Source organism: Zingiber officinale, chromosome 9A (assembly GCF_018446385.1).
Source record: "Zingiber officinale cultivar Zhangliang chromosome 9A, Zo_v1.1, whole genome shotgun sequence".
Lineage (NCBI taxonomy): Eukaryota > Viridiplantae > Streptophyta > Magnoliopsida > Zingiberales > Zingiberaceae > Zingiber > Zingiber officinale.
In genome coordinates, this window is record NC_056002.1 from 65403342 (window position 1) to 65475430 (window position 72089).

The 72089-nt window shown below is 41.7% G+C and overlaps 1 pseudogene; it reads right to left on the minus strand.

Moving 5' to 3' along the window:
• Positions 1 to 4788: 4788 nt before the first annotated feature.
• LOC122019245 lies at positions 4789 to 51216 on the minus strand (annotated as a pseudogene).
• Between the last annotated feature and the right edge of the window lie 20873 nt (positions 51217 to 72089).

The following is a 72089-nucleotide window of genomic DNA, read 5'->3' on the forward strand; positions in this document are numbered from 1 at the left end:
GCTAGAATAATTAATAGCAAGTGGTTCGTCTTTTCTTATGGCATAGTCAATGTCCAACCACCCCAAATGAAGGAGAACTTTTTCCTTCCAGACTTTATAATTATCACCTTTGAGTTCAGGGATATCACAATGCACATTAGAGAAATTTAAATATTGTGCTACATAAATTAAATGCATGCTTATTAAAAAAATTGAGGAAAATGTCATGTTTACTAATGTATATCATGTTTAGAGAAAAAAATCTAGTGACATAAAACTTATCGAAGGGCTATCATTAAATTCAATTAGATTTTAATATAACTTTATAATAAAACTATCTAATTATATTTTATTTGACTCCTATGGGTAAATCAAGAAAATATAATTTGATATTTTATTCTAGTTAATCATATAAATATAGCAAAGATCACTATGGGGTAAAATTTGTTATGTTTATATAATTAATTACAATTTATGTCTGTTATGTGATCCTAATCCACTTAATGTATAATTTATTTGCCCCCGAGGCTATGGTGCAGGGGCAGTGCATTTAGGCAGTGTTTTAAAAAGCGCGAAGCGCGACGAAGCGCCGAGTCCAAGCTTCAAGCTTTATAAGCTTAAGCGAGCTTAGGACAATTTTAAGCGTAAAAAAGTATTTTTTTATTTTTAAATAAAATTTAATTATTTTAAACAAATAAATAGATCAAATAATACTTAAACATGATAAATTTAAGGTTCATGCATAAATTTCTCACATGTTTAGAAAGGCAAAAGTCACAAAGTTTATAATATCCATTAGTTTTCAGTTTTTACAATAAAAGAACATAAAAAACTAGATATTATCTAATTCCTTGTCTAATTCTAATTCGATCTCCTCATCTTCATTCATCTCATCTTCCGTATTATCCGATACAAACTCATTTTCATCGGGCTCCCCTATAATATTAGCATTAATGTCTCTTGTTGGCTGTAAAGTGTCAATCTCCACCTCAACTTCATCATCACAACCCTCGACTATCCAAGATTGTGCCTTGCTACCATCACGTGCAAGTAAAGTCTCTAATTTATCCTTGCCCTTCTTCTTGTGTTCTTTAAAAAAATTTTCCTAAATTTTTTAAAATTTTTGTTTAAAAAGTCTCTTCATTTTCTCTAAAAATTTTTTCCTTATGTTCTTTAAAAATTTACAAATCAATTAAAATTATAAATAAAAAATCACGCTTAAGCGCGCTTAATCATACTTAATTAGGTCAAACATACTTTGACCACTTTTTTCCCCGCTTTCACCTAAAGCGAAGCTTTTCTTCCTCGCTTCGCGCTTAAGCGGCGCTTAATGACGCCTTTTAGAACACGACATTTAGGTTGTTACCTAGGCACCCATGGTTCAATCCCTAGCTATGGTAAATTTGTAGAAATTTTTTCTCCAAATTAGGCGCGCAACCAAAGGATGCTAGGCATCTTAGCCACCCGCCCCAGCACTTCTCAATTTGCTCTAGTGGTCAGTGGAAAAATTCCGTAGAGTCGGGCTGGTCACCTCAGGGCTAATCAATGAGACTAACTGAGTTTATCATTTTTTAAAAAATAATTAAGGATGTTGTGACTAAACCTCAATTATTTAAAATTATACAGTTCACTATACCTTTTTTTTAATCTTTATATAGTAATTATTAAATAACACAATCAACACTTTCTAAGAGTACTCCTAGGAAATATTGGTAAAGCAAGGTCTCTCAACACTTTCTAAGAGTACTCCTAGGAAATATTGGTAAAGCAAGGTCTCTTTAAAAACTAACCTCCTTAGACATAGCAATGTTACCAAGCAGACTAGTGGCATAGGCATTAGCCTAAGGTGGGAGCATCAACAAGACTAGTCTATGAATAACTCTCTTGGATCAAGTCTTCCTATATCACCTTATAATTCCTATTTAAACTACATTATTCAAATAATGAATCTTCATTATTAGCCAAAATTTTCTACTTAATTTACATGTAAAATTTTCAAGTGTAACATGAAATCACATGTATAACAAGAAAATATATCACATGTAAATTTATTCTAAGAAAATTAATATTCATAATTTTGGAAGGATAATTTTTTAAATTCTAAATTTCATACATTTCAAATCATTCACAATCATTAATATATTACATGTAAATTATTCTAAGGAAATCAATATTCATAATTTTGAAAGGATATATATATTTTTCAATCTGAATTTTGTACATGTAAAATTTTCATAATTCTAAATTATGATTTTTTTAAAAAAAATCTGAATTCGTACATACAAATTTTTCAAATTCTAAATTCTAATTTTTTATTTTTAAAAAAATTAAAAAATTACATGATTGATAATTATATCAAGACGAAAGTAAAAGTTATTCTGATACCAATTGTTAGAAATAATAGATCATGCTTGTTTCTAAATAAACATGATAAATGAATGCAGAAAATAAATCGATTGTTACCTCCAACCATTAATATTTGAAGAACGCTTGACACCCCTTTTGATGTTTAATGATTTAGAGCCTTCTGAACACTCCAAACCTCTTCTATAGATAGTGTTGTTATTCTTGAAAGGTGTGTATGTTTAGGGACCCTAAATGCCAGTATTTATAAGGACTCATTACCATCATTGAGTCAATGCTTAATATTATGGCAAATCATGACGAAATAATCATATCATATTAAAAGATATGACAAACATATTAAGGTAAGATTTTAATTAATTATGCACATTTAAATCTGACCTCTTTATTAAGACAAAAAATTATGTATAAATAAAATCTTAATAAATATGTATCACTTAATAAGGAAAGATTCGTAATTAAAATAAAATATTTCTAATATCGAAAGGATGTATTAATGGCGAGATAGGCTATTGGGCGGGGAAGCCCATTAGGCTATTAGTTAGAACATGGGCCCTATGTAGAGTCTATTTTCTTATAAGACATAAATGAACTATGACAATATCCCAAGATAGAGTAGAGCTCTACGAGCAATCTAGCAAACCAGTGTTGGCTCTCTTATAATTAGTCCAATAGGTAGCAGCAAATCAGGAGAGAACCGAGAATAGAGCCCCGTGCAAGTTCGATAGAGCCGGGACTAGGGCCCGTAGAGAGCCTGCCTAATCAGTAGAAGTTGATTGGGAGAGAATGGGGAGCAGAGCCCTATGCGAGTTCGGTAGAGCAGGGAGTAGGGCCTGTAGAGAGGATGTCTAATTAGCGAAAGCAGATTAGGAGAGAACGGGGAGCAGAGCTCCGTGCAGGTTTGGCAAAGCCGAGAGTGGGGTCCATTAGAGAGCCTATCTGATCGGAGGAGTCGATCGAGAGAAAAGGGGGAGCAGAGGAGTACAGATCTCCTGTACCACTTTTTTATGGTCAGGGGATGTGCCACTCCCATTTACGACCAGATCACGATCGTGATCCGACCGCAAATGGTTGCGATCCCTTCTAGGGTTCACCCTCTCCATCAGGTTATAGTTTTTGTTCGGAGCGGGTGGCCGGAGGTCGCCCGAAGGCCTCCGGTGGTGGATAAGTGATCAGATTATTGGGTGCCGAGCGAGGATGTCCTTCGGGCGGCCTCCAGCTGCCCGCTCCAAACAAAAACTATAACCTGATGGGGACGGTGAACCCAGGAAGTGATCGCAATCATTTGCTGCCGGATCTCAATCGTGATCCGACCGCAAATGGGAGTGGCACATCCCCTGGACCACGAAAAGTGGTCCAAAAGATCCTGCCTAGGAGCAGAGCCCCATGCAGGTCTGACAGAGCTAGGAGTGGGGCTCATAGAAAGCATGTCCGATGAAGGATGTCGATCAGGAGAGAATGGGTAGTAGAGCTCCATGCGAGTCCGGTAGAGCCAGAAGTGGAACCCGTAGAGAGCATGTTCAATCGAAAGAGCTTATATGATTGGCAAAAGCCGATTGGGAGAGAATGGAAAGCCAAACCAGGTACTTGGCTTTTTTGACCTTTGACCAACACTTGTACTGGCCCATTGACCACCTGGGCCATACTTTTATTCATCACATCACTACTTTTTTATTTATAATTCACCGTTAATGTCGAAAAAAGACTACTTTTTTTTATTTTATAATTCACCGTTAATGTTGAAAAAAAGACTACTGACTAAATATTTTTTTAGCTAGATAAATTTGATTGATAATGTATTGAAGTTAAAAATAATCAATAAAAAATTAAAATTAAAATGCATATTAACTAATATTATAATAATTTATCATTTATTAACAAATTTAACTAGTATTTTTAATATAACTTTGTTAAATTGAATACAAATATTTATTAGATAAATATATTATTTTTTAAATAAATAATATTTGAAAGTTTAGGAGATTTTTTTTTTTAATTTTACTAGCCCAATAATTAAATTTGCTACTTTGTGACTTTTGTAACTAGTGTTTACAACTTTCGATAGCAAAAATAACCTTTACAGTCGTATTTTACTTTTAATTTGACTAATAAAATTTAATATCTTTAATAATATTTTATATAAAACTATTTTAAAATTTTTATTATTTATTTTTAAAAAAATTAAGGCCTAAATATTTTTTTATGTAAGGCCTAAAAGCACTGAGACAACCTTGATTATTGGATACTCTTTTCTTAATTTTATCATTTTGTTCGGAGTCGTATAATGTATTTATAAATCGTCGTGTTTATGGACAAACCAAAATAATAAATTTTAATTGCCTCTTAAAAGAAGGTGGCTTCCAGCCCCAAGCCGGGAAAAGAAGAAGGTGGCTTCTTCTTTTTTATTTTTATTAAAAAGGAAAAGAAAACAATACGATTTATTATTTATAGAGCACTTGCCGTAGGGCAGATGGTGAGGGTGTATGCGGTCGCCCCGGCGCACGTAAACGTGCTGGTCTTATCGTCGTACGCATAGCTATACGCCTGCGGACACGCCTTCTTGAAGATCATCGAGTAGTTGCTGGGCTTACATGTGTCCGGGAGCCCGAACGCCCCTCGGCAACAGTGCTCGTCCGTGTTGAACGCCAAGCACGCGCTCTTGCACCCCACCACGCTCCCGTCCGGCGCCGCCACCTTCAGCTCCTCCGGGCACACCGCGTGGATGTCGGCGGGGCACGCCGTTGAGTTGCACCCTCTCGTGCCGCCTGTTGCTACCACCGACACCGGCGCGTTGAACCCGTCCACGTTGCTCACGTCGTAGTAGTCGTTCCCATCTGCACCATTCAGCGTGAACTCCATCAGCGTGGCCGGCGGAGCACCTCCGGCCCCCAGGCAGGCCACCTGTCCGCTTCCGCAGTCCCCGGAGAGGCAGGAAAACTTGCCGGTGGCGGCGTCGTTGGAGCACCGGGTGCGCACCCACATGCGGCCTCCCCAGCCGGCCGGCGCCTCCACCGAGGCGCTGGCACCGCTGGTGAGCTCGAATCCTGTCTGCGGAAGGGGTGCGATGCCGCCGTTGGAGAGTGTCGCCGGCCATACCGTGTACGAGCACTTGTTCACGAAGTTGAACGTGGTAGAATCCGCTCCTAATTAACATAATTAACCAACACAATTAGAATATAATTAACTATTATTAAATCATATATATAAATATATATATATAACCTAAGACAAGTAGGAACATGACGATGAAGACGAGGGAGAAAAGATGTAAGTTGGCCATAATATTTACGCTAGACCGGAAACTCTCAAGTATCATATCTTCAACTCTAAACTGTAAATCAGAATAGTTTGGAATAGGGTAGTGCTTGTACTTATAGTCCAATCTAGTCCAATATTTAATCTACTATTTAATATATGTCATCTAAGCACAAATTGTTTATGGAAATATAAATATTATATATGATAAATAAAGTAGGCCAGAATATTATTATTATTATTATTATTGATCCTGTCCGAACCAAGAGTCAGCGGACGCTGGGCACGTGGCGCTCTCTGCTGGATCCTCGAGTGCTCCGGCGAACCTGCAACAAAACCGAGCCGGGAGGGGTGTCTCGGCGACGGTCCTCCGACGCTCAAGTCAGGCGAGGAATGACAAGAAGGTAGCCTCAAGATGAAGACGTGCATACCTCCGGTGAAGAAATTGAGGCCTTATATAGACCCCTCGAAGAGGCCTGGGCGCGCCAATCAAAGCAATCACCTGCATTTGACCATGCCCAGACATGGGTCTGTCAGAAGGGCCATGCCTAGATATGGATCCGTCAGAAAAGGCGTCCCTGAGGCCATACTGCTACTGTATCAACCTCTCCATGATGTGACGGCAAGATCCTCCATCGTGCGATCTTGTGTACGGCCTAATCATCAGACATGCTTCTACCGATATCCCATATCCCGAGCCGAGCGCATAGGCCGCTCGGCCACCTTTTTGTCCCCTCGCCCTTATTTTGTCCGGGCGGGTTGCCCGCTCGGCTCTTTGGCCCCTGCCGTTCGGTCTCCCGGTCGGCCCTTCGATCCTCCTGCCTTGGCGTCGGACACCCAACCCCATGGATGGGTTATCTCTAACTCCGCTCGGACCAACCCGGCTGATCGGCTCGGCCATTGACCGCTTAGTCAGCCCTTCATCGGTTCTCAAGCTAAGACCCTTCAGAAAGTGGGTCCCCCATTCTTACTGCCGGATCACTTGCCTTCCCTTCAAGTCTAGTCGAAGGAGGCAGTGAGTCCGACTGACTGGACTATATGTGTCCGAGCGGGCGGTAGCCGCTTCCATAATCTTCCTTTTAGCCGTTCGGCCCTTATGCCGGATTCAGCCGCTCGGCTCTTCGTTTCGGATGCCTTGTTGTTCAACGTGGACGTTTGCTTGCTTAAATCTTCTCGAAAATCGCGTAAATCCTTCCCATTAAGTCGCAGCATGCGCGGTATGACGCGCATTAATTGCGCCTAGTGGCAAGGCGACACGTGGCTCTTCTCACGTGGCGGCGATGCTTAGTACGATGGGACGCGATTGCTTCGAAATAGACGGTCGGATGAAGGCCTCGTCTTTCGTGACCTGCATCCGACGGCGGAGGCCAACCAACCCTGGCAATATAAAGCTTCCGTCTTCTCCCTTCGCCGTGTGCTTGCTCGTGCTTCCTCCGTCTGCCTCCCCTGCCGCTGTAGCCTCCGACGATCCAGTCCCAGTTTCCGGCTAATCTTTTCCGCCCGTTTCCTTCTCAGTGAGTCTTCTTCCTTCACTTACTAGGTTTTCCCTGCTCATTTCGCCTCTTTCGCTCCCGTTCCTCTGTTTTCTTGCCCTCTTATTGCTCCTCCGAGATGGCAAGCTCCTCTGAGCCCGCTGTTGGTGTTTATGGCCCTTGGTATATGACCATGGAGAGTCGGTTTGATGAAGAGGGCGCTCGGCGTCTTGTTCGGACGTATGGGATCCCTGATGACCACGAAATAATTATAGCCAGCCCGTCCGATCGGCCCCATAACCCGCCGATCGGCACCATTTGCTTTTTTCTAGACCAATTCCAGGGCGGCCTTAGATTTCCTACCCATCCATTCATTTTGGAGGTTTGTAATTATTTCCGCATCCCGCTCGGCCAGCTTGTGCCGAACTCCTTTAGGTTGCTGAGCGGGGTGGTTGTCCTCTTTAAGCTGCATAGTATCCCACTTGACCCCAAAATATTCCACTTCTTCTTCTACCCCAAACAATCCGAGTTGGGCACTTTCATTTTCCAGAGTAGAATAGGCTTTAAATTTTTTGATAATATGCCGACCTCCAACAAGCACTGGAAGGAATTTTTCTTCTACATCCGACTTCCCGAGCGGCCGGCATTTTGAACCAAATGGCAGACCGCTGTGCCGACTCAGCCGGAGCTCGGCAAGTTCAGAAGCAATCCAGCCTATCTTCATGCAGCGAATTGGTTGTCTGGTCAGCGATACAAGATCGACCAGTTGCTGCTCAAGGGGGTGTTATATATTTTTGGGTTATCTCCCGTTCGGGCCAATCTTCCCTACCGTATGGGTAAGAGACTCTTTACTCCCTTTACCTTTTTTATCTAATTGATTTTAATTTCTCCTATTGCAGTTGAAGTCATGTGGCGCTCCAAAGCTACCGCTCATCTGAAACTGAAGGCCGTGGAGATCGAGGCGGCCACCAAAAAGGAGCTCGCCGAGCGGGGTCTCATCCCCAGCCGCCCGGCAGATGCGGGAGAGGGGGGGCGCAGTCCGCCCCTGAAACAGATTATGCCCCATCCGCTTCAACGGAGGTTGAGGCGGATCCTGTTTCCTCGGCTCCCGCCGAGCTGGGAATTCCCCCGTCCGGGGATCCACCGCTAGAACTTCGGCGAAAACGTCAAAGAGACTCCGGTCCTTCGCCACCCCAAGAGGGGGAACCACACGAGCCGATCGGCGTTACTTCGTCCGATCGCACGCCGTCGCAGATCGGGACTCCTGTGACATCGCCTCCTGCGCAGCCCACCGACTCTCCTCCCCGGACTCGTCGCCGCTTACATCGGTTGGGCGAAACTTCCACCATAGGGGAGTCCTCTGGCCAGGCGACTGCAGCTGAAGAAGCGCCGGCCGGCCACCCAACCATCAAGACCACCCTCCGATTCCCATCGGAGGAATATTTACTGTCCGCCGATCGGCCCTCAAGCCCCGTTCACGAAATAACCTTGACGGGTCCGCTTGCCAAGCTTTTTGAGGACGCGCAGATTCAAGCGGCCCTCATGACGCCCAAGCAGCTCGGCGACAACAACATGCAGCAGGCCACTCAGGTATTCATTTTTCTTCCTGTTCCATGCCACTATTTGATTCCTGATTTCATTATTTCCTTTACAGCGCTGGGCTGAGCAAATCGCCACTAGCCGTCGGCTAGCCGAGCTGGAGGGTCTCCTGGAAAAACTTCAATTGTCGGGGGGTCCGTCGGCCGAGCGGGAGAAACAAACCCTCGAGGCCGAACAGAAGAAGGCTGCCGATCTGGCTGCGGAGGTGGCCCGACTCGAAGACTTGGTGAAGAAGCGGGACGGGGACGTGAAGCGCGCCAGTGGCCGGAAGAGGCGAGCGATTGCTGATCTGGATAAAATGAAAGTCGAAGTCCGGGCCCTAGATCAGCAGTCTAAGAAGCTAGAGGCCGAGCTGAATGCCGAGCGAGAGATCCGTTCGGCGGAGCGCACAAAGGCCGAGGTGGACTTGAAGGCTGTTCAAGACACCTTAACCGCTTCCCGCGCGGCATTCAGAAAATATAAAGAGGGTGAGCCGAGCCGCTTAGCAGCCGCGCGCCAGGAATACCTCCACTCGGAGAGGTTCGGCCTAAAATTCGGTGGCAACGTCTCTTCCACTTTCGCCGAAGCGGTCAAGGTCACCGTGACATACTTGAAGAAAGGGGGCCACCTTCCCGAGGGAATGCATATTCCCGCTTCCGACCTGGCGGCCATGATTGATGATATTCCTGACGCCTTCTTCAGCTTTGAAGACCCTGAGTGAGGCGGGTTATTTCGAGTACCTTCTGTATTTCATCCGCTCGGCGGATGTAAAATTTTTGTGCGTGCCGTTCGGCATAATTCTTCTTTTAAAGAAACGCTGCTCCTTTGTTTGTTTTCCTACTCATTGTCCATAATATTCTTCTGTTTGCTTAACGTTGATACTTAGAGTTAGTCCTGCTCTTAAGGGTTCTCCTTCACGCATCCGATCGGCTTGGCACATTGCATAGGGTCCGAGCTAGGTAGCCTACTCACTTTGCACGTATCTTGCCTGCGTGAAGTCCACAAAGCCGAGTATCGAAGGGCCAACTCCCAATCGGGCCTGAATTTTTTAATATTTGTAGTTTCCACGGTCTTACTTTGATATTCGTTTTTCCGCTCGGATGTTTATAGCCGATCGGCGCGGCTCTTGATCTTTAACGACGGTGCTCGTCGGTCTTCCGATCGGAGGGTTTATAGACGCCGGCTCGTCTCTCGATTTTTAACGACGGTGCTCGTCGGCGCGGATGTTTATAGCCGATCGGCGCGGCTCTCGATCTTTAACGACGGTGCTCGTCGGTCTTCCGCTCGGAGGGTTTATAGACGCCGGTGTTGGTGCAACCTTAGGTCAAGGTTGACCCGACTCGAGTTGACTTGACTCGAGTTGTATTTTGATGTTTGACTTGGGAAGATTGTTGATGCAACCTTAGGTCAAGATTGACCTAGTTGAGTTGCATGTTGATGTTTGACACTCGTGGAAGAGTTGTATTCTTGATGTGAGACAAGAATAGATGGTTGGGAGATTATTGGTGCAACCCTAGGTCAAGGTTGACCTGGTTGACCTGAAAAGTCCAAGTATGGAGACTTGGCAAACGGAAAAGTCCAAGCAGGGAGCTTGGCACGCGAAAAGTCCAAGTATGGAGACTTGGCACTGGAAAAGTCCAAGTACGGAGACTTGGCACGGGGAAAGGCCAAGGATGGAGGCTTGGCACGCGGAAAGTCCAAGTATGGAGACTTGGCACGGGGAAAGTCCAAACAGGGAGTTTGGCACGGGAGAAAGTCCTGGTGAGTGAAGCCAGGCAGTCGGAAAGTCCTGGTGAGTGAAGCCAGGCAGTTGGAGAAAGTCCTGGTGAGTGAAGCCAGGCAGGGGAAAGACCTAGTGAGTGAAGCTAGGCAGTGTGGAAATCCTGGTGAGTGAAGCCAGGTGAAAATCCTAGTGAGTGAAGCTAGGTGAATGGGAAAGTCCTGGTGAGTGAAGCCAGGCAGTGGGAAAGTCCTGGTGAGTGAAGCCAGGCAGTGAGAAAGTCCTAACTGGGATGTTAGGCAGTGTGGAAAGTCCTGGTGAGTGAAGCCAGGCAGTGAGAAAGTCCTAACTGGGATGTTAGGCAGTTGGAAAGTCCTGGTGAGTGAAGCCAGGCAGTGGAAAGTCCTAACTGGGATGTTAGGCAGTTGGGAAGTCCTGGTGAGTGAAGCCAGGCAAGGGAAAGTCCTGGTGAGTGAAGCCAGAAAAGTCTGGTGAGTGAAGCCAGGCAGATTGGAAATCTGGTGAGTGGCCGGTGAAAATCCTAGTGAGTGAAGCTAGGTGAATGAGAAAGTCCTAAGCGGGATGTTAGGCGGTGTGAAATCTGGTGAGTGAAGCGGTGGAAAGTCCAGTGAGTGAAGCCGGGCAGGAAAATCCAGATGGATCGAGGATGATCGGATACGTGTTGAGAAAGTCCAAGTAGGTCAAAGGGATTGACCGGACACTTGGCGAGGAGTTCTAGCAGTCAAGGGAGTGACCAGATGCTAGGGATGAAGTACCAATAGGTCAAGGTTGACCGGATATTGTTTGGAAGTCTTGGGACTTGGTTTGGGCAAAAACCAAGCTGGATCGGTCACCGACCGATCCGGATATTTGTTTTCTCGATCGGTCGGTGACCGATCGATATCAATAAGCTCTGTTCGGTTCTTGTCGATCGGGCCGATCGGAAAACAGAGGCGAAGAAGTGATCGGTCCACGCATCGATCAAAGATGATCGATCGGCGTGGACCGATCGAGACGCAGCATCGCGAGAAGGAAGGAAGGGATCGGCCGTGGACCGATTCCACCTCTTCCCCGATCGATGCGTGGACCGATCGGTCCTAGGCGACGCAACGCCAGTTTCTTCACCGTTTCTTCTTCGCAGTATAAAGGATCAAGGGCATCTGCCGTGCCGCACTCCTTCTTCCTCTTCTTTCTGCTGCTGAGCTCTGCTGAGTTCTTGAAGCGTTGAAGCTTTGCGTGAGCTTCCTTTTGGCTGGTCACCTGCTGTTGTAGGCGCTTGGAGCTGCTGCTTCTTCCAGTCGAAGAGAAGGCAAGCAAGAGTTTTCTTACTGTTGTATTTCTTGCTGTTTTTCTTTGTATTTCTGTACTCTCCTTACTTGCTGTTGCAAGAGTGTGTTGTGGCGAGGTTTCTCCACCCATAAGGAGTTTGTATTAGCCGGTTCTCCGGGGACTCATCCACCGACGGATTGACTGGAGTCGTCCACCTTACGGACACGCCGAGGAGTAGGAGCCCTAATCTCCGAACCTCGTTACATCGGTTTGTTTGAGGTTTGTAGTCTTCCTTTCGTTTCTAGTTTATTTTTCCGCTGCGCTAACGAATTGTAGGAAGAAACGAGCGATTTGGGGCGGCTATTCACACCCCCCTCTCTAGCCGTACGAAAGATCCTAACAGCCGGCACGTCTCTCGATTTTTAACGACGGTGCTCGTCGGTCTTCCGCTCGGAGGGTTTATAGACGCCGGCAAATCTCTCGATTTTTAACGACGGTGCTCGTCGGCGCGGATGTTTATAGCCGATCGACGCGGCTCTCGATCTTTAACGACGGTGCTCGTCGGTCTTCCGCTCGGAGGGTTTATAGACGCCGGCACGTCTCTCGATTTTTAACGACGGTGCTCGTCGGTCTTCCGCTCGGAGGGTTTATAGACGCCGCACGTCTCTCGATTTTTAACGACGGTGCTCGTCGGCGCGGATGTTTATAGCCGATCGGCGCGGCTCTCGATCTTTAACGACGGTGCTCGTCAGTCTTCCGCTCGGAGGGTTTATAGACGCCGGCACGTCTCTCGATTTTTAACGACGGTGCTCGTCGGCGCGGATGTTTATAGCCGATCGGCGCGGCTCTCGATCTTTAACGACGGTGCTCGTCGGTCTTCCGCTCGGAGGGTTTATAGACACCGGCACGTCTCTCGATTTTTAACGACGGTGCTCGTCGGTCTTCCGCTCAGAGGGTTTATAGACGCCGGCACGTCTCTCGATTTTTAACGACGGTGCTCGTCGGTCTTCCGCTCGGAGGGTTTATAGACGCCGGCTCGTCTCTACGGTTTAACGTCTGGGCTAGAAGGCCTTCGAGATTGACTCCTTACCAGGTCAAGCGACCTTGGCCTTCATATCTCGCGCTTGAACAATATTTATGCCCGGCCGAACAGCACGGGTCATTCGCTTGCGAACCTGATCGGCAGGGAGGCCTTCCCTATTCGAGTGCTTGGCTCGGATAATCCCTATGCCCCTTTTACCCAAGAACGTACTCCTGGCCGAACGGCTCAGGGTCTGCTCCGAGCATTTTGGCTCGGATAATTTATATCCGTCCGAATGGTACGGGGCTTCCGTTGCTAGAGCGTTTGGCGCCAATTTGATCCGTATACCTCCGGCCGAGCGGTTTGGGGCCTTCGTTGTCGAGCACTTGGCTCGGAAAACCATATACCTGGCCGACCGGCTCAGGCCTTCCCTCCAGGCAATAACCTCCCTCTATCATCCTGAGCAGCGCAGGGCTTTGGTTTCCTTCCTGCCACACTGGTATGCAGCCCGGCCGAACTGCTCGGGGTCTTCGATTTCAAATGCTGCTTATATTCTATACGCCGCCCGGCCGAACGGCCTGGGGTCTTCGGTTTCGAATGCTGCTTATATTCTATACGCAGCCCGGCCGAACGGCCTGGGGTCTTCGGTTTCGAATGCTGCTTATATTCTATACGCAGCCCGGCCGAACGGCCTGGGGTCTTCGGTCTCGAGCTCCCGGCTCGGATACAAACCTCCCGGCCGATCGGCTCGGGGGCCTTCGGTGTACGATGATAATGCCTTATATTCGCTCTTTTGACTTTTCATCTCTGCATTTCAAGTATTTAGTCGAAAAATGAAATACACAGGGTGATTTACAGTGATACACCTTTCACCCCGCCCGGTAAGGCTGGAGGTGGTTCGCGCTCCACGGCCTATCTAGCTGCCGTCCGTCCTCATCCTCCAGATAATACGCGCCCGAGCGGAGCTTTTCGATGATTTTGAAAGGGCCTGCCCATGGAGCTTCAAGCTTGCCGACGTCGCCGACCGGCTTGACTTTCTTCCAGACAAGATCGCCGACTTGGAACGATCTGGGAATTACGCGCCGGTTGTAGTTTTGCTTCATCCGCTGACGGTATGCCATCAGCCGAACGGACGCCTTTGCCCTCTCCTCTTCTACCAAGTCCAGCTCCATGTTTCTCCGTTCGGCGTTGTCATCATCATAGCTCTGGATCCTGGCTGACTCAACGCCGACTTCGACCGGTATGACAGCCTCACCGCCATATACCAAATGGAACGGTGTGACTCCCGTCCCTTCTTTTGGCGTCGTTCGGATAGCCCACAAGACGCTCGGCACTTCATCCGGCCAACTCCCTCCCAAATGGTCGAGCCGAGCGCGCAGAATACGAAGAATCTCCCGGTTGGCGACTTCAGCTTGACCGTTGCTCTGAGGATAGGCTACGGACGTGAAATGTTGCTCAATGCCGTAACTTCTGCACCAATCCTCTAACATCTTCCCTGTGAACTACCGCCCGTTGTCAGACACTAGTCGGCGAGGGATGTCGAACCGACAAATGATGTGTTGCCAGATTTTAACCATTTGTTCAGTGATTTTTGCCAGCGGCTCGGCCTCCACCCACTTGGAGAAATAGTCTACCGCCACTAGTAAAAATTTCCTCTGCCCGGTCGCCATCGGAAATGGACCCACAATATCCATTCCCCATTGATCGAACGGACATGAGATGGTTGATGCCTTCATCTCCTCTGCCGGTCGGTGGGAGAAGTTGTGATACTTCTGGCATGAAAGGCATGTAGATACTGTCCGAGCGGCATCTGTTTGTAAGGTTGGCCAAAAGTATCCGGCCAAGAGGATCTTCTTGGCCAATGAGCGTCCGCCCGGATGACCCCCGCATGATCCTTGATGTACTTCCTGGAGGATGTAAGCTGAGTCCTCCGAGCTTACACATTTCAGCAAAGGACGCGAGAAAGCTTTCTTGTAAAGCTGATCTCCGATGAGTGTAAACCGACCGGCTCTCCTTCTGAGGAGCCGGGCTGCATATTCATCGGATGGTGTGGTGCCCGAACGGAGGAATTCTATAATAGGTGTCCTCCAGTCACTTGGAAATGTGAGGCCTTGCATCCGATCGACATGCGCCACCAGTAGCGTTTTTTCAATTGGTTGCTGAACGGCTACCGGCGTTATTGAGCTCGCTAGTTTGGCTAACTCATCGGCTGCCGTTCGTGGGATCTTCTGAATAAGCACCTCTTGGAAAGTAGCTTTGAGTTTTTCAAAGGCCTCAGCGTAGAGTTTGAGCCGAACACAGTTGATTTCAAAGGTGCCGGAAAGTTGCTGAGCGGCCAACTGTGAATCAGAATAGAGTGTCACCCGAGCTGCTCCCACATGTCGTGCTGCCTGCAATCCGGCTATGAGGGCCTCATACTCTGCTTCGTTGTTAGTAGCTTTGTAATCTAGCCGGACGGATAGGTGCATCTTTTCTTCCTGAGGTGAGAGTAGTAATATTCCGATCCCACTTCCAAGCCGAGTGGAGGATCCATCCACATATATTCTCCACATACCTTCCGGCCCTGGCCTTTGCACTTCGGTCACAAAATCAGCCAAGGATTGGGCTTTAATCGCCGAGCGGGGCTGATATTGGATGTCAAATTCACTTAATTCAGTCGTCCACTTGATAAACCGTCCGGACGCTTCTGGATTCAACAGCACTCTTCCAAGTGGACTGTTCGTCCGGACAATAATGGTATGGGCCAAGAAATACGGTCGCAGGCGCCGAGCGGCTAGAACTAAAGCAAAGGCCAACTTCTCGAGCCCAGTGTAACGAGATTCAGCATCTTTTAAAATGTGGCTTAGAAAATACACCGGCTGTTCTTCGCCGTTCGCCCTCACAAGTGCTGAGCCTACAGCATGCTCAGTTGACGACAGATACATATAAAGTGACTCACCCCCGACCGGCTTGGCTAACACTGGTAGAGAATTAAGATATGTCTTCAACTCTTCAAATGCTCGGTCACATTCTTCATCCCACTGGAATTTAGTAGCCTTGCGCAGGATCTTGAAGAATGGTAGGCTCCGGTCGGCGGTTCTGGAGATGAATCTCGATAGAGCGGTTATCCGACCGGTCAACCTTTGCACTTCTCTTGTATTTCTTGGGGGCGGCATGTCTTGCAGTGCTTTAATCTTGCTGGGATTTGCTTCAATTCCCCGCTCGGTCACTATATATCCCAGAAAACGCCCTCCTTTGGCTCCGAACAGGCACTTTTGGGGATTCAGTTTGACTCCATATTTGCGCAGCGTTCGGAAGGTTTCTTCCATATCCTTGAAAAGATTGGCCGCTCGGACGGATTTGATAAGAATGTCGTCCACATAAACTTCCAGATTCCGCCCGATCTGCTCCTTGAAAACCTTGTTCATCAAGCGTTGATAGGTGACTCCGGCATTCTTCAATCCGAACGACATCACATTGTAACAATATATGCCGTCAGCCGTTACGAAGCTTACTTTTTCTTGGTCTTCCCGGGCGAGCGGTACTTGATGATATCCTTGGTAAGCATCAAGCATGCAAATTAGTTCGCAGCCGGCTGTGGAGTCCACCAACTGATCTATCCGGGGCAGAGGATAAAAATCCTTGGGGCATGCCTTGTTTAAATCTCGAAAGTCGATGCAGACCCTCCACTTGCCGCCCGGCTTGGAGACCAAGACTACGTTGGCCAGCCAGCTCGGGTACTGCACCTCGCGTATGTGGCCGGCCTTCAGAAGTTTTTCCACCTCCGCCCGAATAATGGCATTCTGCTCGGCGCTGAAGTCCCTTTTTCTCTGCTTCACTGGTCGAGCGTCCGGTCGGACATGCAATTCATGCTGCGCTAGGCTCGACGAAATTCCAGGTAACTCATGTGTCGACCAAACGAAGACATCATGATTTCGTTGGAGGCATTGAATCAGCTTCTCCTTCTGTTCTTTCCCCAGATCAGAGGCGATAAAAGTCGTGGCCTCCGATCGGGTCGGATGGATCTGGACTTCCTCCTTTTCATCATAAATTAAAGCAGGAGGTTTCTCGGTTATGGCGTGTACCTCAATTCGGGGAGCCTTCCGAGCGGAACAAGCCTCTGCTCGGATCATCTCTATATAGCACCGCCGAGCTGCTAGCTCCGCACTTCTCCTACTTTGTCCTCCACGGGAACTTTATCTTCTGATGGAAGGTTGAGAGAACTCGCTGAGCGCCGGTCGTCCCAAAATGACGTTGTAGGATGAGGAGAGTCGACCACCACGGGTTAAGCATCTGGTCCTCTGGCGGCTCTTCTCCCGAGGTGGCCACTGGTTTGTCCGACCAACCGTTACCGTAAACCCGTAGAGCGGGGTTGTCATGGCTCGGCTCGATCAATTTGCAGCTGATCGAACGCCTTCTTGAATATGATGTTGACCGAGCTCCCTGTGTCAACAAATATGCGGTGAATGGTGTAATTTGCTATTACCGCTTTAATGAGCAGCGCGTCGTCGTGGGGTACTTCAACTCCTTCTAAGTCCCCGGGTCCGAAAGTGATTTCCGGCCCACTTGCCCGCTCTTGGCTGCAGCCGACCACGTGGATCTGCAGCTGACGGACGCCCGCCTTTCTGGCTCGGTTGGAATCTCCTCCGGTCGGCCCACCAGCAATAACGTTGATCTCGCCCCGGGAAGTATTGCTCCTATTTTCCTCCTCCCGAGCGGACGGTCGTGACCGTTCTCTAGACGCCCGGCGATTCTCCTGCCTCGGGGATCGGTGCCGATCGGGTGTCTGCTGGTGTCGTCCCTCGGTGCGGGTCCGGTCAGCTTCATGAGTCCTACGTCTCCTGTCGATGGGAGGCGACCGTCGTTCGGCTTTCCTGGGAACAGGATTGGACACAAAGGGAAGGCTTCGGCAATCCCTCGTGTTGTGCGTATCCGTTTGGTGGAATTTGCAGAACATAGGGGTCCACCTCTTCTTTGGCTTGGGCGGCCCACTTCTTATGCGTGCGATCGGCGTGAGGGATCGATTGCTTCACCCTCGGTCCTCTGGGTGGGCTGGCGGCGGTGTCTTCCGCTCGGCATGAGCAGTCTTGGCCTTGGAGTTTCCTTTTCCGCAGGCTTGCTTCTTCCACATTTATATATTCGTTGGCGATGTAGCATGTGATCATAATCTCGGGCGGCTATGAGTGAGCGGAAGAAGTCCCCATCCACAAGGCCTTGTGTGAAGGCATTCATCATCGTCTCCGATGTGGCCGTTGGGATATCCATCGCCACTTGGTTGAATCGTGAATATAGCCTCGAAGCGATTCTTTCGGCTCTTGCTTGATGGCGAATAAGCTGACACTTGTCTTTTGATAGCGCCGACTACTGGCGAAGTGGTGGAGGAAGGCCGTTCGGAATTCCTTGAAGCTCGTGATGGATCCGTCCGGCAACCTTCGAAACCACCGTTGAGCCGATCCCGAGAGGGTGGTAAGGAAAACTCTACACTTTACTCCATCTGTGTACTGATGGAGCGTGGCTGTATTATCGAACTTACCCAGATGATCATCCGGGTCCGTTGTTCCATTGTATTCGCCGATCGTCGGAGGCACGTAGTGCTTGGGCAGAGGGTCTCGTAGGATAACCTCCGAAAATTGGCGATTGATCCGCTCGGGGAGGAGTCCGCTCGGGGAGCTTTCCCCTTCCTGTCATCCCGCCTTGGCATTTCATCTGAGGAAGATCCTCTATCTCTTCGGGCTGGTATGGCTTCAGGGGTGCGAAACAAGGCCCGATGGAATGCGACGGTGGTTGGAGGCGCTTCCGCTCGGCCATGAGACGCAGATGTTGCTTGCTGCTCCGCCCGCTCGGCGGATGCTTTTTGTTTTTGCTCCATGAGTTTGGCGGCCCTTATCTCGACCAGGGCGTCGAGTTCTTCTGTTGAAAGCGTCACCGTGTGTTGTCGTCCAGCCTCGTCCATTGTCTCCGATCGGATGCAGGAGCGTTCCCACAGACGGCGCCAATTTGATCCTGTCCGAACCAAGAGTCAGCGGACGCTGGGCACGTGGCGCTCTCTGCTGGATCCTCGAGTGCTCCGGCGAACCTGCAACAAAACCGAGCCGGGAGGGGTGTCCCGGCGACGGTCCTCCGACGCTCAAGTCAGGCGAGGAATGACAAGAAGGTAGCCTCAAGATGAAGACGTGCATACCTCCGGTGAAGAAATTGAGGCCTTATATAGACCCCTCGAAGAAGCCTGGGCGCGCCAATCAAAGCAATCACCTGCATTTGACCATGCCCAGACATGGGTCTGTCAGAAGGGCCATGCCTAGATATGGATCCGTCAGAAAAGGCGTCCCTGAGGCCATACTGCTACTGTATCAACCTCTCCATGATGTGACGGCAAGATCCTCCATCGTGCGATCTTGTGTACGGCCTAATCATCAGACATGCTTCTACCGATATCCCATATCCCGAGCCGAGCGCATAGGCCGCTCGGCCACCTTTTTGTCCCCTCGCCCTTATTTTGTCCGGGCGGGTTGCCCGCTCGGCTCTTTGGCCCCTGCCGTTCGGTCTCCCGGTCGGCCCTTCGATCCTCCTGCCTTGGCGTCGGACACCCAACTCCATGGATGGGTTATCTCTAACTCCGCTCGGACCAACCCGGCTGATCGGCTCGGCCATTGACCGCTTAGTCAGCCCTTCATCGGTTCTCAAGCTAAGACCCTTCAGAAAGTGGGTCCTCCATTCTTACTGCCGGATCAATTATTATTATTATTATTATTATTTTACATTTTAAGGACTAAAAGGACTAGGGAAACAAGGTGTAAGTTGGCCATGATATTTCATATTTATGCTCTACAAGAAACTCTCGAGTATTAACCTTGAACTCTAAACTAGAATAGTTTGGATCCCGCTATTCAAAAATTAATCTACTATTAAATATATGTCATTCAAGCACAAGTTGCCTATGAAAATCTATATATTATATATTATAAGCAAAGTGGGAATATAACAATAATTATTATTATATTAGATTTCATCATTTATTATTAAGGAAAATCTTAATTTTTTTTATAAGTTTGTTATATCAATTTTATTTTAAATAAACCAAAGTTTAGTAGCTTAAAATATTTTTGCAATAACATAATATTTTATATCATATGCATGTATCTTTCAGGTAGATATATTGATTTATCTTATTTAGAGGGTTATTATTTTTTTAAAAAACTTAATATAATGTTCATTTTCATTTAATGTATGACAGCGAACGTATGTTATGTTAAAATATAGCATTTATCACTTGCCTACCTTGTCTCTATTAAAATATATCGTATGACATCCAAGTGAGATTATAACTATACATGTAAATTATTCTTTTGGATGCCTATGTGGATAAATCGATTGCTCTGTCTCTTTTAGACAGATGGCATGGCATCCCGATGACATATGCTGTCTTTTTTTTTTTTTTTTTTTTTTTTTTTTAAGTTTTGTGCAATGGACTCTAGTAAAGTTTAAGTAAGGTATGAAAAAGGTTAAGTAAGGTATGAATTTTATTTTGATATTTGAATAATATATTTTATTAAATCAATGTAACTGTATCTTTAGTGGTTAAGTGGGATCATGAATTTTATAACAAAAGGTGATTAAGTTTTTTCCAAGTTCTCCTTATAGTTCGTCTCTAAATTATATTAAGGGAGGTAAATCATAGGGTATATTTATAATCGACCACCAAGTGATTAGTATTGGTATAGTTTGTACTAACGGTTTAACTCAGATTTTGATAAATGACAAGTGAGTTAAGTTAGGTGTTTTTGTATTCTGATTACTCTACTAAGTATGTTGGAATTGATGGGTCTGAAGTACCTGACGCCATGCTAAAATCTAGCTAGGTCCATGAGATCGGATAATTTGTGTGAAGTCTAGTAGATCAACTGGCCTACCTGAGATCTGACAGAATGGCCGGTCGGATCCACATGACCTAATAGCCGGTAGAAGCCCAGTTGGGTCTACGGACTTGACAATTGGCATGAAGACCTTATGGGTCAAGAGGCTAGTCAATCGACTGCAAGTTAATAAGTAAAGCTAAGTCACTGGAGAGTGACTCGGTGAGGAAGCATTCTAGTTGAGAGACAGTAAACGGCGGTCCAGTTTAGGTCTATTTCAGATCCCTAAACTGTGACCTCGACTAGATCTTGGTCTCAGGAGAGACAAGGTCTAATTACTACTCAGTAATATTGTGCTAACACTTGTCTTGTAGTTTAAAAGACTTTAAAACTTTCCTTTTTTAACCATCCTCATGGTTTAGAAAAAAAAAAGGAAAAGAAGTTTTAAAATTTAAATTTTCTATCATCATGTTAAAAAAAGAAATTTTATAAGAGAAGTTTTAAATTTTAAAACATGTTTTTAATTTTTAAAACTTTCTTTTTTTTAACTCCTACTTTAGGAAAGAGAGCTTGTAAAATTTTATAAGAGATTTTCTTCTTGTAAAATTTTATAAAAAATATATTTCCTTCCTCTTTAAGGGGGCCGACCACCCTTGCTTGGTGCCCAAGCAAGGTGGATGCCCAAATTGAAAAGAAATGAAACTCACCCCATGAATGAGTTGGTGGCCACATGAATGAGGTTAATAACCTCCATGGAATACCAAGAGTTACAACTCTTGGTAACTCCCATGAGGTGACATCATACTTAAGCAATCATGATGATGTGGAGCATTATCATTGGCCCACTCTTTGTCAACTCACCAATGAGGTGGCAAATGGTCAAGTCAAACTTGACCCTTCATCTTCCTCTCAAGTCAAGTCAAATTTGATCACTTCTCTCCCATAATTGATCAAATCTAACCATTGGTTCAAGTCAATTTTAATTTAATGAATCTCTATTTATTGAATTAAATTAACTCAATGAGTCTAAGTCCAAATTAGACTCATCTAACACATGAACCAAATTGAGTCCAACTCAATTAACCTAATTTGGATTACTCTTAATCCAATTTGGTTCATCACATGGACCTATTTCTTTAGGTTCATCAAATGAACCTAATCTCCATCTAATTTGTCATTTGTGTGTGACCCTATAGGTTCTTATAACATTGGCAATGCTCCTAAACCAATTTAGAAGCATAAGTAATGAGCGATATCTAGCAACACATCATTACTACCCAAATTATAAGAATGTTGAGATCCAACATCATCTTGTGACTACTAATTGTGACTCTTCACAATATATGACAAGTGTCCTTCTATCCTTGACATCTAGATTGATCAATGTGAGGCATAGACCGTGTCATCCTCTAATCAATCTAAATCTTGAATCTCAAGTAGACTTACTCAATCAAATGAGCTCAACATCTCATATTGACTCATTTGGACATGATCATGCACTTAGTGGTCTCACTCTATCAAGAATATCGATGTCACTCCCGTCATATAGGAGGGATAGATCCCATCTACATCACTCACATCCCTCCGCATAATTTGTTACATACCCAGTAATCGTCTTTATAGTCAACCCAGTTACGGGTGACATTTGACGAAGCCAAAGTATGCAACTCCTTATGTAGGGAACCATGGTGACTTCAGGTTCAGGGACTAATAGTCATACTAATAGCAACATGAGAAAGTATATGACGCTCATATAATGATCCATGATACTTTCTCATGGCGGGTCATTCAGAATACATTCTCCAATGCATACCCATGTGTCAACTTGATATCTCCATATCCATGACTTGTGAGATCAAGTCATCGAGTTGACCTACATGCTAGTCTCGTCGCATTAACATTGTCCTTGAATGATAATACGTGACTAGGAATGATTAAGAGTAGTGTTCCCTATATCATCTCACTATCGATTCAACTAACTGATTGATATAGGTAAGAACCTTCTACTCAAGGACGCTATTATACTTAGTTATTTGGCACTAATACAAGTATGCATAATAACCATAAACAAGTACCTTTATATATATATAAGAATATGATACAATGAGTCCATACAACAATCATCAAATGATTGGCTCTAGGGCTCTAACTAATAATCTCCCACTAGCACTAGTGCCAATCAGTATAGGCTCTAAGGCCCAATGACCTAGTGTGACTATCATGCTTTCTCTGTGCTAAAGCCTTGGTCAAGGGATCTGCGATGTTAGCCTTAGTGGGTACTCTACAAATCTTCACATCTCCTCTATCGATGATCTCTCGAATGAGATGGAAGCGCCGTAGTATGTGTTTGGTCCGCTGGTGTGAGCGAGGTTCCTTTGCCTGTGATGCTCCATTGTTGTCACAATAGAGCTCTATGAGATCAGTTATGCTAGGAACCACCCCAAGCTCAGTAACGAACTTGCATATCCAAACTGCCTCCTTTGCTGCTTCTGATGCAGCAATATACTCGGCCTCTGTTGTAGAATTAGCTACTATGTCCTGCTTCGAACTCTTCCAGCTCACAACACCACCATTTATGCAAAACACAAACTCAGACTGTGATCGATAATCATCCTGGTCAGTTTGGAAGCTAGTATCACTGTAACCCTTTACAGCTAGCTCGTCATCGCCTCCATATATCAAGAAATATTCTTTAGTCCTTCTTAAGTACTTAAGAATATTCTTGACTGCTATCCAGTGACTTTCACCTAAATCTGACTGGTATCTGCTCGTCATGCTCAAAGCATACGAGACATCAGGACGAGTACATAGCATGACGTACATGATAGATCCTATGGCTGAAGCATAAGGGATTTGATCCATGCGGTCTCTCTCCTCTCTAGAAGAAGTACTTTGAGTCTTCGAAAGACTCACACCATGTGACATCGGCAGAAATCCCTTATTGGAGTTCTGCATGGCAAACCGAAGTAATACCTTGTCAATGTATGTATTCTGACTTAGGCCAATCAATCTCTTAGATCTATCTCTATAGATCTGTATTCCAAGAATGCGGGATGCTTCACCTAAGTCCTTCATTGAGAAACAAGTCCCTAGCCAAGTCTTGACAGACTGCAGCAAAGGGATGTCTTTCCCAATGAGTAGTATGTCATCCACATACAATATAAGGAAGACAACTGTGTTCCCTACAACCTTCTTGTAGACACAAGGTTCATCTTCATTCTTGATGAAATCAAACTATTTGATTACATCATCGAATCGAAGATTCCAGCTCCGAGAAGCTTGCTTTAGTCCATAAATGGACCTATGCAGCTTGCATACTTTGTTAGTTAGAGCCCTAGAGCCAATTATTTGATGATTGTCGTATGGACTCATTGTATCATATTCTTATATATATAAAGGCATTTGTTTTTGGTTATTATGTTTACTTGTATTGGTTCCAAATAACTAAGTATAATAGTGTCCTTGAGTAGAAGGTTCTTAACTATATCAATCGGTTAGTTGAATCGATAGTGAGATGATATAGGGAACACTACTCTTAATCATCCCTAGTCAAGTATTAACATTCAGGGACAATGTTAATGTGATGAGACTAGCATGTAGGTCAACTCGATGACTTGATCTCACAAGTCATGGATATAGAGATATCAAGTTGACACATGGGTATGCATTGGAGAATGTATACTGAATGACCCGCCATGAAAAAGTATCATGGATCGTTATATGAGTGTCATATACTTTCTCATGTGGCTATTAGTATGACTACTAGTCCTTGGACCTGAAGTCACCTGGTTCCCTACATAAGGAGTTACGTACTTTGGCTTCGTCAAACGTCACCCGTAACTGGGTGGACTATAAAGGCGATTACTGGGTATGTAACAAATTATGCGGAGGGATGTGAGTGATATAGATGAGATGTATCCCTCTTATATGACGGGAGTGACATCGATATTCTTGATAGAGTGAGACCACTAAGTGCATGGTCATGCACAAATGAGTCAATATGAGATATTGAGCTCATTTGATTGAGTGAGTCTACTTGGAGTTCAAGATTTAGATTGATTAGAGGATGACACGGTCTATGTCTCATATTGATCAATCTAGACGTCTAGGATAGAAGGATAATGTCATATATTGTGAGGAGTCACAATTAGTAGTTACAAGGTGATGTTGGATCTCAACATTCTTGTAACTTGGGTAGTAATGATGTGTTGCTAGATACCGCTCATTACTTATGCTTCTAAATGGGTTTAGGAGCATTGACAACGTTACAAGAACCTATAGGGTCACACACAAAGGGCAATTAGATGGAGATTATGTCACGCCCCAGAGGAGACCCTGTCCGAGAAAATTTCGGCAACATCTCCCCTGTACGGTGGGCAATCTGAAACTTTTCTACATCCTCATATACCTCAGTCATAGGCGGCTGGAATAATAATAATAAATAAAAACAATCACCACGCAGTTTATATAGATATTCAGCCTCTGGCTGTCACAACCACGCAGTTAATAATAGTAATCACAAACTATAGTACTCTGACTCAAAATCCACCCTACTCAACTACACTCGTAAAGTTCAAATCCGACGAAACTCACCTCTTCTGCCGTCCAGGCAGGCATGTAGTAAAAACATATCGAATAGAACATTCATCAATATCAAAAGAAAAACATACGACGTCCAAGTATCCAAATAACCAAGTACACACATAAGGAAATAAAAACCAAACCAAATGGTAAATAAATTCTCGAGGTCTGTAGGGATCTAGCACTATGTGCAGTGAGGACTAGCGACTGGAACTCCCTCCGGACAGCATCAACCTGAAAATAACAACAATGGAGGCGGGGTGAGTCCAACACTCAGCAGGTACAATTGATATGCAAAGTAAAGAAATAACACCTAACATTAATCATGCGTATAGTCTCCTGATATAAGAAAGATATAAATATGCATCTGAAGTAAACAGGAGAGGAACTGTACTAACCAGGACCTGAGTATAAGGACAAACAGTCCAAGTGGTATAGGAATCCTGTATGCATGTCAAACATAGGTATCCAAACAATATGCACCATATAAATGCAGCAAGCACAAACACAAGCAATAAATGCATCATGCATATGATGCCAATGATGCGTCCTGGTCACCCCTGACGCCAGTCGATCATCTCACACACAATAGTGAGGCCGAGTGGGTAGGGCTGTGACAACCGTACACTCTGTCATCACTACTCCTGATGAGTGACCGAGTGGACGGGATGCTGTCGGAGTACACCTATCCTCCTACCCCAAATCATAAATGGGGGAGCGCAATGCTCTCATCTCCCGGTACTCAAAGACGGGGAGGAATCCCTGCCGGATAACACGTTGTGTCACACTACCCATGAGCGGACCAACGGTGCCTAACAGAGTCCCTGCTGCAACACACTCAGCCTGAATCGACCACTAACCCATGAGTGGTGGTGTGTGCAGATCCATGTAACTGGCGATGTGCTCAACAATAATGGAGCGGACTATCGCACAGCATGCAATCGTGCAAATGGTGCATGACACTAACCACAAAATATCCTGACCTAATCCACATGTATATAAAAATGCACCATAGGTCCACGAATCAAAACAATCCAAAGGTACACAGAAGGTATAAAACCTAGGTCCTGAACATGGTAAAGTATGGTATATCACTACCCCTATAAGCATGTATAAACAGGTAAAATATACATGAGATGCAAACCAATCAATAAATCAAGCATGTACCAAGATTTGGGTAGTGATTAACCGAAAACAGATAAGAAACACAATTAATGCAACATGTTAATTTCATTACTAAGCATATCAAGGACAATAAGTCAAAAGTAACCGCCTCCGAAAATAGAAAGGTCCAATCCGACTCCGAGATACTCGTCTCGTGTCAAAATCCTGTGTCACAATATTTAATTTAGTTAATTCTATCATGCCTCCATTAACTAAACCAAATCATAATTTCATTAATCAATTAGAGTTAAACTCATTAACCCTAACCCTATCCACCCTTCTATTGATCAAGGTCTATATATATTTATATATATCCGATCTAACATAATAATTTCAAATCCAATTTCATTTTCCTAACCTTCCTTCAATTCGGCGCATACTATAGCAAAAGAAACAACTGCACTACACCTTACCTCAATTCACAGTCGTTACAAGAACCAATAGCCACCAAATGGAGTGACTACCCAACCACAGCACAACCCCACAGCAAGTTCCTGCTGCGGAATTCACCACATTGCTGCCCAACTTAGAGTTGTTGCTGCCAACAATTAATTAATTACTACCGAAATCCAGATACACTATCCTGATCAAAAACAGAAATCCAAAACCAAGAATCCAATCTTACCTCAACCGTGACCTAATTCCACCACAAAGGAAGATTGATCAGGAACAGAGGAAAGGCGGCACAGTGAGGTCCTTCAGTGATGATCGGCCGTAGCAGCACAGAGAACAGAAGGGAGAGCGTCGGCTGTGACAAATCTTCGTCCCCGAGACACTGGTCTCGGACAGCACTAGCAAAGATCGCAGCAAGGCGCTCACTGGCGTTGGCAAGGTGGCTAGGGCACAAGCACAAAAGAGGCAGCACAGGGAGGAGCGACACTGACTCCGGGCGACCTAAGGTACAATGCAGTGGTGGCAGCCGGCCTTAGGGCTCGGCTGGATCTGCGTCGGTGAAGGGGAGAAAGCGTCGGCTAGGGCAACGAGGAGTGCGGCGCTGCTCCGTGCATCGCCGGCGGCTAGGGCAAAGTGAAAGAGGGTCGGCGTCGGCAGTGGTGGCGACGCGAGGTGGCTAGGCGCTAGGGCAGCGGCAAGGGACCGGCGGTGTCGCACGGGCACAAGCACAGAGAGAAGAAGCACAGAGAGAAGAAGGAGTCGACTTCTCCCTTGGTCCGGCTTATGCACGCGTGGGAGAGGAGAGGAGGGAACCGCCGAGTGGCCGGCGGTTAGGGCACGGAGGAATCGGGCACAGAGGAATCGGCGTCGGCGCGAGGAGAAAGGGTGCGCTCGGGTAAGAGAGAAACGGCGAGGGAAAGAAAACAAATAAGAAAAAGGAAAAATAAATAATTAAATAAATCTTTTCCTCACTTAAATGGGTAGCCTAAACAGGCTTTTCCGAACCCTGTTTTTATCCCCGTCAACTCGTCCGTACGAGCTCCGAAAAATTTCCGAAAAATTTCCAAAAATTCCGGAAAATTCCCTTATTAATATTCGCCTATTTTTCGATATTTTACATTCTCCCCCACTAATAAAAATTTGGTCCCCAAATTTCGTTATCTACCATCAGCAAGTACTAACAACAGATATAGAGTATAAATGCTGAACGGTAAATAAATTACATACCTCAAGTAAAAAGATGGGGATATCAAGCTCGGATCGTATCCTCAAGCTCCCACGTAGCCTCCTCGTCCGAATGATGCTGCCATCCGACTTTAACCAGCCGGATAGTCTTGTTCCGCAACTGACGCTCTTTCCGGTCGAGAATCCGTAGTAATGTCAGGCTGAACTGGAACTGAGATATCTGCCAGCACATGCATCGGGTCGGACACGTATCTCCTCAGCATCGATACGTGGAATACATCGTGAACGCCTGACAGGGACGGTGGTAGTGCCAGTCGGTAAGCTACCGCTCCGATCCTCTCCAAGATCTCGAAAGGGCCAATGTACAACGGAGCTAGCTTACCTCTGAGGCCAAATCTCTTCACCCCTTTCGTGGGTGAAACTCGCAGAAATACATGGTCGCCAACAGAGAACTCTAGTGGTCTGCGTCTCCGATCAACATAACTCTTCTGGCGGTCCTGCGCCTCTGACATCCTCCATCTGATAGTACGGACCAACCCCGCATCCTGCTGAACTTTATGAGGTCCCAACAGCTGGGCCTCTCCAACCTCATCCCAGAGGATAGGTGTCCGACAAGGTCTACCATACAACGCATCAAACGGTGCCATCTGGATAGCCGAATGGAAGCTATTGTTGTAAGCAAACTCTACTAACGGCAGATGGTCCTCCCAACTGCCTCCGAAATCCATAACACACGACCTTAGCAGATCCTCTAAAGTCTGAATGGTCCGCTTTGACTATCCATCTGTCTGAGGATGGAAAACTATACTAAACAGAGCTGCGTGCCCAAGGCCTGCTGCAGACTCTGTCAAAAATGAGACATGAACCGGGGTCTCTATCCGAAATAATAGTCAACAGAATACCACTTGATTTGATAATCTCCCGGCAAAATAGATCTATCAATCGATCCAGGAAATCAGTCTTCCGGATCGCTAACGAGTACGCGGATTTGGTTAATCGATCAACGATGACCCAAATCGCGTCATGGTCTCGTCGTGTCCTCAGCAAACCTATCACAAAGTCCATAGTAATGTGTTCTTATTTCCACTCAGGATTAGGAATCTGCCGAAGTAAGCCGGCAGGTCTCTAGTGCTCAGCCTTCACCTACTGACAGACAAGACATCTAGCTACGAAATCTGCGATGTCTTCTTTCATGTCGTCCTTCATGTCGTTCCACCAATAGAAACATCTCAAATCTTGGTACATACGGGTACCGCCTGGGTGGACAGCAAATCATGAGCGATGAGCCTCCGGAAGTAACTCCTATAAGACTAGATGAGACTGAAGCACGCAAAATCTGCCTCGGAAGTATATAATACCCTCCTTGTCTCGTGTAAACTCGGTCTGCTGCCAGAAGCTATCTAGCTGCCAATGGACCTTAAATACTGATCTCCAACCTGGGCCTCCTGAATCCTCATCCTGATCAAGGATTGAGCAACCATGGTAACTAGAATACCCTGCTCTGTCTATCCCTGCTTCGCAAGGCCTAACCCGGAGAAACCCTGAATCAAATCTGTCATGACCACAACTCGGTGGCAAGCTAAAGTCTCTCTAGACTTCTAGCTGAGTGTGTCGGTAACCATATTAGTTTTCCCCGGGTGATAGTCAATCGTACAGTCATAATCCTTCAGGAATTCCATCAATCTCCTCTGTTGGAGATTAAATTCCTTCTGGGTAAAAATATATATTTGAGACTCTTATGATCAGTGAGAATCTCAAATATAATACCGAACAGATGTTGCTGCCAAATCTTCAAGGCAAAATAATGGCAGCCAGCCACAAGTCATGTACTGGGTAGTTCTCCTTATGCTCCTTCAACTGCCGAGAAGTAGGAGACTACCCTGCCGTGCTGCATCAAAACAACGCACAAACCATGTAGAGAAGCGTCGGTATAAAGCACGAATCCATCCTCTTCAGAAGGAAAAAACCAAAATCGGAGCTGACACTAGTCTCCGCTTCAGCTCCTAGAAGCTGATCTCATAATCCTCAGTCCAAGTGAACTTCATGCCTTTCCTGATCAAGCGTGAAAGTGGCATTGCAATCCGAGAGAAACCCTCAACGTATCTCCGGAAATATCGAGCCAAACAGAGAAAGTTGCGAGCCTCTTCTATAGACTCCGTCTACTCCCAACGGTAACAACCTCGATCTCCTGTGGAACCACGGTATACTCCTACTGATGCTCGTATGTCTCAAACATCTCACAGAAGACAACCAAAATACGCACTACTGATCTTCACATCTAGACGTTTCCATCGAAGCATCTCTAGAACTATACAAAGATGAAGTGCGTAACTCACCGTGGATTCGAAATAGATCACAACACCATCAACAAAGACAATGGAAACCGATCCAAATATCCTGGAAATACCAAAATCATTAAGTCTCTGAAAACCTCTAAGGCTTCCCAAACCCTAATGGTAAAATCATAATACATAATGTCCATATCACAGACATTTCTAACCATAAGATCCCTGACAATAAGTCTGAAATATGATCACCAACGATATAAATCATCTAAGCATAGATCCTCCAGTGTGAGAGCAACGCTCCATCATAGAAAATACCACATATGTGGGAGCAACGCTCTACCACAAGAAATCCTCAATATGTAGGAGTAACACTCCACTACAAATAATCTATAACATGTATCTGCAATAGATATGGGAGCAATGCTCCGCTACCAGCAATCCGAAATATGTATATGTGAGAACTCCGCTCCACCACAAACGATCCATATGTGTCCAAGGCACCTAACTATCCAACTAGAGGCTGCACGAGATCACTCAACCACATATCATTGTGGGCAGCCAAAGGTATAAACAACCTAGTAAACAAATCAAACTCATCCTCAAATCTATCAACATCGTAGTGAATCACTCACTGATAAGAATATGGGTTGACAGGGTAATCCAACAAATAACATAATGCAGACACTCTACATCCTGCATTCAACATAAGTAGAATCATGCTGCTACCAACAATACACCTGACACACTTGCTCACACAACATATGTGTGATCGACATAATCCTCCCATTTGTACACACCAAACGCACTCATAGCACACGTATAAATCAGTGTGATACCTCCAACAATACCTACCGAACCCATGTGCATATATCAACATAGGTATAATCGACAATACACCTCAAACAACCTCACATGGCATATATACACCTATGCCAAGAGTATAATCAACGTAATATTTCCAACAAAACCTAATAGACACAAGTGCATCCACAAATCAAATATAATCAATAAAATACCTCGAATATTACACCAACACATCTGCACATATCACAACTCAAATTAAATCAATAAGATACATCCAATAAAACACTCAAACATATGTGCACATTTCACAACATAGTTTTTAATTGACAAATACCTCCAATAAACAATCAGACATGTATATCTAACCACTCGGGTATAATCTACTAGACACCCTCAAAAATCATATGTATAAATGTGTACGACCCAAAAGACAAAATCAGAATTCAAGAACATCAAGACACTCTCATTTTTATCCTCAAAAATATCAGCCCACATAATATCAGATGAATCAGTCTCTACTCCCTATGAGAGCAAGTTAACATTCAAAACATCAAATCACTATTTATCAACATAGTCCAATATCAGAGGAAGTAAACATCAATTTTATCATCCTGTTAACTAACCACAACTAACTAGATTTATTAAAATCTCATAGACACACTCAACCGTAAACTCTCTAGCACCCGATCTATATCTGATCACCAACTATAATCATCAAACCTGTGAATATCATACATGACACTCACTATGTCACCATCAACGATAACCCAAATAATAGATCATCAAAATAATTATCCACTAATAGATCATCAAAACAAATATCTAGTAATAGATCATCAGACAACCACATAACATTTACTCTCATAAATCATTATAAATCAACACATCATAATATCTGATCTCACAATGTTCCTCAACCTCAAATCATTCTCAACAATGATCAAACATGATAACTCCCCAAATGACCAATTTTCATCGTAACGGATATCCTAATATCCAAAAGATATGAGTATAAAAACTCTACTGGCTAAGTCAACAGGAATATGTAGGTATCATCCATTAGCCAGCTAACAATAGCAGATGCTGGTATGTGCCTCCATCTCCTACTAGTAGTAACAGCAGCTAAAACTACTTATGGTATGATAGAAAAAAAATCATCAGAGACTATAATCCTTGATCTCTATTAAGGTCAACCTTGCTCAATGGCTAACCCATCACATGTAATATGGCTACAACAACCAGACAGGTAATAAAGATAAAGTGCCAATAGATGTCCTAACTATCATAAAATAAACATCATACCTATTTGTCGTCTGGAGATGTTCCATCACTGTCCAGTCCCCAACTTCTGACCTCAAAATTCCGAACGAGAAAATCGCCGGAAATCCATATAAATCTGAAACGGAAGTCCGAAACATAACCATAACGGAAATCCGTACAAACCGAAATAGACATCCAAAAATCCAGAACACCAAAAGAAGGTATCCATAACCTGCTCTGATACCAATAAATTGGTATCAGATAAATCTCGAAATTCCAAAACATGAAAATCCAACAAGCATCGTCGAACTCTGGCGCTCTGATACCAAGTAAATAAATTAGTATCAGGTTATCCCAAACATAAAAAATACGAAAACAAAAGATCGTATACCTGTGCTCTGATACCACTAAATTGTCACGCCCCAGAGGAGACTCTGTCCGAGAAAATTTCGGCAACATCTCCCCTGTACGGTGGGCAATCTGAAACTTTTCTACATCCTTATATACCTCAGCCACAGGCAGCTGGAATAATAACAATAAATAAAAACAATCACCACGCAGTTTATATAGATATTCAGCCTCTGGCTATCACAACCACGCAGTTAATAATAGTAATCACAAACTATAGTACTCTGACTTGAAATCCACCCTACTCAACTACACTCGTAAAGCTCAAATCCGACGAAACTCACCTCTTCTGCCGTCCAGGCAGGCATGTAGTAAAAACATATCAAATAGAACATCCATCAATATCAAAAGAAAAACATACGATGTCCAAGTATCCAAATAATCAAGTACACACATAAGGAAATAAAAACCAAACCAAATGGTAAATAAATTCTCGAGGTCTGTAGGGATCTAGCACTATGTGCAGTGAGGACTAGCGACTGGAACTCCCTCCGGACAGCATCAACCTGAAAATAACAACAATGGAGGCGGGGTGAGTCCAACACTCAGCAGGTACAATTGATATGCAAAGTAAAGAAATAACACCTAATACTAATCATGCGTATAGTCTCCTGATATAAGAAAGATATAAATATGCATCTGAAGTAAACAGGAGAGGAACTGTACTAACCAGGACCTGAGTATAAGGACAAACAGTCCAAGTGGTATAGGAATCCTGTATGCATGTCAAACATAGGTATCCAAACAATATGCAGCATATAAATGCAGCAAACACAAACACAAGCAATAAATGCATCATGCATATGATGCCAATGATGCGTCCTGGTCACCCCTGACACCAGTTGATCATCTCACACACAATAGTAAGGCCGAGTGGGTAGGGCTGTGACAACCGTGCACTCTGTCGTCACTACTCCTGATGAGTGACCGAGTGGACGGGATGCTGTCGGAGTACACCTATCCTCCTACCCCAAATCATAAATTGGGGAGCGCAATGCTCTCATCTCCCGGTACTCAAAGACGGGGAGGAATCCCTGCCGGATAACACGTTGTGTCACACTACCCAAGAGCGGACCAACGGTGCCTAACAGAGTCCCTGCTGCAACACACTCAGCCTGAATCGACCACTAACCCATGAGTGGTGGTGTGTGCAGATCCATGTAACTGGCGATGTGCTCAACAATAATGGAGCGGACTATCGCACAACATGCAATCGTGCAAATGGTGCATGGCACTAACCACAAAATATCCTGACCTAATCCACATGTATATAAAAATGCACCATAGGTCCACGAATCAAAACAATCCAAAGGTACACAGAAGGTATAAAACCTAGGTCCTGAACATGGTAAAGCATGGTATATCACTACCCTTATAAGCATGTATAAACAGGTAAAATATACATGAGATGCAAACCAATCAATAAATCAAGCATGTACCAAGATTTGGGTAGTGATTAACCGAAAACAGATAAGAAACACAATTAATGCAATATGTTAATTTCATTACTAAGCATATCAAGGACAATAAGTGATGATCGGCCGTAGCAGCACAGAGAACAGAAGGGAGAGCGTCGGCTGTGACAAATCTTCGTCCCCGAGACACTGGTCTCGGACAGCACCTGCAAAGATCGCAGCAAGGCGCTCACTGGCGTTGGCAAGGTGGCTAGGGCACAAGCACAAAAGAGGCGGCACAGGGAGGAGCGGCACTGACTCCGGGCGACCTAAGGTACAACACAGTGGTGGCAGCCGGCCTTAGGGCTCGGCTGGATCGGCGTTGCTGAAGGGGAGAAAGCGTCGGCTAGGGCAACGAGGGGTGCGGCGCTGCTCCGTGCATCGCCGGCGGCTAGGGCAAAGTGAAAGAGGGTCGGCGTCGGCAGTGGTGGCGGCGCGAGGTGGCTAGGCGCTAGGGCAGTGGCAAGGGACCGGCGGTGTCGCACGGGCACAAGCACAGAGAGAAGAAGAACAGAGAGAAGAAGGAGTCGGCTTCTCCCTTGGTCCGGCTTATGCACGCGTGGGAGAGGAGAGGAGGGAACCGCCGAGTGGCCGGCGGTTAGGGCACGGAGGAATCGGGCACAGAGGAATCGGCGTCGACGCGAGGAGAAAGGGTGCACTCGGGTAAGAGAGAAACGGCGAGGGAAAGAAAACAAATAAGAAAAAGGAAAAAGAAATAATTAAATAAATCTTTTCCTCATTTAAATGGGTAACCTGAACAAGCTTTTCCGAACCCTGTTTTTATCTCCGTCAACTCGTCCGTACGAGCTCCGAAAAATTTCCAAAAATTCTGGAAAATTCCCTTATTAATATTCGCCTATTTTTCGATATTTTATAGATTAGGTTCATTTGATGAACCTAAAAGATTAGGTTCATGTGATGAACCAAATTGGATTAAGAGTAATCCAAATTAGGCTAATTGAGTTGGACTCAATTTGGTTCATGTGTTAGATGACTCTAATTTGGACTTAGACTCATTGAGTCAATTTAATTTAATGAATAGAGATTAATTAAATTAAAATTGACTTGAACCAATGGTTAGATTTGATCAACCATGGGAGAGAAGTGGTCAAGTTTGACTTGACTTGAGAGGAAGATGAAGAGTCAAGTTTGACTTGACCATTTGCCACCTCATTGGTGAGTTGGCATTAAGTGGGCCAATGGTGATGCTCCACATCATCATGGTTGCTTAAGTGGGATGCCACCTCATGGAAGTTACCAAGAGTTGTGACTCTTGGCATTCCATGGAGGTTATAATCCCTCTTAATGTGGCCCGCCAGATCAATTCAAGTGTAAGTTTCATTTTGTGTTGAAACCTCCTTCTTCTTCCTCAAGCTCTCAACCTATCTCCCTCTCCTCCTCTTTGGCCGAACCTTTCAAAGGTGCTAGCACACCTTTTTGTTAGGTTTTTTCCATCTCTTTCTTGTGTGGATACACATAGAGGAGTATCTACTTTGATATTCTCGAGATCCGGCGAACCTTGGACGAGCGAAATTAGCAAAGGGCATCGCATCAAGGGTCTAATTCTTATCTTGTAGATCTAAAGTAGATCTAGGCTTAGAAACTCGTACGTGAAAGTTTTTACGAAATTTTAATCTTCGCACGGATCAGATGGCATGGGAATTTCGGGGTTTCCGCAACGTAAAAAGCGGTTTTTGAGGCCTGAAAAACCCAACATACTCTGCCAGTATGCTGTGGATCTATAAAACCCTCAGGTTGTGTCATGTACACATCCTCAAGCAGGTTTCCCTTCAGAAACATGGTTTTGACATCTATCTGCCAGATCTCATAATCGTGGTACGCTGCAATAGCAAGCATGATCCGAATGGATTTAAACATCGCTACTGGAGAAAAGATTTCATCATATTCAATACCATGAATTTGCTTGAAACCTTTAGCTACCAAGCGACCCTTATAAATAAGTCCATCCATGTCAGTCTTTCTCTTAAAGACCCACTTACACCCAATGGTTTGACCCCTTCAGGTGGATCAACCAAAGTTCATACTTGGTTAGTGTACATGGATTCCATCTCGGATCTCGTGGCCTCTAGCCATTTCTCAGAATCTGGACTCATCACAGCTTCCTGATAGGAGGTAGGCTCATCCTCAATGAGCACAACGTCATCATGGTCAGACAAGAGAAATAAGTATCTCTCAGGCTGACGACGTATCCTAACAGATCTGCGAAGAGGTAGGTCTACTTGAATTGGTTGTGGTTCCTCAACTCCTTGTGGAACAACATCATCCACAACACTTTGTTGTTCCAGTTCAACTTCCATCGAGGCTTCAGTGTTATGGTCCACGTCTTGAACTTCTTCAAGATCGAACGTACTCCCACTAGTCTTTCTAGAAACAAAATCTCTTTCTAGAAATACCACAGTCTTAGCCACAACTATCTTGTGTTGACTGGGAATGTAGAAGTAATATCCCTTCGTATCCTTGGGATATCCAATAAAATAGCACTTATCATATTTGGGTCCCAATTTGTCTGAGACTTGACGTCGAACGTAAGCCTCACAACCCCAAATCCTCATAAAAGACACCTGAGCATCTCTCTCAATCCATATCCTATATGGTGTCTTTACTACAGCCTTAGATGGAACTCAGCTGAGAATGAAGTTTGCTGTGTCTAGAGCATAGCCCCAAAGGTACATGGGAAGATCTGTGGGACTCATCATAGACCGTACCATATCTAATAAGGTACGATTCATCCTTTCAGATACATCATTCTACTGTGGTGTTCCAGGAGGAGTGAGTTGAGATAGAATCTCACACTCAGCTAGATAGTCACGAAACTCATGGCTAAGGTATTCACCACCTCGATCTGATCGAAGTATCTTAATACTCTTGCCAAGATGGTTTTGTACTTCATTCTTGAATTCTTTGAACTTTTCAAAGGATTCTGACTTATGTGTCATCATATACACATAACCATATCTACTGAAGTCATCAGTAAATGTAATGAAGTACCTATAACCACCTCTGGCAGCAACATTGAAAGGCCCACATACATCACTATGTATATGTCCTAACAAGTCAGTCTCTCTCTCACTGTGTCCACTAAAGGGAGTCTTGGTCATCTTGCCCAGTAGGCATGACTCACATGTCTCATAAGATTCAAAATCAAATGAGTCCAGCAAACCATCCTTATAGAGCTGGGAGAAGCGTTTGCCATTTATATGACCTAAGCGACAGTGCCAAATATAGGTTTGGTTCATGTTATTTGACTTGAACCTCTTAGTACTTGTGTTATAGATAGGGTTTTCAAGGTCTAGAATATAGAGTCCGTTCATCAGAGGTGCACTATAATAGAACATATCATTTAAATAAACTGAACAACATTTGTTCTTTATTATAAATGAAAATCCTTTCTTGTCTAAACAATAAAATGATATAATGTTCTTAGTCAAAGCAGACACATAACAACAATCATCCAATTCTAGTACAAGCCCAGAGGGCAGAGATAGAGAATAAGTTCCTACAGTAACAGCAGCAACCCGTGCTCCATTGCCTACACGTAGGTCCACCTTGCCCTTCGTCAATGCCCTGTTATTTCTCAGCTCCTGCACATTAGTACAAATGTGAGAAGCACATCTGGTATCTAATACCCATGATGAAGAAATAGATAGATTGACTTCTATAACATATATACATGAAGTGGAAGTCTCACTTCTCTTCTTCTTAAGATCTTCCAGGTAGACTTTCTAGTTCCTCTTCCAATGCCCGGTCTGACCGCAGTGGAAGCAGGTAGCATCCTTGGCGACCTCTCCTTTGGGTTTCAGTGCCTTGCCTTTGCCTTTGGCTTGGGACTTTCCCTTACTTTAGGCTTGCTCTTGCCTTTGCCCTTTTGCACCATCAAAATGGAGTTGGGCTTAACCTTCTTAAGGTTGATCTCAGCAGTTCTCAACATACTCAGAAGCTCAGGCAGTGGCTTGTCAATTTCATTCATGTTATAATTTAGAACGAATTGACTATAGCTATCTGGCAAGGATTGTAAGATCAGGTCAGTGGTCAGCTCTTGGCCAAGCGGGAATCCCAACCTCTGTAGGTTTTCTATGTACCCAATCATTTTGAGTACATATGGGCCTACGGGAATCCCATCTTGCATCTTGCATTGAAATAGTGCCTTAGAGATCTCGAATCTCTCATGCCTCACTTGTCCTTGATATAGTTGACGAAGATGTTCAACCATATCATAAGCGCCCATCAACTCGTGTTGCTTCTGAAGCACAGAGTTCATGGTCGCGAGCATAAGACATGACACATCTAATGCGTCATCTTGATGCTTCTTGTAAGTATCACGATCAGCTCGCGTGGCAGTGGCAGGAAGTGCCTCGGGAATGGGCTGCTCCAGGACGTACAATTTTCGTTCCTGTGTGAGAACGATTCTTAGGTTCATATACCAGTCCAGAAAATTAGCTCCATTGAGCTTGTCCTTCTCAAGGACGGAACGCAGGGAGAAAGAGTTTGTATTTGACGTCATGGTTATCTACAACAAAAAAATGCAGAAAAATAAATATCATAGTCTATTAATCATGTAATTAGGCCTTTAATTAAATGATGCTCCTACTAAATTATAGAATTCATGTGGGACAAGATCCACATCATACTATGCCCTGAGTTAGCTTTGGCTAAATCGCCCAAGACTTAGTGTGATCGGTAGGTAACTAATTACTAATTACATCTCTATGCAATTCTTGTTTATAGGATCAAGATCCGCATTTATATTAAAACTCGAGTTAGCTTTGGCTAATACACCCAAGAGTTAATATAAATGTGATTTTGTCCTATCTTCCAACTATTGGATAAATGCCTACAGTTAAACTTGATTTAACTAATTGTACTCAATCTAATTGAGTTTTTACTCACCCATACGTTATAGGCGGGACCAAGATTGTCCCTCCGTACCCTACCAAGATAATATGTGTTGCTCTGCTTTGGCAGATTAAACAACTACATGTGATCGAGGTAGTGATAGGTATCATAGCATGGTAGGCATTTTTTTTTGAGTTGACGTGATTGAGATCTAATCTAATCGACGATGTGTATCATATACTCGATTTAGATCTAATCTAATCGTGGAGGTACATCATGTGCATGACTTAGATCTAATCTAATCGTTAAGGCACTAATTAATTACTAATCTAGCATGCATCACATATACACACACAAGTAATTAATTAATTTTGTGATTAGTCATGGCCCTACTATGATCTTCTCAAGCCAATGAGAAGATCGGATAGTCAACCTAAGGTCAACAACTTCTCAAACTCCTTCCTTTGACCACCTTGTGTTGCTCACACCCTCCTCGTAACTTCGTCTCGAGTGAACCTTCCACTGCCTCATTTTGTACATTACAAAAAGTGAAACTCGAGTTACATTTGAGTCTAAACTATTTACAACAGGAATAAATAAATAGAAAGGCACGACGCACAAGTCGCGTATCAAATATACAACACGCACAATCACATGACGGCACGCAGGTCGTATTATGAATTACAACATAATTTCCAATCAAATTGGGCTCTTTTAGGTCATGACCATCACAAAATGATACACAATTCTAAATTATATAATTTCAATAAATTTCTGTAATTTGTTTCTAATATTTTTACGATTTTATGAGTAAAAATTCCCGGCAGTCCCGTTTAGCGATTTTCGGGCGCAATCGCGGAACGAAGCCCCTTGCGGGGTTAAGGGCAGCACCCCTACCCACGATATAACCATCGCGAGTGTTCCTAAGCAATCCTACAGCGCCTTAGCCCGCTGTCCCAAAACAATTTGGGGTGAGACCTTGCCGTTTTGGAAAAAAATTCTCGGTAGTCGAAGCCTACAAGTGTCTAAACTCTTATGCTTCGCTTCTACGAGAAAAATACCCATAAAATCTAAAAAATAGTAAATTTACAGAATATTACATAACTGATATTTTTCATAAAAATACAAACAAAAACTCATACACGCTTCGCACGTGGCTATGATACCACTGTTGGGATTTTCAGGCCGCAAAAACTATTTTTTGCGTTGCGAAAACCCCGAAACCCCGCCATCGGATCCGTGCGAAGAAATAAAATTTATGTAAAACTTCAACTATGAGTTTCTAGCCTAGATCTAAACTAGATCTACAAAGGAGAAGAGCTTTACCCTTGATGCGATGCCCTTCGCTAATCCCGCTCGTCCAAGGTTCGCCGGATCTCAAGAGTATCAAAGTAGATACTCCTCTATGTGTATCCACACAAGCAAGAGATGGAGAAACCAAACAAAAAGTGTGCTAGCACCTTTGAAAGGTTCGGCCAAGGTGGAGGAGAGGGAGAGAAGAGAGAGCTTGAGGAAGAAGATGAGAGTTACACAAAAGATATGAAACTCACCCCATGAATGAGTGGGTGGCCACATAAATGAGGTTAATAACCTCCATGGAATACCAAGAGTCACAACTCTTGGTAACTACCATGAGGTGACATCCTACTTAAGCAATCATGATGATGTGGAGCATCATCATTGGCCCACTCTTTGTCAACTCACCAATGAGGTGGTAAATGGTCAAGTCAAACTTGACCCTTCATCTTCCTCTCAAGTCAAGTCAAACTTGACCACTTCTCTCCCATGGTTGATCAAATCTAACCATTGGTTCAAGTCAATTTTAATTTAATGAATCTCTATTCATTGAATTAAATTAACTCAATGAGTCTAAGTCCAAATTAGACTCATCTAACACATGAACCAAATTGAGTCCAACTCAATTAGTCTAATTTGGATTACTCTTAATCTAATTTTGTTCATCACATGGACCTAATTCTTTAGGTTCATCAAATGAACCTAATCTCCATCTAATTTGCCCTTTGTGTGTGACCCTATAGGTTCTTATAACATTGGCAATGCTCCTAAACCCATTTAGAAGCATAAGTAATGAGAGGTATCTAGCAACACATCATTACTACCCAAGTTATAAGAATGTTGAGATCCAACATCATCTTGTGACTACTAATTGTGACTCTTCACAATATATGACAAGTGTCCTTCTATCCTTGACATCTAGATTAATCAATGTGAGGCATAGACCGTGTCATCCTCTAATCAATCTAAATCTTGAATCGCAAGTAGACTCACTCAATCAAATGAACTCAACATCTCATATTGACTCATTTGGGCATGGCCATGCACTTAGTGGTCTCACTCTATCAAGAATATCGATGTCACTCCCGTCATATAGGTGAGATAGATCCCATCTACATCACTCACATCCCTCTGCATAATTTGTTACATACCCAGTAATCGCCTTTATAGTCCACCCAGTTACGGGTGACGTTTGATGAAGCCAAAGTATGCAACTCCTTATGTAGGGAACCATGGTGACTTCAGGTCTAAGGACTAATATGTTGGTCCCCGTGGGTGTTTTGATGTGATCAACCAAGTTGGTTAGGTCCTGCTTTGTTTGATCCCTGTGTCTAAGTGTGCAGGAGCTTAGGAGCGCAGGAAGTCGAGTGGAAGACGCAGCTAGTGAGAAGGACAGCACGGGAAGGGAGCCGACGGGATCGGTGTGTCTGAAGTACGAGAGAGCTGCGGAAGAGTACACCGGTGGGCGAGAAGAACGTGTATGGCGTTTGAGGGACATTAAGTCGGGGAGGAAGGCTGCTCGAGGAGAAGGCCGGGAATTGGGTTTGGGTGAGCCCTATTCCGGTTGGCCGCAATCACCCAAAAGATCGGAGCGTCGGAAGTCAAAGCGAAGCAAAGAAACAAGCTGGAATTTGAGCTGCCAGCTTGGAGGCGCCTCCATCAGGCTTGGAGGCACCTCCAGCTTGAAGGCGCCATTAGCCTTGTTGAAGGCACCTTCAACAGGTCAAACTGACCGTTTCGAGCTGCAGATAAAGTTTTATCCGCTCACCCCTTGGAGGCGCCTTGGACCCCTATTGGAGGCGCCTTGGACCCTCGAGATCAGATTTCCAGAGGCTATTTAAAGGCCCCTAGAGCTAGGAATTCAATACAACTCAAGCAATCAATTGTGTAGTCATTCCTAGCAATAGTTCTAAGCTTCCAAAGTGTAAAAGGCTTCTCTGCCTTCAGTAAAGGAGATTCTTTTTATTGCGCTTCTCATTGCCCTGGATTAATAACCTCCTTGGTTGTAATCAGGTTAAATTCCTGTTTCTTTTCTGTTTACTGCTTTATTACTTTACTGCGTTATTTACTATTGCACTAATTGAGTTGAAAGCATGAGGAGGGTATAGTTTATTTTTGTTTTCAGCAATTCACCCCCCTCTTGCCGGCCTCCGCTGCACCTACATAATAGTCATACTAATAGCCACATGAGAAAGTATATGACACTCATATAACGATCCATGATACTTTCTCATGGCGGGTTATTCAATATATATTCTCCAATACATACCCATGTGTCAACTTGATATCTCCATAACCATGACTTGTGAGATCAAGTCATCGAGTTGACCTACATGCTAGTCTCATCAACTTGATACCCATGTGTCAACTTTATTCCTTGAATGATAATACTTGACTAGGAATGATTAAGAGTAGTGTTCCCTATATCATCTCACTATCGATTCAACTAACCGATTGATATAGGTAAGAACCTTCTACTTAAGGACGCTATTATACTTAGTTATTTGACACCAATACAAGTAAGCATAATAACCATAAACAAATGCCTTTATATATATATAAGAATATGATACAACGAGTCCATACAACAATCATCAAATGATTGGCTCTAGGGCTCTGACTAACACCACTTGCTGAAGACTTTCCAAATTGTTCCCGCTCAAAGAACTTAATACTAAATTTTGGTCTAAGTAGCCCATGTTTGACTGGGGTAGTTTCGGTCAGATCCACTAAGTCTAGTGCACCAGGTAGAATTCCATATTCAGCTTAGACATGCCTTAGACAAAGTTTCCTTAACGTACTATCATCCCAATCCATTCTGATGCTATGTTGTTAGGGTTTGGTAAACCTTTTATAACTAACCGTTCTAATAGCATAAAGAGAAGAGGCATGACATGGTATTTAGCATATAAGTATTCATGATCATAGCAAGTCAAACAATTCAAACAAGTCATATTATTATTATTATTTTTATTTATTATTGTTTAGTATTGTTTATTATTACTTTGTTATAGTTGTTTTATTTTTATTGTTGTTATATTATTATTTATTATTGTTATTTTTATTATATTATTATTTATTATTATTGTTATTATATTATTATTTATTATTATTGTTTTTATATTATTATTTATTATTATTATTATTATATTATTGTTGTTGTTGTTGTTTTATTGTTATTATTATTATTATCAATATTGATTAGTTTCATAATTAAAGGGTGCATGATTATAATTAAGTTTATGAAAGTTTTGTTTCAGATTTGGTTTTGATTTATAACTGAAATCTAGATTTTGTGAGTTGATAAAATTATTAATAATGTTTTCTAATTTATCAATTTTATTTTTCAAAATATTATTTTGTTTTTCTAGTTTTCTAAAATTTGATTTTGTATTTAATTTATAGTTTTATTTCTTATTTTTATTTTCTAAATTTTTAGTTAGGTTCTGTTTATTGTTAGTTAATTTTGGATAATTGTTATTTTGATTTAAATTCAAATTATCTTGAATAAATAAGTTTTGATTAACTGGATCTAGGTCTTTATTAAGGTTTGGGTTGATTTGGTCAATTATAGTTAAGTTTTTATTATTTCTGTTAAGTAATGTTAACGTAGGGTTTTCATGCATATTTAATTTCATATTCAAGCAAGAAGGATCTAAAGCATGCAAATTTTCATATAATTGAAATTTATTTACCATACTAGCTCCCCCTGAATCCTTGGGTCTTCTCTCTGGACATTGAGATTTGTAATGCCCCATCTTTTTTGCACTTGAAACATTCGATATGGTCCTTCTTTTTTCCAGACTCTAAGCATCGGTTCCTCCTTTGCCTCCGGTTGTGCGGATTGATCCATCGGGCATTTATTTTTGTAGTGTCCTTTTTCTCTGCAATTAAAACATATTATGTGTTCTTTAAATTTTAAATTTATAATATTACCTTTTGAATCCTCATTAGGATTCTCCCCCTTGACCATTGTCGTTTCAGATTCAGGCTCAAGTGTTTGGTCGGACTCGGGTTTGGATCCATCAGTCTCCTCCTCAGCCACTAGTGCGATGAAGTTGATTTGGTCTTGTTCTTCTAGATCCGACTCTGAGGATAGCTCTCCGGATTCGGACTTGTATTCGAATTCACTTTCGTCTTGATCTTCTAGCCTCGACAGAGTCTCGTGAAACTCGATCAATTTGGTCCACATCTCAAACGCGTTTTTGTAATCTTCTAATTGACACAAAATTTTGTTAGGAAAAACACTAATTAATATATCTATTACCTTTGTGTTTTCTTGTGAGTTTCGAGAAGATTGTCTCAGTGTGATCCAATTGTCAAAACTCTCACTTCCTCTGAAAGACTCCATCATTTGCCTCCAGATATTGAAATAAACTTGATCGTATGGTGGAGGTTTATAGATACTTCTCCCTTCTTGATAGGATGTTGAAATTCTTGCAAGAAAATAATAGAAAACAAATTTCCAAGACTTTTGTCTTGGGATTAGTAGTGTGGAATTAAGAATAAAAAGTATTACTAAAAGAAATTTAAAGAAAAGAAAAAAGTTTTAAAAGTTGCTCGAAAAACGGTTAAGTAATTTCAGAGCAACCTGGCTCTGATACCAATTGATAGATCAGATGAGTACGATAGAGGGGGGGTGAATATCATACTCTTTTAAAACTTTCCTTTAGTCTTTTAAAAACAGAGTCGTGCACAGCGGAAAGTAAAAGAATAGACAAGTCTATTTTACTTCGTTCGGAGCCTAGCTCGACACCTACTCGAAGGCCTGCGATCCTTGATTGCACCGATGGGCAATCCACTATAACCCTTCTTTCCGAGATCCTCAGAAAGAAGCAGATCGTACAAATAAGCAGAGTAAGATAGTAACAGCCTACTATCTTACTTGAGTTAAGTACAATGCAAGTTAAACAAATATACTGATTACTTAGATAGTAGATGTAGCTCAATCGGCACTTCTTGGATGGTACAACAACTTGCTTGATGGATGTGTAGAAGAGTAGTAGTACGAACATCTTTTTCACAGAGATGATATCAGAACCCGTCTCAGCCACGGACCTGGAGCTTCACTTTTATAGGAATCATGAACGTTCGGTCGACCGATCCTTAGGTTCGGTCGACCGATCCTTAGGTTAGGTCGACCGAACCTGCTCCCTTCCTTCCTGGTTGGAGTCTGACGCTGACACGTTCTTATGCATTAACTGGTCATTAAGGGTTCGGTCGAACGAACCTCTTTTTCGGTCGACCGAATAGCTTCCTTCCCTGTTCGTCGAAATCTGCTGAGATCTTCATTTAATGCTCCATTAATACTGATTGGATCGGTCGACCGATCTCTGGTTCGGTCGACCGATCAAGCTTCGATCGGACTATGCTTCGCTTTGGTTTAAACTGATCTCTGGTCTGAGTCAAGCTGGTTCGGACGACCGATCCTCCTGTTCGATTGACCAATCAGGCGGAATCTGCAAAATAGAGTTAAATAGTATTCCTGCAAAACAAAGGTTAGCACAGTAATATAATGCATGAGTAATATAGACTGTAGAACTCTCTTGATCTCAACTTAGAACCTTCCCGGTTTCTTCAGTTGGATCAGCGACCTAAGGTTGTTCCCTTTAGGAACCCGACCTCACTGTCGCTCCTCTAGTTGCATACCTCAACTTACCTGCCAAACATTAGTCCTCCAGACCTGTTTGGACTTTTGCCAGCTCAGTGTCTGATCGCCCGATCCACTAAGACTTTTCCTGCAATACTACATTAGCCAACAACAATAATAGTAATACAGAATATAATAGTAAACCTATAAAATATTGAAAAATGGCGAATAATGATAAGGGAATTTTTTGGAATTTTTAGAAATTTTTCAGGAATTTTTCGGAGCTCGTATGGACGAGTTTACGGGGATAAAAACTAGGCCTCGGGAAAGCCTATTTAGGCTACCCATTTAAGCGAGGAAATATTTGATATTTTTTTATTTCTTTTATTCTTTTTTTTCTTTATTTCCCTCTTCTCACGCCAGTTCCTTCTGTTGGTGCAATCAACCCAAGTTTGATCGGTACGATCATGGTTTTGATGTGTGTGTCAAAGAGTTTAAGTTAGGCTTTCATATGTGTTTGATATGTGTGTTTGAGTCATGCAGGACTTGGTGAAACACGCATGAGGAGCTTGGTGCAACTAAGCTTGGGAAGCTCATCCTTGGGCTCGGGTCCTTGAGTCGGTGAAGGATGGTGTGGAAGGCATCCGAGGGACTGCCGGACGAGGAGCAACGGAGTGGAGCCGAGGGAAGTAGACTTCAAGGCAACGTAAAGGATGGCACGGAGAGGAGCCGCGAGCTCGGGTGCATCTGAGGGACGAAGGCCGAGGAAGAGGACTTCAAGGGTGACTCTGGAGAGGATGAGTGTGAGTGTGTAACAAGGTGCAATCTAGTCAGTTGCAACTTTTAGCAGTCAACTGCATGTTTTTAGCAGTCGACTGCATGTTTTTAGCAGTCGACTGCACCAGTCGACTGCATGTTTTAGCAGTCGACTGGCAGTGAACAGAAGCATTCTGTTCGCTCAAATAGCTACCAGTCGACTACTAGTTTTAGCAGTCGACTGGTAAATGATCGTTGGTGCTGGAAAGTAGCCATTGACTACCTCTAACGGTAACACCAGTCGACTGATGGTTTTTCCAGTCGACTGGTGCCGAGATGAGTTGATATGATGATCAACTCTCTCCTCTTATTTAAGGAAAGTTTTAGGGCTTGAAGGAGGTTACTCATGCTTGTTGAATAACTCCTTGTCATTGCCCAAAGCTTCCAAGCCTACTCTCTTCCTCCTAAACCTAAGTTCATCATTGTAAAGAGGAAGAGATCCTTTGTGAGAGGTTTGCTCCACCGAGAAGGAGAAAGCTCTAGCCGGAGATTGTCGGGGATTGATCCACCGAAGGATCAAGGGCGCGCCCACCTCAAGGACACGCCGTGGAGTAGGAGCAAGCAATCTCCGAACCACGTTACATCGAGCTTGTTAGAGATTTGGTATTCTTTCTTTATTGTTTTCATTAGTTAGTTGTATTTCCGCGTGTGCACTAATCTTTTGTAGAGAAGAAAAGAAGTTGGGGGTGACCGAGCTATCCAACCCCCCTTCTAGCCAGCCACCGATCCCTTACAAGTGGTATCAGAGCCAGGACGCCCTTCAACGGACTAATCGCCGAGAAGAGCATTTCATCAAAATGGCCGGCTCAAATATTCATCCACCCAAATTCGAATGGGACTTCTCATGGTGGAAGAAGAAAATGGAGGTATTTTTCAATACCAATTTTGACATTATGCTAATCATGAGAAGTGGTTTTGAAGAACCCAAGGATGAACGCAATGAGACAATCAACATAACAAGATGGACCAAAAGGCAAAAAGAAGAGCATCTAGCAAATTCCAAGGCAATGCATCACCTACTACATGTTCTTCCACAACAAGAAGTAACAAGAATTGGAAACTATACAAGTGCCAAAGACTTGTGGGAAAAGCTAGTGGAGCTTCATGAAGGGACATCGGAAGCAAAATTGGCAAAAAGAGACCTCCTTCGAACTCAACTCAACAATATCAAGCTTGAGAAAGGAGAAAAGGTATCAATTTTACATTCTAGAATTAAGGAAATTATTAATGGGCTAACAAGTGTAGGTGAGACACTTTCAAATCGAGACATGATGATGAAAGCCCTAAATGCTTTCCCAAGAACCACAACTTGGAGCTCCATTGTAGATTCATACTACATATCAAAGGATCTAGAGAAATCCTCTCTAGATGAACTCTTCTCAACAATGGAGCTTCACGAAACAAGAGTTGAAGGATTAGATGGAGAAGCTCATAGATCAAGAGGAGTAGCCCTTGTGGCAAACAAGGGAAAGGGAAAGAAGAAGAAATCTTCATCACCACCATCTTCCGACTCCGAAGAATCAAGTGCCTCAATGGATAGCGATCAAGAGGCATATATGGTAAGGAAGATGAGAAAGGCATTTAAATCTTTTTCTTCTAACAAATCTCGTGCTAGGAAAAGTTCTAGAAGCAAAAGTAGGACAAGGAAGATCATTTGCTATAATTGTCAAGGAGAAGGACACATAAGAGATGATTGTCCTCTCTTGAAGAAGAAGGAAGGGAAGAAGAAGGAGGAGAAGAAGACAAAAGAAAAAGGGAAGAAGATTCAAAACCTAAAAGCAACATGGGATGATCCATCATCATCATCGAAGGAAGAGGAGCACCATATAGTCAATTTTGCTCTAATGGGAATTGATGATGTAGCCTCCACCTCATCCGAAAATGAAGAGGGAAAGAGCTCAAGTGAAGATGAAGAAGGGAGCTCAAGTGAAGGGGGAGGTCAAACATTGGATTCGGATGTCTCGGTAAGTGAGGTATACAATCTTCCTCCTCATGTTTTAATTAAGATCATTAAAAGTACAAATGATGATTTGTTCAAGGCAAAAAGGAAAAATAAAACCTTGAAAAATGGCATTTGCATGCTTAAAGAAAAATTAGAATCCATGTCTATTAGGAATGATGATATGCATGCTTCTACTACTAATTCAAATGATTCATGTTTAGAAGAAGAAAATAAGGCTTTAAGGGAAAAGGTAGAATATCTTACAAATGCCCTTAGAAAATTTGAAATTGGATTCAAAACCCTAAACATGATAATTGGGAGCCAAAGGGCAAGTTTTAAGAAAAATGGGTTAGGATACAATAAACCCAACAACGAAAAGACCTACCATTGTCTACTTGCTAGGGGGCAATCAAAAACCAAGACCATAGATAGAAAATGGATCCCCAAGGAATATTTGATTAATCCAATTAGAAAGAATTTCTATTGGGTGCCAAAATCAATCCTTAAGGGTTAGAGGATTTTAGGTCAAGTCAACCGTGGAAATCATAATTCAAATCCTTGAAAATGGTTGACTTGAGACCTTAAGGGGGAGCACTTAGCCTTGATAGAAATTCATGATCAAAAGGGCTAAGTAGAGGTTACCTTTATCTCACAATGACTTGGATTATTTTCTAACCATAAATGTGAGATATTAGGATGATACAAATAATTCACTTATGCTTATGGCATTTTGATGAGTTATGTGATGTATCAATTTTTAGTAATCAAAGGCTAACTATGGGGAAAGCAAATGTTTAATTAATGGACATTTTGCCCATAGATCATAGTTGGACATTTCAAATATTTTGAAAACAATTCTATGTTTTATTTACAGTGGATAGTTATTTTGAAACATATGAATTCAAAACTAGGGTTTAATTTGATATAAACTTGAGTGTTTTTCAAGGTGTTTGAGTTTTTATCAAAACTTCAAAAATATGATGAATTTTCATGGAAGCATATTTTTCCTTGTTAAAGAACATTATAATAAATATGTGTTCAAAATTTCATGATTTTTCGAATTTTTTGGAATTTTCTATGCATTTCTGAAGTTGGCTTCAGAATGCTGAAAATCAGTTTGGGTTTGTGCCAGTCGACTGCGACAGTTATCAGTCGACTGGTGGCTGTTTTTCAGCACTGTCAAGAGCTGATTTTGGGAAATTTTAAGTTAACATTGATAACTTGGTATGTGTACATGTTTGGTACAATTTTTGATGGTGTCAAAAGGGGAGAAATGGGTAGGTCTAAGTTAGAAGCCTAATTGTGTGCAAAACTTGAAAATTAAGGTTGAAGAGCATATGTTAAGGGGTAGCTTGGGAATTATGCTTCATGTTTATATATTGCTTTTAATTTTCATGTTGTTATTAATGTCTAACTTAAGCATATTACCACACATCAAAAAGGGGGAGATTGTTGGTGCAATCAACCCAAGTTTGATCGGTACGATCATGGTTTTGATGTGCGTGTCAAAGAGTTTAAGTTAGGCTTTCATATGTGTTTGATATGTGTATTTGAGTCGTGCAGGACTCGGGTCCTTGAGTCGGTGAAGGATGGTGTGGAAGGCATCCGAGGGACCGCCGGACGAGGAGCAACGGAGTGGCGCTGAGGGAAGTAGACTTCAAGGCAATGTGAAGGATGGCACGGAGAGGAGCCGCGAGCTCGGGTGCATCTGAGGGATGAAGGCCGAGGAAGAGGACTTCAAGGGTAACTCCGGAGAGGATGAGTGTGAGTGTGTAACAAGGTGCAGTCTAGTCGGTTGCAACTTTTAGCAGCCAACTGCATGAGTAGACTGCATGTTTTAGCAGTCGACTGCACCAGTCGACTACATGTTTTAGCAGTCGACTGGCAGCGAACAGAAGCATTCTGTTCACTCAAATAGCTACCAGTCGACTGCTAGTTTTAGCAGTCGACTGGTAAATGACCGTTGGTGCTGGAAAGTAGCCGTTGGCTACCTCTAACGGTAACACCAGTCGACTGATGGTTTTTCCAGTCGACTGGTGCCGAGATGAGTTGATATGATGATCAACTCTCTCCTCTTATTTAAGGGAAGTTTTGTGGCTTGAATGAGGTTACTCATGCTTGTTGAATAACTCCTTGTCATTGCCCAAAGCTTCCAAGCCTACTCTCTTCCTCCTAAACCTAAGTTCATCATTGTAAAGAGGAAGAGATCCTTTGTGAGAGGTTTGCTCCACCGAGAAGGAGAAAGCTCTAGCCGGAGATTGTCGGGGATTGATCCACCGAAGGATCAAGGGCGCGTCTACCTCACGGACACGCCGTGGAGTAGGAGCAAGCAATCTCTGAACCACATTACATCGAGCTTGATAGCGATTTGGTATTCTTTCTTTATTGTTTTCATTAGTTAGTTGTATTTCCGCGTGTGCACTAATCTTTTGTAGAGAAGAAAAGAAGTTGGGGGTGACCTAGCTATCCAACCCCCCTTCTAGCCGGCCACCGATCCCTTACACCTTCTTCATTCTCAACTGGCGCCACAACAATCGCCGCACGCCCACGATTAAGCCTTCTCAAATCCCCTTTGCCACTTCTTCTTCTCCTCCTCTTCATCGTACGCATGCCCTCACCCTCTACTGCCAGCGATGAGAGTCGATACCTCTCATCTGGCCGATGCGACGCCGACCCCTGATCCGCCGGCATCTGAGCCCTACCGCCGCTGTCGTCACCACAGCCTACGCCATCATGGCTTCTTCTGCCCTAGCTCGGCTGACCCGCGACTCCCTCACCCTTCCGAGACACCGCTAGCCATAGGAGCCCTAGCGCCGGCCCTTCTTCTCCTCTTCCGAGCGTCGGCAGCCGACCAAGTTCCTCTGCCCTAGATCTGCCTAAGCCCTCCAAGCCGTGCCCTAGTTTTCGGTTCACAGCCACCACCGCACCTCTGCACCTCACTATCACCGGCCTCCCTTGTGCCCTAGGCTTCGTCTCCTCTTCAGAGTAAGGGTGTTCAGGTAGGGTAACAACAAGGTAAGTTGGGTTGCTGTTTGATCCATAAACTCCACTACTTGATCTTGTTCTTGATCCGTTTGATTCCAGCAGTGAGGTTCTTTTCTGAAGGATTGTGGAATGACCTGGAGAGCTTCCTCTTCATCACAGTAGCCACTGGATCCTTCACGGAGTGGCTACATATTTGGATTGGGGTAAGAAGTGTGTAGAATTTCATTTCATTTCTGAAATGATAGATTGGATTAGTTGATTCGGAATTATTATGTTAGCAGGAAAAGAGTGGGTAGCAGTAGATCATCTTTCGATGGTGAAAACCCTTTCAGTCGTGAGCCACCATTAGCTATGAGAATATTTGGTGAGTTTGTAGGATGATAAGGGTTCATGGATTGAGTTAAATTTAATTGAACTAACAAGAATGGATCCCTAATCAGATTAGGGTTAAGTTAGCTATTTGGTTCATGATAAATTTAGCTCACTAGTTCATATTTGACCTAGTTGTACCATGCGTTATGTGGTTGTAGGACTTTGACGCGGGACGATTATCTCGACGTTGGATTTGACTGGATTGGGTCTGTTATTTGAGGCAGGTACCTTGACTTATCTTTGATAATGTCATGTTGATATGTTTAGTAGTTTATAACCTTTAGTGATGATTATGTTTGTCTTTACTTCGATTGGTCACTACCCGATACCTGTTATATGCTTGTTTTGTTTACTTATTATGCACTTTATATTAGTACCTACCTGATTCTACATGCTTATAGGGGTAGTGACACAACCATGTGTTTATTATGTTCAGGATCTAGGTTTTTATACCTTATCTGATCTGTGTACCTTTGATTTGGTTCATTGTACTATGGTACACATTTTATATATATATGGATATTGCTATGTTGTTCAGGATTTTGCCATGCTGAGTGTCATGGACCATCTCGCATGATTGCATGTTGTGCGATAGTCTGCTCCATTATTATCGAGCACATCGCCAGTTACATGGATCTGCACACACCACAACTCATGGGTTAGTGGTATGTCAGGCAGGTGTGTGGCAGTTCTGTTGTTAGGCTCCGTTGGTCCGATGACTCAGCGTGGTAGCCGGCAGACAGTTCTGCTCTGTTAGGCTCCATTGGTTTAGAGACGCAGCGTGGTAGTCGGCAGACAGTTTGCTCTGTTTGTCTCCGTCGGTCCGCTCATGGGTAGTGGACGCAGCGTGGTAGCCGACAGGGATCCCTCCCCGTCATCGTGTACCGGGAGATGAGAGCATTGTGCTCCCCCACTTATGATTTGGGGTAGGAGGATAGGTGTACTCCGACAGCATCCCGTCCACTCGGTCACTCATCAGGAGCAGTGACGGCAGAGTGCACGGTTGTCACAACCCTACCCACTCGGTCTCACCATGTGTGTGAGACGTCTGACTGGAGAGTAGGGATGACCAGGACATGTCATTGGCATCAAACGCATTTATGCATTTACTGATTGTGTTTGCTGCACTTATATGCTGCATTTGGATGGATGCATATGTTTGACATGCATACTGGATTTATGATACTCTCGGTCTGATGACCTGACTATTCTGATAGGAGGCCCTGATGAGTACAGTTCTCTTCAGCCTTTTTCTATTGTGTATTTTCAACTTTTGTTCAGGAGACTGTACTCTATAGTTATTACTATTTGTTATAGTTTACTATACATGTCAACTAGGTATCTACAGAGTTGTTGAACTCACCCTCGTGGACACTATCTTTTTCAGGTACCAGGTTGTTTATGGAGTCGCTTGGAGTATCCTGCCTGCCAGTTCCCACGTCACATCAGAAGACTTACCGTTTCCATTTATGTTTTATTTGTTTTATGTATCAGTGTATTTAGCTTTGTGCTCTGGTTTTGTATCTGGAGTGTTGTTTTGTTGTGTGGTGTAAGCCTAGCCGGCTAGCAGTCTTCGTTTTTAGTTTGTATGTGTTGTCCATTATATTTCCACTGTGTTTGGTTTTGGTACAATCGAGTGGGCTATTAGATTTACATATAACTGTGTGGTTGTGTTTTTATTTTATCAGCCGAGTAGGTTGCATATAAACTGCGTGGTTGTGTGTATATTCCAGCCGCCTGTGGCTGAGGCATATTGTGCATGTAGAAATGATTCAGATTGTCACCCGTACAGGGGAGATGTTGTCAGAATTTCCTCTGGCAAGGACTCCTCTGGGTGTGTCAATTTATTGGTATCAGAGCTCGGTTTACGAGTCTTATATCCCGTGTTTCAGATTTCGTATTTTAGTTTTCTCGATGTGACTTTTCGAGTTTTGGGACCTGGCAGCGGCAGGACATCTCCAAGCTATGGGAGGTATGTTGGTATACTGTTATCCTACCTTTTTGTTAGTATGCATTGTTGACTATGATAGTTATGACATGTATTAACACTTTTTATTTAGTACCTGTTTGGTTGTTGTAGCTCATATTACATGTGATGGATTATCCACGAATGATGATCGACCCTAATAGAGAGCAAGGACTACAGTCTCTGGTGATTTTTCATATCATACCATCAGTAGTTTTAGCTTCTGTTACTACTAGTAGGAGATGGAGGCACATACCAGCCTCTGCTATTATTAACTGGGTAGTGGATAGTATCTACATATTCATGTTGACTTAGCTAGTAGAATACCATGTTATCTTAGTTAATTTCATCAGTAGATAATTGATTTACTCTTGTTACATCGGTCAGAAGAAGTCTGATTTTCACTTGTTGATTTGGGTAGTCGTGGATTGATATACCCTATTTGCTTGTGGAGGATTAAGGTATTCTTGATTAGTTAGTAGATGATCGATTTAGTTTCGTTGGTCAGATCAGTAGAGGATTGTCATATTCTATTTTTAGATGTTCGAATCTTTGGGTTATTTGTGCTTAGTTAGGTATCTAGAGCACATTTGAGTACATGTTTTGTACTGACATGGAAAAGACTGAATTGACAATTTGGGTCAGTCTATAGAAGATCGATGTATCCTATTCCATGTGGACTTTAATTTTTGACTGTATGTACCTAGTTGGATAACTTAGAAGGTAGCATAGGGAATGCCAGGTTGATTGGGTTATATATGCTGATTATTCATATCTATGTTGCATGTACATATGATTGTTATGTGTTGTAGGAGTCCTGTGGTAGACTGTCCATTTGCAAGTAGTATTTGTATACATGTTCCGATATGATTATTGTAGGTTCCTGGTGGATTATAGCTATATAGTTAGGTGTATGTGTCTGATTTTATTATTGAAGGTATCATGTCGATTAAATATGTGTTATGGTATGTGTACATGTGTTTGGAATATTATAGGAGGTATCTTGTTGATTATATTTGTTCTGTGTGTACACTCGTGTCTATTATGATTTGTTGGAAGTATTACGTTGATTATACTCTTGGCATAGGTGTATATATGTTAGATGAGTGTTGTTTGAGGTGTATTGTCGATTATACCTATGTTGATATATGCACATGGATTTGGAATGTATTTTTGGAGGTATCACACTGATTTATACCTGTGTTATGAGTATGTTTAGTATGTACTAATTGGAGGATTATGTCAATCATACCTATGTTGTGTGGGCACATGTGCCAGGTGTATTGTTGGTAGCATCATGATGATTCTACTTATGTGGAGTGTCTATATTATGTCATTTGTTGTATTGCCTTGCCAATTAATTCTCCTATTAGTGGGTGACTCACTACGATGTTGATAGAGTTGACGATGGATTTGATTTGATTACTGGGTTGTGATACCCTTGGTTGCTCACAGTGATAAGTGGTAGAGTGATTTCATGCAGTCACTAGTTGGATAGTTAGATGTCTTGTTCACTTATGGATTGATTGTGGTGGAGCGTTGCTCCCACATATTTTAGATGGTTGTGGTGGAGCGTTGCTCCCACATGTTATAGATTGTTTGTGATGGAGCGTTGCTCCCACATATTTTGGATTGTTGTGGTGGAGCGTTGCTCCCACATATTATGGATTGTTTGTGGTGGAGCGTTGCTCCCACATATTTTGGATTGTTGTGGTGGGGCGTTGCTCCCACCTATTTTAGATTGTTTGTCGTCGAGCGTTGCTCCCATATGTTTTGGATTATTGTGGTAGAGCGTTGCTCCCACATACACAATCCAAAATATGTGGATTGATTGTGGTAGAGTGTTACTCCCACATATTTTAGATGGTTGTGGTGGAGCGTTGCTCCCACATGTTATGGGTTGTTTGTGGTGGAGCGTTGCTTCCACATATTTTGGATTGTGTGTGGTGGAGCGTTGCTCCCACATATTTTGGATGGTTGTGTAACACCCATAGAGTACTTAGCAAGATTTTAGATATTTTTATCATGAATAAAAAATATGCCTTATGTGGAAACCGTAAAAATAATAAAAATAAAATAGAACAAAAAAGAGAGATGACCAAGGCTTGAACCTTGGATCTCTTACTAGATATATGCACGTGTTAACCAATAGACCAAGAGAAGTTATTATTAAAGAGAGAAGTAACAATATAGTTAAGAGTAAGAGAAGAGCTTTTTCATTGAGAAAGAGAAGTTAGAGTTGCCTTCTCCCTCTCAAAAGAAAAGAGGATTCTTGCTTCCTCTTTTCATTAAGGAGAAATAAAAGAAAGGAGAAGGAAAAATACATTTTCCCTTCCTTCCCTCATGATGAATAAAAGGGAAATTTAAGAGGAAAACTCATTTTCTCCTCTTCCTCATCCCTCCTTCTCCTCACCGTGACTAAGAACCCTCCCCCACCTCTCCTTGCCAAAATCCAAAAACAAAGAAGACTCCTCTCTAGGAAGGCTCCACAAGCAAGATCCCTTTTCCTTAAGCAAATAAGGATGTAAGTATTCCCTCACCTGTGGTACAAGTTGCTTACGGTTTTCGAAAGATTAGAACTCTTGGAAATAAAAATAAAAAGAAGAGAAGAAACCATGCTCATGAATCTTAGTAGGAATTTAGTTAGAAAAGAAATTATGTGTGTGATGTTAAGCTTGATCTTCTTATTAAGATGTTTATTGACCTTCTTTTCCTTTTATAAGTTTCGGCCATGATGAAGATTTAGAGTTCATGAGGCTTACAACTTAATCTAACATGCTCATGGATTTATTTATGATGTGTTATGAAATTGGCTAGAGATTCATGTTCATATGTTGTTTAGAAGTTATGTTCTTGCTTGAGAAAGTTTCGGCCATGATGAAGATTTAGAGTTCATGAGGCTTAAAACTTAATCTAACATGCTCATGGATTTATTTATGATGTGTTATGAAATTGGCTAGAGATTCATGTTCATATGTTGTTTAGAAGTTATGTTCTTGCTTGAGAAAGTTTCGGCCATGATGGAAATATTAGGATTCATGAAACTCAAAACCTAAATTAGTATGCTCATAGACCTCCATGTGATATGTTATGAAATTAACTAAGAGATTTATGTTTACATGTTGCTCATAAGTTTACTTATTAGTTTATGAAGTTTCGGCCATGATAGAGATTTAGGGTTTCATAAAGCTCCAAACTTAATTTAGTATGTTCATAGGTTTCCTTGTGATATGTTAACAAATTGGCTAGGTATTCATGTTAAAAGGTTGCTTAGAAGTCTACTTCTTGTTGCATGATGTTTTGGCCATGATAACTTTTTAGGGTTCATGAAGCTCAAAACCTAAGTTAGTATGCTCATAGGCTTCTTTATGATATGTTATAAAATGGGATAGAAACTTATACTTATATGTTGCTTAGAAGTTCATTTCCTACTTGATGAAGTTTCGGCCATGATGAGTCCTTAGGGTTCATGAAGCTCCAAACCTAATTTAGTATGCTCATAGACTTCTTTATGATATATGATGGAATTAGCTAGGTGTTCATGTTACATGTTGTTTAGAAGTTTGTATTCTTGGCTTATGAAGTTTCGGCCATGATAAGATTTTAGGGTTTCATAAAGCTCAAAACCCAATCTAGCATGCTCATGGACTTCCTTATGATATGTTATCAATTTGGCTAAGTATTTGTGTTCATATGTTGCTTAAAAGTTTACTCCTTGTTATATGATGTTTCAGCTATGATAAGGTGTTAGGGTTCATGAAACTCAAAACCTAATTTAGTATGTTCATAGACTTCTTATGATATGTTATGAAATTTGCTAAGTATTCATGTTGTATGTTGCTTAGGAGTATTCTTTTGTTATGAACTCTCGGCCATGAATATAACCTAGGATTCAAGAAAGTTTAAACTTAAACTTAGCAAGCCATGAATTTTCCTTGTGATATGATATGAAGGTAGTTGCTATTTTATGCTTATGTAGAACTTAATACTCTTAGGGGTTCGGCCACAACTAAGTTAAAAGGGGTTAAGAAGCTTAGAACCTACTACCTATGCTCATGACATTCTTATTAGCTTATGACATGAATTTGATTTAAAGTTCACATGCTTATATGTAGTTGTAACTTAAACTTAGCATGGTGACTCTCGGCCACCATATATAACTAGGGTTAGAGACCCAATCATGACCTTACTAGGTGTCTCACATACTAGAATATGAACTAAGAGATGCTAGTATATGTTTTCCATGTATGATTATGGTTGCCTACGATAATTCATGTACTTAATTAAGGATACTCATGAATTATGCATGATGATGACCCTTATGATATGTTTTATGTTTAAGTACGCATGTTTTATGATAAGATCAGTAACATGTTGATTATGTATGTTATGAATTATGCATGATATGATTCTTATGATGACTATGTACTCAAGCATGTATGTTGTCAATATGTTGCATGCTCATCTATGTAAGCTTATGAACCAAGCATGATAATGGTTTTATATGATGGCCATGTGCCAAGAATGTATGCCTTATGATATAATAAGAAAATGGCAAAGAGTTGCTTCCCTTAAGTTAGGATTAAGAGCACTCTTCATGTTAAGACAAGAGCATGACATTTATGATGATATGATATGACAATTATATGATATGCATGACATGTACTTTACTTTGTATGGCTTGTACCAAGGGTGGGCTCCATAAGCGCCCCTAGACCGACGGACTATGAACGGGTCTAGTAAAAAGGGATGGGCTCCTTAGTACGCCCCTAGACCGACGGACTATGAACGGGTCTAGATCCCTAGTAGGTTCGGGGCTAGCTACCCTATCCTAGGGATTGCGCGCATTTATGTATGTATGTGGTACAAGCCGGGCCCTCATGATGATGATATTATGTTCAAGTATTAAAAGATATGTATAAAGACATCTTGCACTCGACATGACATATGTTTTAAAAGGACATTTTGCATCATGCACCCATTTATATATGATATGTTCTTTCTATGTTCCATGTAATCTGATGATATGTTATGCTTCTCATGATTCACCTCATATGATTCCTTTGTTTATGATATGTTAGAAACATGATTCATAAGGATATGTTATAATAAGAAACTATGCTCACATATTGATGATTATGTTTTCATTGATGATATGCTTGTATGATTATGCTTGAGATACGGATTTTGTGAGTAGGAAAGAATCTTACTGAGCTCGTGTGCTCATAGCTTACTTCCTTGTACCACAGATAAAGGCAAGGGATGATGACCTAAGGGAGCTGCAGGAGAGGCAAGGAAGTGTGTGTGGTAATGGCTCGGCTAAGACAAATAAGACCTGCTATAATGTTTTGTTATGTTTGACATGAACCATTGTATTTATGTTACATTCCAGTATAACTCTATGACATTTCCGCTGCTTTATGTTATAAGAAAGAAATTTTGAATATGTATGTATCCTGGAATAGTTAAGTAAGTAAGTAGCCCCGTCCCTTTGAGTAGCAGGGAGGGCGGGCGTTACAGGTTGGGGTGGAGCGCTGCTCCCATATAGGTTGTCTTGTTGGTGGTAGAGCGTTGCTCCCACATATGTAATATTTCTTGTGATGGAGCATTGCTCTCACATTAGATGATCTATTCTTTGGTGATTTGTAGTTAATGATCAGATTTTGGACTTGTTATCGGGGATCTCTAGTTGAGAATGTTTGTTGTACAGACATTATGAGTTTTTGGTAATGTCATTTGAGCTTACCGATGCTCCAGCGGTATTTATGGATTCGATGAACCGCATCTTTATATAGTATCTAGATCAGTTCGTTGTCATTTTCATTGACGAAATATTAATCTACTTGCGTTCCGAAGAGGAACATACACAGTATCTTCGTACACTACGAGACCAGCTGGGTTTATTGATCTACTTGCACTTCATGTTAGTACCTACCTGATTATACATGCTTATAGAGGTAGTGACACAACTATGTGTTTATTATGTTTAGGATCTAGGTTTTTATACCTTATCTGATCTGTGTACCTTTGATTTGGTTCATTGTACTATGGTACACATTTTATATATATATGGATATTCCTATGTTGTTCAGGATTTTACCATGCTGAGTGTCATGCACCATCTCGCATGATTGCATGCTATGCGATAGTCTGCTCCATTATTATCGAGCACATCGCCAGTTACATGGATCTGCACACACCACCACTCATGGGTTAGTAGTATGTCAGGCAGATGTGTGGCAGTTCTGCTGTTAGGCTCCGTTGGTCCGGTGACTCAGCGTGGTAGCCGGCAGACAGTTCTGCTCTGTTAGGCTCCGTTGGTTTAGAGACCCAGCGTGGTAGCCGGCAGACAGTTTGCTCTGTTTGTCTCCGTTGGTCCGCTTATGGGTAGTGGACGCAGCGTGGTAGCCGACAGGGATCCCTCCCCGTCATCGTGTACCGGGAGATGAGAGCATTGTGCTCCCCCACTTATGATTTGGGGTAGGAGGATAGGTGTACTCCGACAGCATCCCGTCCACTCGGTCACTCATCAGGAGCAGTGACGGCAGAGTGCACGGTTGTCACAGCCCTACCCACTCGGTCTCACCATTGTGTGTGAGACGTCTAACTGGAGAGTAGGGGTGACCAGGACATGTCATTCGCATCATATGCATTTATACATTTACCGATTGTGTTTGTTGCACTTATATGCTGCATTTGGATGGATGCATATGTTTGACATGCATACAGGATTTATGATACTCTCAATCTGACGACCTGACTATTCTGATAGGAGGCCCTGGTGAGTACAGTTCTCTTCAGCCTTTTTCTATTGTGTATTCCCAACTTTTGTCCATGAGACTGTAATCCATAGTTATTACTATTTGTTATAGTTTACTATACATGTCAACTAGGTATCTACTGAGTTGTTGAACTCACCCACGTGGACACTATCTTTTTCAGGTACTAGGTTGTTTATGGAGTCGCTTGGAGTATCCTACCTACCGGTTCCCACGTTACATCAGAAGACTTACCATTTCCATTTATGTTTTATTTGTTTTATGTATCAGTGTATTTAGCTTTGTGCTCCGGTTTTGTTTCTGGAGTGTTGTTTTGTTGTGTGGTGTAAGCCTAGCCGGCTAGTAGTTTTCGTTTTTAGTTTGTATGTGTTGTCCATTGTATTTTCGCTGTGTTTGGTTTTGGTACAGCCGAGTGGGCTGTTAGATTTACATATAACTACGTGGTTGTGTTTTTATTTTATCAGCCGAGTAGGCTGCATATAAATTGCGTGGTTGTGTGTATATTCCAACCGCTTGTGGCTGAGGTATATTGTGCATGTAGAAATGATTCAAATTGTCACCCGTACAAGGGAGATGCTGCCTGAATTTCCTCTGGCTGGGACTCCTCTGGGGCGTGTCAAAACATAAACCTAGATTTACCGAGATCCGCTGGTCCGATCGACCGCGCACGGTCGACCGGAAACCATTCGATCAGCCTTGCTTGGAGTTCACTCCTCCAAGACTTCTCGTTACCTAAGGTTACCACCCCCTAGGATTTACTTCATTTGGCTTCACTCACCAAAACCTAAGGTTACCAACCCCTAGGATTTTCTCCACTTGGCTTCACTCACTAAGACTCAGATTCGGCTACCCAGGGATTAAGTCCTCCAGACCTATCCACCTGACTTCCACGATATATCGAGATTTCTCTTACCTAGCCTACACCTATGACTCAGTATTCGGCCACCCAGGGATCAGGTCCTCCAGACCTATCCACCTGGCTTCCACAATCTACCGAGATTTCTCCCCTTGCCTAGCCTACAACTAGGACTTCCCTTGATCAAGCTCCATACTTAAACATACTTAAACATATTTGTCTAATATTAAAACCTTGGAGGTCAATTGCACCAACAGGTGCGGTGTTACATTTTGGCTTCTATGTCAAATGTGCTACAACATCAATATCAGGTCATGCCTACCGCTTATGACATGATGCGCAATCTCAAGGAACTCTTCGGACACCAAAATCGGGCTGCTAGCCAGGAGGCCATGAGAAACATGATGACGACCACCATGACTGAGGGGACACCTATAAGGGATCATATCCTCAAAATGATGGCTCTTTTAAATGAGATGGAAGTCCTTGGAGAAGAAATCGATGGGGAAACCTAGGTCGATATCATTCTCCAAATGCTGCCTAAAAGTTTTGAGCAGTTCCGCCTGAACTACAACATGAACAAAAGGATTTCTTCATTGGCGGAACTTCTGACAGAACTTTAAGCAGCAGAAGGGCTATTTCATTAAAGTTCTCAAATTCACATTGCTGAAAATGTTTCTGCTTCTAAGCCGAAAGGCAGACAGAAGAAAAAGAAACAAGTAGGTTTGGCAAAGAAAGTGAATCGATCTCTAGGGACTGGGTCGCCTGCAGGTGTGAAGAAGCTGAAAAGCAAGTGCTTCACATGCAAGCAGTCCGGACATTAGAAAGTGGACCGTCCTCGCAGAAAGGAGAACAAGAAAGGTATATCTTATTCTCTAGTGGTTGAAACATGTTTAGTGGTGTTATCTACCGGTACCTGGTGTATAGATACGAGAGCCACTGATCATGTCTGTAATTCATTGCAGGGGTTCCAGGAAACTCGACGACTACATGAAGGGGAGATTAACATCTACATGGGCAATGCTATAAAAGTGGTGGTTGTTGCAGTGGGAGATGTTTATTTATCTTTTGATAGAAATAAAACATTAATTTTGAGAAATTTTCTTTACGTATCATGTCTTAGAAAGAACTTGATTTCAATTTCTAAACTATTTATGGATGGATATTCTGTTTCTTTTGATGACAAAGTAGTTGTCAAGAAAAATAGGGTAGTTATATATTTTGGTACATTGGTTGGCAATTTGAATACTCTAAATCCAATAACTCCTACGATACAACAAATGGAAATTAATAACACATCTTCTAATTCTAATTAGAGAAAGCAACTTTCGAAAATAAACCAAACATATCTTTGGCATTTAAGGCTTGGTCATATTAACTTGAGTAGGATTCAAAGGTTAATAGCCGATGGACCTTTGGGTTCATTAGTGGTGGAAAATTTTCCAACCTGCGAATATTGCTTGGAAGGAAAAATGACCAAGAGACCTTTTTAGGCCAAGGGGTATAGAGCCAAAGATCTATTGGAATTGGTTCATTCTAATTTGTGTGGACCTATGACTATCCAGGCAAGAGGTGATTTTGAATATTTTGTCTCTTTTATAGATGACTATTCGAGATACGGGTACATTTACTTGATGTATAAGTCTGAGTGCTTTGATAATTTCAAACAATACAAGGCTGATGTGGAGAAATGTCATAGTAAAGGTATCAAGACACTACAGTCTGATTGTGGTGGCGAGTACCTCTTAGGAGAGTTTAGGAGTTACTTATCAGAGGTCAGGATTCAATCCCAACTATTTACACTTGGTACACCCTAATAGAATGGTGTGACAGAACGAAGAAATAGGACTCTTATGGAAATGGTTAGATCAATGATAAGTTATTCAGAATTACCAAATTCATTTTGGGGATATGCTCTAGAAACGGCAATGTACATTCTGAACTTGGTACCTTCTAAGTCAGTAACCTCTACTCCCACAGAATTATGGAATGGGTGTAAGCCTAGTCTGAAACATATTCAGATTTGGGGTAGTCCAACACATGTGCTGAAGGGAGATGCTGATAAGTTGAAATCACGTACAGAAGTTCGCTTGTTTGTGGGTTATCCTAAAGGAACGAAAGGTAGTTTATTTTATAGTCCTAAAGATCATAAAGTCATTATTAGCACCAATGCCCAATTTTTAGAAGAGGACTATGTAATGAACCATAATCCCATGTGTAAAATTGTTCTTGAGGAAATAAGAGAAGACACGTCTACTTTAGTACCAACGGTATAAGATGAGATACCATAAGAAATTACAACACGTGTCACAAATGATACACAATTACAAGTAGTGTCTCATCGTAGTGGGAGGGTTGTTAGATAACCTGATAGATTCATGTTTTTGGGAGAATCTTCGGACTTGATCCCTAGTGAACATGAACAAGATTCTTGAACATATGATGAAGCACTCCAAGATAAAGATGCAGCATCTTGGCAAATTGCAATGAACTCTGAAATAGAATCTATGTACTCTAATCAGGTCTGGGAGCTTGTAGAACCACCAAATGGTGTAAAAGTCATTGGATGTAAATGGGTCTACAAAAGAAAAAGAGGGATAGACGGGAAGGTGGAAACCTTCAAAGCAAGGCTTATTGCAAAAGGGTATACTCAGAAAGAGGGAATCGATTATGAGGAAACCTTTTCGCCGGTAGCCATGCTTAAGTTTATCCGGATTCTTTTATCTATTGCCACTCATATGGATTATGAGATTTGGCAAATGGATGTCAAGACAACTTTCCTTAATGTCTTAAAGAAAATATTCATATGAAGCAACCAGAGGGATTCATTGTGAAGGGCAAAAAGCATCTTGTATGTAAGCTCAATCGGTCTATCTATGGACTGAAGCAAACTTTGAGATCTTGGAGCATCCGGTTTAACGAAGTGATCCAGTCTTATGGATTTATTCAGTGTCCGGATGAGTCTTGTGTATACAAGAAGAGTGACAGAAACGTAGTGGTATTTCTTGTATTATACGTAGATGACATTTTACTCGTTGGCAACAATGTCAAAGTGTTGTCAAACATAAAGGTATGGTTATCCAAGCAGTTTGATATGAAGGATTTGGGAGAATGTGGACATATTATTGGGATCAAAGTAATAAGGGATCGCAAGAAAAGAATGTTGTGCTTATCCCAAGTTTCATACATTGATACTATTCTAGCTCATTTTTACATGCAAAACTCTAAGAAAGGTTTTCTACCTTTTCAGCATGGAGTACCTTTATCTAAAGAGATGTCTCCTAAAACATCAAAGGAAATAGAGGACATGAAGGTAGTTCCTCATACTTCGGCTGTAGGAAGCCTAATGTATGTGATACTATGTATGAAACCAGATATCTATTTTACCATGGGCATGGTTAGCAGATATCAAAGTACCCCAAGACAAGGACATTGGACTGCTGTAAAGCATATATTGAAGTACCTGAAAAGGACTAGAGATTAATGCTAGTTTACCAAGCAGATGATTTGCTCCCTATGGGTTACACGGATTCGGACTTCCAATTAGATAGGGACAATAGTAAGTCAACCTCAGGGTATGTGTTTACTTTGGGAGGTGGAGCCATAGCATGGAGGAGTGTTAAGAAGAAATGTGTTTCGGACTCCACCATGGAAGCTAAGTTTGTGGCAGCCTCTGAGGCAGCCAAAGAAGTTGTATGGCTCTGAAACTTCTTGATGGACTTAGATGTGATTCCTGGGTTACCCAAAATTATCACAATTTATTGTGATAATGTGGTGCAGTAGCAAACTTGAAGGAACCACGAGCCCATAAGGCAAGTAAACACATTGAGCGCAAGTACCACCTGATACGAGACATCGTAAAGTGAGGAGAAATTGTTGTCGCCAAGATTGCATCAGAAGATAACCTGGCAGATCCTTTCACTAAGTCCCTTCCGACGAGAGCTTTTGATGGGCATGTTAAGGGGATGAGGATCATATGTATGGCATCATATATGGCAGGATAGTCTTTTAGTATAAGTGAGAGATTGTTAGAATGTATACTAAAAGTCTACCTTTTGTATAAACATTTATTTTGAAATGAGAATCACATTGGTCAAATGTCAACATTTAATTAAATGCAGTTGTCCATTTAATTTATATTGTAGACAACATGGTATGTGGTGTCACACAGAAGATCATGTTATCAGTTCCTTATAAATTATAAATAGAAGCTCACAACCAAGATGGATTGGGACAAACCATTGGAATAGTTGTAGTGTAATTTGGTACTAATTTATCTTGACTATAAAATTATACTAGTACACTATGTGTGTATAGAGCAGGACCATTTGAGGTTGTTCCTTTTATACTGACTGTATAAAAGAACAGAACCTCTGTTATTATGGATGTGCGTACTCTTAATCCCGATATAATAATAAGCACATGTACTTAGTGTTTATTTCTTTAATTTATCAAAGGGTGAGATTTATTCGTTAAATCAATAGACCCGATAAGTTGAAAAATAATATTATTTATATGGTATGTTGTTGATTATAGAAGGAAATTGTGTCCTATTATTAGGATGATGTTGCCCCCTTGAGGAGCTCATAGGATTGTCATATAAACCCTGCAGATAGACTTAGTCTGACCTGACAATGAAGTTGAGTGGTACTACTCTTGGAGCTAGATGTTAATTAAGTGAGTTGTCAGTAACTCATTTAATTAATAGACATTTGATATCTTAAACACAAAGAGATTAACGCACTCATGATAAGAAGGAGTCCATAATGTAATATGGGATTGGTGTGGTAGTTCAATAATAACTCTTTAGTGGTATGAGTTATTATTGATGAACTTGAGTTGAGTGTTCGGGTCGAACACAGGAAGCTCAAGCTCATCAGGAGGCCAAAATCAATTCCTCCTCTAGGTCCCTGTTGTAACCTCTATATATAAAGTCTCGCAACCACCCAAGTCATCCTTATGACAACCACATCCTTGCTTGGTGCCCCCAAGCAAGGGGTCGACCAAGATGGGTTTAAAAATGGGTTTTTAATTTTTTAAATCTTTCTTTTTGTAGCCATCTACAATGTTTTAAAAGAGAGATTTTAAATTTTAAAAACTTTCCTTTTTTGAAGCCATCCACATGGTTTTAAAAGAGAGTTTTAAATTTAAAAAATCTTTCCTTTTGTAGCCATCTACAATGGTTTAAAAGAGAGATTTTATTTTTGTCAAAACTTTCCTTTTCAACCATGATTTAAAAGAGAGGTTTTAATTTTAAAAATCTTTCTTTTTTGTAGCCATCTACAATGTTTAAAAGAGAGATTTTTAATTTAAAAACTTTCCTTTTGTAGACATCCACAATAGGAGATTTAAAAGAGAGATTTTAATTGCTGTTAAAATCTTTCATTTTTAGCCATTACCAAGAATTATAAAAGAGGATAGATGGTGCCTTAGAGGGAATAATCATCTACACAATTTCTATTCCTCTTCTATTCTCCTTGTGGTCGACCCCCTGATATTCTTATTCTCCCCTTGCTTTCTCACCTAAGGTCGGCGGCATCAAGAGGCTTCAACTATCTTGTGGCCGGCGGGTTGCAAGGAAGAAAGAAGAACAAGAGGTGGTGTTCCTAGCTTTGATCCCTTGGTGGCCGAAAGTCTTGGAAGAAAGAAGGACTTGGGTGATTTTTATGTCTTGGTAGATCGTCACCCGCACAACGTCCAAGAGGAGTAAAGGAATACAGCAGAAGATCAATAGGTATTTAAGCTATAAAGAAAGGTATAACTAGTTAATTATTTCCATTATGTACTAGTTTATTTTTCCTTTGTATGAATCATGAAGTACCAACACAAAAGACTAGCGATCTTGTGCTTTGATTGAGGTCTCTATAGTTTAACCTAGGGTTTACTGTAAGGAGTTTAAATATTCAATTTCCTTGAAAGGCTTTGACTAGAAAGTGGTGAATGATCTACCCAAGAAGGCCGAGTGCCTCGCCAACGACCTGGAAGCCAATACTTGAAATAGATATTTAATCAACTTCTATAATATGGTTTTGTTGGTTAGTCCTAGGAAAACGTACCAGTTCCACTGTACAAAAATTTTTTGTACAAGTGACGAACCTTTCCTTAAATAACCTATTATGTTCTTTAGAAGTTAAATTAGGAATCGCAGATGGAACTTAACATCATTGATTCCAAATTTAACTTATCTGTTCTTAATGGTTTAGATTTGAATCGCAAGCAGAACTTAACATTATTGATTCAAATCCACCTATGTTATTAATTCCATTAAATATTAATTTTCAAAATTGGCTTTCAGAGTGCATGGCGAGGCACATGACCTTCTTGGATATGGGAGCAACCACCACCACCTAGACAAAGTCTTTTAAGGAAAGCTAATATTTAATTTCCTTAAATAACTCTAGGTTAACCAAAAAGAACAATCGAATCACAAATTTGAAAAACAAAGAAAACACAAACTCGAAAAATAAATTCAAAAAACTAGATCTAATGCCTCTTGTGTTTGAAATTCATACAAAGAAAAATAACTAGTATGATCCGGAAATTAATTACTAATTATACCTTCCTTTGTATGCAACAACCTCTTGATCTTCTACCGTATTCCTCTTCTTATCCCGGACGTTGTGTGGGCAACGATCTACCGAGATGAAAACCACCAAAACTCCTTCTTCTTCCTTCTAGGTTTCGGCCACCAAGAGCTCCTCCAAAGATGAAGAGGTTCGGCCACCACTAATGCTCCAAGGGATGTTAGAAACAAGGCTACCTTTCTCTCCTTCTTCTCCTTGCTTGATCCGGCCACCAAAGCAACTCCACCGATGAAGAGGTTTCGGCCACAATAAGGAGAGGAGAGAAAAAGAGGGGCCGACCACACCACCAAAGAAGAGAGGGAGGAAGAAAAAAAATAGAGTCGTTAGCCATGAAGGCACATCTGCCCCCTCTTTTATATTCCTTGGTCTTGGCAAATAAGGAAATTTTAATAAAAACTTCCTTAATTCCTTTTCCATGAAAAAGAAATTTTATTTAATTAAATATAATTTTCTTTTCATAATTATAATGGTCGGCCACTTTTAATCCCCAATCAAGGAAAGTTTAATTCAGACAAGAATTAAAACTTCCTAATTTGTTTCCGAAAATTTATAAAAAATTTCTCTAATAATTTTTCCCTTCATGGTGGTTTGTAAAAAGGAAACTTTATAAATTAAAATCTTTCTTTTAAACATGTGGATGATTTCCAAAAAGAAAAATTATCTCTAAAAATTAAAATCTCCTTTTAATCTTCAAATAAGGAAAGATATCAAATCTTTTCTTAATCTTTAGTAGAAACTAATAAAAGAGAATATTTAATTTTTAAACTCTCTTTTAAATCATGAACATGATTAAAAAAGGAAAGTTTTCTCAAAATTAAAATCTACCTTTCAATATACAAATAAGGAAAGATTTCAAATCTTTTCTTAATCTTTTGTAGAAAGCTATAAAAGGAAAGATTTAAATTTTAAACTCTCTTTTAAAATCATGGAATCCACATAAGAAAAATTTTAAAAATAAAATTACTTTTTATTTTAATAGGGCCGACCACCTAAGCTTGGGTTCAAGCTAGGGTCGGCCACCTCATGAACACATGAACCATGCCTTTGCCCAGCCCTAGCTTGGACTCCAAGCTAGCTTGGCCGACCCCTATAGGATGGGTAAGAAGGTGGGTATAGGTGAGTATAGTACTCTATAATTAGTTTTGGTCTCCCGATGAAATTAAGCATCCCGTGTTCGCCCCGAACACAACTTAATTTCATCAATAATAATTCATTCCACTAAAGAATTATTATTATTGAACTACCGCACCAATCCCAAATTACGTTTTGGGCTCCTTCTTATTATGAGTGTGTTAGTCTCCCTGTGTTTAAGATAATGAATGCCCACTAATTAAATGAGTTACTGACAACTCACTTAATTAATATCTAGTCCAAGAGTAGTACCACTCAACCTTATCATCATGTCGGACTAAGTCCACCTGCAGGGTTTAACATGACAATCCTTATGAGCTCCTCTTGGGGTCATTCTCAACCTAGATTACTAGGACACAGTTTCCTTCTATAATCAACAACACACACTATAAGTAATATCATTTCCCAACTTATCAGACTTATTAATTTATCAAGCTAAATCTCACTCATTGATAAGTCAAAGAAATAAATACTAAATATATATGGTTGTTATTATATTAGGATTAAGAGCACACACTTCCATAATAACTAAGGTCTAGTTCTTTTATAAAGTCAGTACAAAAAGAACTTACCTAAAATGGTCCTACTTAATACACTTGGAGTGTATCAGTGTAATTTATTAGTTAAGATAAACTAATACTTAACTACACTATGACTACTTCAACGGTTTGTTCCTTTCCATTTTAGTCGTGAGCAACTGTTTATAATTTATAAAGAACTGACAACATGATCTTCTATGTGTGACACCACACACCATATTGTCTACTATATAAATTAATTAAACAAATTACATTTAACAAATAAATGTAGATATTTGACCATTGTGATTCTTTATTTCTAAATAAATGTTTATACAAAAGCTAGACTTTTAGTATACACTCTAACAGGTTTACTTCTGATAAACACATGGGTTGAACTTGGATTAATAATGTTAAGTTTCGTTTGCAATCCAAGTTTAACTTCTGAAAAGCACATGGGTTGCTAGAAAAAGTTCTGTGCTTGTACAAATTTTTGTACAGGGGAAACAGAACGGAATTCCGAGTAGCACCAACAAAGGCAACATGGTCCGAGTCATCAGACGAATCCGAATCCGATGAAGAAGAACAAACGAGCTTTCTCGCTCTACCGGTACAAGTGAACATCGTCGAAACCGAGTCCGAGTTCGAGTCCGAAATCGAGAGTGAATCAGAAATCGAGTCCGAGCGAAGCCACGAATCCGTATCCATTTCTGAATAACCCAAAACCACTGTAAGAACTTTAATTTCTGGTATTAACATAGATAATCTAGAAAATCTAGTTTCTTATTTATTAAAGAAATTGTCTAAATCCAATGTCCGGGTTAAGTCACTCCAAAAGAAGGTAACATCTCTTAAGGAAGTGACTAACTGTCCTTTGACTGAGCCAGTTCAAATTGGAAATTCAACCCAAGTCCAACAACTTGAGGAAGAAAATTTCAATTTGAAAACTCAAGTTAAAGAACTTAAGAACACGCTTGAATGGTTTACGTTGGGTTCCAAGAATCTTAATCTGATTCATGGAAAACAAAGAGTCGTTTACAACAAATCCGGACTTGGATTGAAGGCCAAATGCAAATACAAGTCGTACTTATCACTTGTAAATCGATCAAATAGAAAAGTAGTCCAAGCATGGGTCCCCAAGTCAAACCTAACTAATCAAGTTGGACTTGGATATTATTGGGTCCCCAAGGATCAGATACATTATCTTGATAGACCATATTGAGGCTATGATCCAGGGGGTGCCAATAGAAAAACTATCTTGATAAATAAATAAAATTGCTTGATTATTATTTATTTTATTTTCTTTATAATATGCATGTTTAGATTAGGATAGATTAAGGACCTAGGCATAATTTACACTTGTTTAGTTAAACCTAGGGGTTTCAAAAAGGAAATTAAATATATGATTTCTTTGAAAGGTTATGTCTAGAAGTGATGGATGATCTCATACCGAAGAAGGTCAAGTGCCTCGCCACAGCCTAGGAGTCAATCTTTGAAATGTGTATTTAATTGACTAATTGGAAAACCTAAGTCTAACTCAAATATAAAATAATCCTTAGAAATAATCAAAATCTAAAGATAACCATCTCACAAAAATCAATAAGGTTCCCTGATTGATAACTTAAAAAAAGGGTGAGATGGATCTAGGTAAAAATTTAGAATTAATTTATCAATTTAATTTACCAATATAATTAATAATTTAATTAGCCAATTTAATTTACAAATTGTAATCAACAATTGATTAAAATACTTAATCGATTCAATTAAATTAACTTAATTAATTTTAATATTAAAGTTTAAATCATAATTAATTATATATTTTTTAATTTCAAATGTCTAATTAATTTAAATAAAGTAAATTAACTATATTTGATATTTTCAAAACTCAAAATAATTATTTACAAAGTTATAATTTCAAATCATAATTAATCTTACTCAATTTGAAAATTATTTTAAAAATCATGATTATTTTCAAAATCCTATATTAAAATAATTATTTTCAAAATCATATATTAAAATAATTATTTTCAAAATCCTATACTAAAATAATTATTTTTAAAATCCTATTTAAATTCTATAATTAATATTAAAATTTTCAAAATCCTATTTAAATTTTATAATTAATATTAAAATAATTATTTCAAAAAGCATAATTAATTTGATAATTATTAATTAATTTTTAAAAATAATAATTAATTTCAAAATCTCACTTCATATTATAATTAATTTTTAAAATCATAATTAATTTCAAAATCTCACTTCATATTATAATTAATTTTTAAATTATATTCAGAGTCTTAATGATAATTAATTTTTAAATCTTAATTAATTTTCAAATCATATTTGATTCAAAATCTTAATAATAATTAATTT